The sequence below is a fragment of the Mercenaria mercenaria genome, chromosome 7 (assembly GCF_021730395.1).
Source record: "Mercenaria mercenaria strain notata chromosome 7, MADL_Memer_1, whole genome shotgun sequence".
Taxonomy (NCBI): Eukaryota; Metazoa; Mollusca; class Bivalvia; order Venerida; family Veneridae; genus Mercenaria; species Mercenaria mercenaria.
This window is the reverse complement of record NC_069367.1, coordinates 65,278,753-65,349,538: the sequence shown is the minus strand read 5'-3', so window position 1 is coordinate 65,349,538 and position 70,786 is coordinate 65,278,753. Positions and strand designations below refer to the sequence as shown.

Here is a 70,786-nt window from a genome sequence, read left to right as displayed (position 1 = left end):
AAGAAGCAATCATTCTGCCTAAAAATGAATATAAACATTTATTCAGTCCCTGAAATCAATCTGACTAAAGTACTTGACCTTCTAAACGAAGATCTGAGGATGACCCATTCACATTCATTTTTCTGTTACAGTATATATATTTGGATTTCCGAAATTGCTATTTTTATTTTCGCAAATCTATTTTTATTTGAACCAGTCAGACGACTCGTTTCGACAAGCATTTGGCTGAACCATCAAAATAGCGTCGAATGTCAGGGTGAGAAAAATGTGCCGTCAGTCCGGGGCTCCAACCTGGAACCCCTCGCTTACAGGGCGAGTGCACTGCCGACTGAGATAACCGGCTGTCTGACACCTTACGTGACCAAGTCCATACCGTGACAATATGATTTCTCTCAAAACACGAGGGCGTAGTCGTGATGTGGTCATCATAAGAATTGTAAAATATGAAAAACCCAGGCTAAATATAGATTTTTTAAACTTCTACTTTCACATTCAAAATGTTGTAAGCAAGGATCTGATTGGCTAGCGGAAGGGTAGTTAGAACGAGGCTGTTTGTTGAGGATACCGTTATTTTGTTTGCCATGGATTTCGAACGAATTGCTCATGACAACCGTTTTTACCTGTTACATTTTTTTTGTGATTCAATTGTAAGTTAAAAGGAGCGAAGCCAATTGTACTATTTGATTAGGTGCATTGTTCAACTTTTATTTTGATTTTTACGGACAAATACACATTCAGTGTTACACAAATAATATTTTATGAGTCAATGGAAAATCCTATAGAAAAATAACGAAATAAGTATCAGTAATACGTAGAACATTTAAACAAGTTAATGACAGGTTAATATACATCGTGTGTGATGTCCCTGTCATGCGTACCAGATAATGAAATAGACTATTGTTGTATTGATATAAAGGGTAGCTGAAAGCTGTAATTTTCTTTTTCTTGATTAAAAATTAAGAATATATTTATCGATCAGAATTATCATTCATGGAAGCATCAATACAAAATAAACACGATGTAGTATAGCACGTGCTGGGAAACAAATACTGATATTGAAACGTGCAAGAATAATCAATGTCTGGGTATTTTGCAGAGCATACTTTCCAGGCTCGGATCCATAAATATTTGATTGGAGGCACAAAACAAACGTATGGGAAGTGGTACCTTCCTTAAAAAATAGGTATGAAATGGTGGCTTCCGATGCATTTTTTAAATCTAAAGCGGGGAGGGAAGGCTTGGACCTTCCGGGCCATACCCTGGAACCGGACCTGCTTCCAATAATTGCCTTTATTCATAACATGGGCCCATGACTTTCTTCATAAGCCATTTTCGACATGTCTATAGAATATTATTTGATGGAAGCAACTGACTAACTTGCCGCGCCACATGCATCTGTCACATACCCATAGAAAAGTTCGTTTACTAAATTTTATATCCTTATTTACAACAGTACCAGTCTTGCTATGCATATCATGAACCTGTTCCGGTTCAGTCATTTGTAGGGTAGGTACTTGCTGTATACAATTAGGCTAAATTTCACCAAACCTCACGAGTAATTAGTTTGAAACATAGTTGTGCATATTATCGTCATATTCTGATTAAATGAATTTCAGCGGAGTCATGACGCTTGATTGGCCAAATTCTTAGATCTCTGCTTCTTTTATATCACTAGTTACGGCTGCCAAGCCTAATTGTGTAGATCGTTGGAATGTTTTGGGTAAATGATTTCCCCACACGTTTTGTCCCTTGATTTGTGGGAGCTCGTCTAAAAATCTTCATGATGTGATATTTCTAGAACTAAAGATAGCATGCTACCGACTTCCGTCCGTCGGAAAATCGTGAAAATCGGGTCATAGATATATATAAATGTATTTCCATACAGAAACTTCCGGTACGCTCGCGCAGTCCCGTTATAGAACATTAACGCCCAAGAGTTGTTACAGCGCTTTAGAAAAAAAAGATTTATTTCTGTTTTCAACAGTACTTATTTCAAAATATAACTGCACATTTAAAATTACGCGTGCACGTGTTAAAATATACGCCCACATGTATATTTTATATATGCACACGTAAATATTTACTTTAAAATTTTCATCTAATCCGGCTTGGTGTGTTTCTATGATACGCACATACAGTGTAAAGTCGCCATCCAGGTAAATATGTATTTAAAACTGGGTTTGACCGGGCAGTTCGTTTCCAAATCGTGACAGATTACTAACTGTTTATTCGAACCCATTACAATTTTTTGTTGCCAAAGACTTGATCATTTTTATACGCCCGTTTGAAAAACGGGATGTATTATGGGAACGTTCCTGGCGGGCGGGCGGTTGGGCGGCGTCCACAGACTTTGTCCGGAGCATATCTTCTTCATGCATGGAGGGATTTTGATGAAACTTGGCACAATTATTCACCATCATGAGGCGGAGTGTCATGCGCAAGAACCAGGTCCCTTGGTCTAAGGTCAAGGTCACACAGTGAGTGAGTGAGTGAGTTGGGTTTTACGGCGAATCGACACAAAGGTCAAATTCAAGAATAGCTTTGTCCGGAGCATATCTTCTTCGGGCATAAAGGGATTTTGATGTAACTTTGAACAATTGTTCACCACTATAGGACGGAGTGTCATGCGCATGAACCAGGTCCTTAGGTCTAAGGTCAAGGTCACAATTAGAGGTCAAAGTATACAAGAATGAAATTTTGTCCGGAGCATTTCTTCTTCATGCATGGAGGGATTGTGATATAACTTGGCACAAACGTTCACTACCACGAGGCGGAGTGTTATGCTCAAGAACCAGGTCCATAGGTCTACGGTCAAGGTCACACTTAGAGGCCAAAGGTCAGATACAAGAATGACTTTGTCCGGAGCATTTCTTCTTCATGCATGGAGGGATTTTGATGTAACTTGGCACAATTGTACACCATCATGAGACGGATTGTCGTGTGCAGGTCCCTTCTTTAGAATTACTTCGCTTTGTTGTTACTATATATAGCTTATTTTGATTACTTTTTCATTACTAGTCGTTGGGAAAAACATGCGTGTTACATGTACATCCAATTTTGAGGTGTATTTTGACCTATCTCTACCTGGAAAGGACTTTTGTGTGGTCTTACAATTTTTTTTAAGATTAACTTCCCTTAGTTGTTACTATGAATAACTTACATTGTACCTTTTTTATTATTGACCGTAGGGAAAACCCAAGACAACTTTTCTGTGGTGTTACTTTCAAATGTTAGGTGTATTTTAAGGTATCTCTACCTGGTAAGGAATTTTTGTGGACATAGAAAAACAAAGGAATTACAATAATTACTTAACAACCACAAAATTAAAATTCCATTTGCAAATACAGGTGCTGTTTGCTAATTTGCTGTGACGGGCGTATATTGTGACATTCTGGCACCCTTGTTAAAACACAGCCTCCCCAAAAACAAACGCAGACGTGCACACCACAAACACACACACATATACGTGCACACACACAAAGCCAACACAAGAGGACAAAAACGAACAAACAAAGGAACACAGTGGGGCACCGCCTTGGAACGGTCAGTGGCAAAAACATCACTGGGGAGCTTAAACCGGTTTATGGTGCGCACCCAACCTCACTCTTACCCCCACCATGTTCCAAAGACACGGGACAGTGTAAATAAAAGTAATCCCCTCCACGTGAATCTCTAACACATGTAATAGAAACAAAAAGGCACGGCATGTAAAACACAAAAATGCTCGTGTATAAATATATAAAAAGCAAACCTTTAGAACAAAAAACGTATGTACTCAATGCCTTTTCAAAAGACAGAGCAACAAGAGAAACACCCTTAAGAGCCCGACGAAACAGGCCAGAAGACAGATATCAAAACAGTTCAGTCCTGGTAGGATTTAAAAACTGCTTATAATACAGTCCTCCCCCTCTTCCGTCAGACACAATCAAAGAGGGAAGCGTAGTGTCCAACTGTAAACGGGTTGAACACTAAACATGCGGTGTTTCTCAAAACAGTTGGGTCGTAACCTCTTTTAATAAACGTTTTATAATTTTACCAAATACATTTGGAAAATTACCATGACCCAAGATCTTACGAAGTTTGTAAACCACATCCCCATAAAAAACGGGTTTTGAAATACCTTCTCGCAGAAGTGTCTTTAAATTACTATTGAATTTTAAAACTAAAAAATACCAAAATAGCAAAATATTTACGCAATTTGTAATAACGGTAGCCTTGCTGAAGAAGTTTACTTGTAATATATTGATTACGTTCATTGAAATGCTTGACATGACTACACGCTCTGGCAAACCGAATTAATTGAGAAATATATACCCCATAAAAAACAAAGAAAAATATCAAACAGGGAATGCCACGCACCAAAAACGTAGCCTCCTCAAAACAAAACCACCAGCACGCAGACGCGTGCACCACACACACACAAAGCCAACACATAAGGACAAAACGAACAACACACACGCACACAAAGCCAACACATAAGACGAAACGAACAAACAAAGGAACACAGTGGGGCACCGCCTTGGAACGGTCAGTGGCAAAAACACCGCTCGGGAGCTTAAACCGGTTTATGGTGCACACCCAACCTCACTCTTACCCCCACCATGTTCCAAAGACACGGGACAGTGTAAATAAAAGTAATCCCCTCCAGGTGAATCTCTTACACACGTAATGGAAACAAAAAGGCATGGCATGTAAAACACAAAAATGCTCGTGTATAAATATATAAAAAACAAACCTTAAGAACCAAAAACGTATGTACTCAGTGCCTTTTCAGAAGACAGAGCAACAAGAGAAACACCCTTAAGGGCCCGACGAAACAGGCCAGAAGACAAATATCAAAACAGTTCAGTCCTGGTAGGATTTAAAAACTGCTTATCATAGAGTCCTCCCCCTCTTCCGTCCGACGCAATCAAAGAGGGAAGCGTAGTGTCCAACTGTAAACGGGTTGAACACTAAACATGCGGTATGTCTCAAAACAGTTAGGTCGTAACCTCTTTTAATAAAACGTTTGATAAGCTTTCCAAATACATTTGGAAAATTACCGTGATCCAAGATCTTACGAAGTTTGTAAACCACATCCCCATAAAAAACGGGTTTAGAAATACCTTCTCGCAGAAGTCTCTTTAAATTACTATTGAATTTTAAAACTAAATCAGAATTACGATAATAAAATTTAGCAAAATATTTACGCAATTTGTAATAACGGTAGCCTTGCTGAAGAAGTTTACCTGTAATATATTGATTACGTTCATTGAAATGCTTGACATGACTACACACTGGCAAACCGAATTAATTGAGAAATATATACCCCATAAGATGTAGCCTGAGGTACATCAGATGTAGCCTGAGATACATCCCCATCCAAATGGGGATTTACAATACTAAAATTAAGATCATCCCTCTTGTCATAAATTTTGGTATGTATAATATTGTCATAAATAGAGAGATGTAAGTCTAAAAATGAAGCATCAGTATCCGAACAGTTAGTTTTAATTAACTGAAGCTCCCTAGGATAAATAGTACCCACCAATTGACCAAAAAACGGATTATCCATATTAAGAATATCATCCAGTTAGCGTGATGTGTTATTAAATGAAGTTATAATATCTGCCTGCGTATCTGGAGATAGGCTCAACATAAAATAGAAAAAGTGGAAACTCCAATGGTCGCTCAACACAACAAAAACGAAAATGTTGTAGGCTCGGTTTGATTGAGCCTGTCTCTTTCATAACAATATAAAAACAAATCTGCGACAAGGGGTGCACAATTTGTTCACCCATGTTGTAGCACGGGGGCTCTCACTATTTTTAACCCATATTGCTGCACCGTGGCTCTCAATATTTCTAACCCATTCTGTTGTACAGTGGCTCTCACTGCTCCTAACCCATTTTGTTGCGCAGGGGCTCTCATTTTTCTGCACTTAGGCAGAATCACTGGCACTCTTTGCTGGAAACTTTTGTAACCCATTACAATGTACAGGGGCTCTCACATTTTAACACTATATCCTCAAATGCTCATGTTCCGTCAGATTAGGGTTAGGTTAAGGGTTCGTTTTGAGGAGGCTACGCTTTTGGTGCGTGGCACTCCCTGTTTGATATTTTTCTTTGTTTTTAAACATGATTTCCTGCAAAATAAACACGATTGCAGACAAATGATATTTTTCGAAAAAAATCACTCACCGTATACATCGTCCGATTTCTTCGGTGAAAATACTTTTCCTCTAGAAAAGGGTCATGTAATACACCATTTTTGTCGTCTGTTCGAGCTGATAACAGAAATATATACATATGTATATTTATCAAACCAACAGATGTAATATTTGAACGAAATCCTTTTCTAACCCACTATGTTGTACAGGGGCTTTCGTATTTAACACACTATGTCATAGTTGCTTTAAGATATCTAAGGTTTTTAACTATAATACTAACATGCTTGGCCAACCCATTTTGTAAGACACAGGCTCTATTTAGAGACAAAGGCAGACACACACAAACACCCCCCTTCCCCGTTTCACTGACTTTTCTTACTTTCTAACCCATTTGTTGCACAGGGGCTCTCATTTATTCTAACCCATTTTGTTGTACAGGGGCTCTCACTTGTTTCAATCCCATTTGGAACTGTTCTTACCCATTTTGCTGCACAGGGGCTCTAAATAATTCTAACCCATTTTGTTGCACAGTGGATCTCACTTATTCTAACCCATTTCGTTGCACAGGGGCTCTCATTTTCTTGCACTTGGGTACATAGACTGGCACTTTGCTGGAAAACTTTCCAACCCATTTTGTTTTACAGAGGCTCTCACATTTTAACACTATATCGGATAGTCGCTTTTCAAATACTCAGGTTCCAACACATTCACTGACAGACCGACAGACAGACAGAGTAGTTGAATTGCGATCTTATACGGTTATTCCATTTGTATTGATTAATAAGTACCTGCCTTTAGCACAACCCTCTTCCTTTCTCATCCTGGGCTTGGGACCAGGCAATGGCGGAGTTAAAATCTTTTTGATTTTTATGTGCTTTAACACAACCCCCTCCTCTCTCATCCTGGATATATTTATACACGAGCATTTTTGTGTTTTACATGCCATGCCTTTTTGTTTCCATTACGTGTGTTAGAGATTCACCTGGAGGGGATTACTTTTATTTACACTGTCCCGTGTCTTTGGAACATGGTGGGGGTAAGAGTGAGGTTGGGTGCGCACCATAAACCGGTTTAAGCTCCCCAGTGATGTTTTTGCCACTGACCGTTCCAAGGCGGTGCCCCACTGTGTTCCTTTGTTTGTTCGTTTTGTCCTGATGTGTTGGCTTTGTGTGTGTGTGTGTTCCTTTGTTTGTTCGTTTTGTCCTAATGTGTTGGTTTTGTCCTAATGTGTTGTGTGTGTGTGTGTGTGTGTGTGTGTGGTGCACGCGTCTGCGTGCTGTGGGTTTCATTTTGAGGAGGCTGCGTTTTTGGTGCGTGGCATTCCCTGTTTGATATTTGTCTTTGTTTTTTTTTTGGGACCAGGCAATGATGGAGTTAATATCAATTAAATAAATGCAATTTTTTGTTATTCTAACCAAAGTCTTAGAGGGGCTTTTATATTTTTATACTTTGATTTGTTTCCGAAATTTTAACTTACCTTTAGTACTAACCAAAATGTTGTACAGTGGCTTTCGATATTCTTACCAAAATGTTGTACAGTGGCTTTCATTTCTCTAACCCACTATGTTGTACTGGGGCTTTGTTTACTTGCCCATTTTTGTTGTATTTTTTGTCTGTCGTTGGCCACATAATTATCAATGAAATAAAGTTCAATGACAATTATGTGTTACACCCTCGCGCTAACCATTTCATTGCATATATGTACAGGTGAAAATTTAACAAATATCAATTAAATACAATTTCATTTTTTAAAGACTTTCAGTCAATGAATAAACATATACACCATTGAATCAATTAAATAAATACGTTATCACAGTCATCAATAATAAATAAATAATAAATAAACAATTCCCGTATATATACAAAATTTTAACAAACATTACATAATATTTTTACTATTTTTTGATTATTTTTTTTTCGTTTTTTGCAACACGTATACATAGATTTGTTTTCTTTTTAAATTTCATTTTTCAAGACGTTCATTCTTGCAATGAATATATACATCAATGAATCAATGAATTAAATTAGTTTATATAAACAACAATAATAAATAAATAAATAACTTCGGTATATACAAAAGATTTTAACAAATCAGGTAGATGTGCAACCCTTCCTCATCCTACTTCTGTAGGATGGCCAAGCAACTGGACTGAGAGACGAACATGGACTTCCTGTCATGTCGACATCGCAGCCCAGTTGCTGAGCAATGCTGTCTATGGTGACGGTAATACCGAGAAGTAGGCAAGGTATTACACAACCTGCCACCATAGACAACACTGGGAAGGGTGCACTTACAGTTGAAAATGATTACAATAATAACAATGGTTACAATAATTATTTATTTACTTTTCCTGCTCCCTTCGGGCAAGAAACCATATCTTATCTTTTATGTTATCAGTGGTCAAGGAGCGCCAGCGCTCGGAAATTTCTGAAAAAGAGCTTAACTTGTGCATTATGGCAATTTTTGACGGCTTCTTATTTAGGGAAGCCGCAAGTTCTATTTCAAGTCTGGTTGTCCACGTTCTACGGGTTCTTTCTTTTTTACCGGAGGAATACGATCGCTTCTCCTCCTTGCTAAATAATGAGAGAGAGTCGGCCTCTTCCCAACTGGTATTGAGTCAATTGCTAACTTTGGAATTAGCGTCTTAGGGGCTGAGTAGAGACATCGATCTGGACTCGTTCATCTCATTTGGCGAAATCATTGGTGATAACCCTGGGGTCTGTGGAGTTAGTGTCTGTGGATTTGCTGCACGTCCTGGCAGACTTTTCAATGCCACAGAATTAATCCCCATAGTGATGGATTCACTTCCTGAACGTCCTGGCGGTGAAGGGGAAGATGTTGCGCGTAAGTGGGGGTGGGGTAGAACACTGAATGGCCGACACACTTGCTGCGCGTATGTGACGGGGTGTGCTAGATCTTTGCGTGTTACTAATACTTGCCGCACGTCCTGGTGGCAAGTGGGGGGCTGGGGAAGATTCTGGTACAGGATCACTACATCTGTATCGGGACCCTTAGCAACGGTTGCAGTGAGTGCCTGTCTAACCCTAGATCTGGGTTCTTTCCGTGGAGAAAAGACAAGACCCTGGCGTGTTTCGTGCATCTGCACGGCAAGCTCTGCTCCTGTTGAGAGATCATACATTGATCTCTAAACAACAGCAGAGTGTTTCATTTGCTTGCTAAAGCTTTCCCTTAGGTGCGGAAATTTCTTAAGAACAAATTTTATATAATGTTTCCGATTATCAGTTGGGCTAAACAGCCCATATTTCTTTTCGAGATCACACTCTCTCCAAACATGCGCCCATTTTTTGACTGTTCGGGATGAATTAAATGCGACTCCGTCCTTCGTGACAAATGGATGGGTTGCATCCGGGCATGCGTTCTCAACGTGATTGCACACATTTAACAAGGAGTTATACTCATCTTCAGTGCATGGCACAGCAACAGGACCTTGATAGCTTGTTTTGTGGTCATTCACACTTATGACGTAGTACATACAGGCGTCGCGGCCAACCACGTGTTCGGCACAGTAGACTTCCTCTATAAGCATACCTGATAACACGCCAGTTCGTGCGCCAGAGTTCATAAGCATTCTTGCTCTTAAGTACCTTTGTAGGTACTTGTTGGACGTGGAAACATGTCTTCTCATAGTATTGTTAGCCTGCAGAAGGCGCGGGTGGCTATTCAATTCATTGAGGTCAACAGTGAGTAGTTTGGCCCTCTTACGGGTCTGAGCCCTTACGCGATGTTTCAGAATTCGGTGACTGAGTGTTTTGGCTGAACCTTTGGTCTGCTCTTTGTATAGGGAGTGAGTCCCTCCACGAATAAAATAAATTTCCGAAAAGTATAACAGTCACGATTTACACCAGTAGGGGCTTTTGTCCTTACCTTCCGTGTTGAAGTAACTAGATAATTCCTCTGGAGCAATACATCTTAACACTCCTTGTACATTATTGAGACACTCAGAGTGTCTGATATATCTCTTTAACAATATTCACCATCTCCTGGATGCGGCTAGGATCCACAGAGCCGCCTAACTCAGTCGTTAAGTGAGTGCCCCAGTGCACCAAGAGAGGCTGGCAGCCAGAAGGTCTCCTGGAATCCTGGGTATCCTGAGTTACTCTCTTCCTAGGAGGGCTATTACTATCAGGAGCAACTCTCCTCCTGGGAGGGCTGCTACTAGGCCTCCTGGTAGGGCTGCTACACTCACTATCCTCTACAGCTGTCCTTGTTGGAGGGCTGGTAGACGGTCTCCTGGGAGACTATATCTCCTCAACTGATTTCAGAGATTCTGAATCAGAATCTCCGGGTACCAAAGAATGGGCTGGAGAAGCTGGGGAGGGATGCTAAAAACTAGGTCCTCCACTTTCCTCGCCTCCCTGGAGAGGCGCAAGGACGCTGCCTGGTGGAAACAATGCCGCTGGCCCCTTAAATGGAGAGGAACGTCAGCAATTATAGAATTGCAACCCTCCACCGGGCACACTTTATAAGCCCGTCCTGTTTTATGCTTTATTTATTCAATGGCAGTTTTTGCTCTGCTGTACATGAATATATCTGACAATCTTCAAAAATCAGTGCAAAAAGACTTGCGGAACAAACGCTTTCACTTTGTTAAAGGATTAAACTACTGGTAAAAAAAACAAAGACAAATATCGAACAGGGAATGCCACGCACCAAAAACGCAGCCTCCTCAAAACGAAACCCACAGCACGCAGACGCGTGCACCACACACACACACACACACACACACGCAAACACACACACACACACACACACAGCCAACACATTAGGACAAAACGAACAAAGGAACACACACACACACAAAGCCAACACATCAGGACAAAACGAACAAAGGAACACAGTGGGGCACCGCCTTGGAACGGTCAGTGGCAAAAACACCACTGGGGAGCTTAAACCGGTTTATGGTGCGCACCCAACCTCACTCTTACCCCCACAGTGTAAATAAAAGTAATCCCCTCCAGGTGAATCCAATAAAATCTGGAAAGTAGATCCCTCGGAAGCACCGAGAACAAGGCAAACATACTAAATGGTACTATTTTTGTTCCTGTTTATAAACGGTGCCTAGTAAGGCGGAAACTAAACACTAAGGACACTTCGCTTTATATATGAATTTGATTTGTACTCTAAATGACACATGAATGACAATGTTTGAGGCAACCTAAGAGGAAATTATTAAAAGTAGTCCCAACAAGATTACAGTGAAGAATAAAAGTAACATTTTTCACTGTGAAATTTTCAAATAAAGTTTTCTGTTATATTTCAGTAATTCATCGAAAAGGATAAATAAATATATATTCTGGAGATAGAATTAACCTTAAGAACAGTGATTTGTACGTCGTTTCGCTTTGGAAGCTTTATTTTAGAACATTATAAAATGATGCATACACTGTTACTTGAATAATATGTTATAAGTTGGGTGTACAAAACAAAATGCAAGTCGGATTTAACATACTTCACGCAAGGTTAAATCTCGCACGTGGTCTGGTAGAAATATTACTGTATGTCAAACTAAATACTCCGACCTGTTCGCCTTTGAATTTCTGTACATTTGAAATATTTATGCTGGCAAAATATCATTGGGCTTTCGTAATAAATTATTTTGCTTTTTACATCAATATAGGTTGATTTTCAGAATTCACAAATATATGATAACTGACGTATAAACATCGACTGGAAACCTGAGATAATTTAAAAAAAGATCAAAAAAATCCATGAAATGTAATTTTCATAGGAGAAATCGAGGCTGGTATCCATAATTTATTTGAATGACAGTAAATTGGTGTCATGTTTAGACGTCTAACTCTACCAAGTAGCTTAATTGCGAACATGTTTAGAAAAACTTTGATTTACTTAATAGCCAGCTAACTAATTTGCCAAATCTTAGTTGGAGATCTGGCAGCAGCAGTTGAACATTACAGAGGTAAAGCCATAATTATTTCCCAAGCTATGTCTAGGACGATTAGTCACGCGTTTACATCAGCTTTGCATGACATAAGCACTTTGTGAGAAGTCTGACTTTATCCATCGATATTTTTCTCTTCTTAAGTGGGATCTTAGACAATTTTCATTTAAATGACTTGCATATTAAATTTATTTTCAAATCACAGCAGTTTTGAAATCTTAACTTCTTTGTCATCAAAACGGCAAATTATGCATGCAATTAAGTTATGTCTAAATCCGCATTGTGCGGAACTGATGCGCTCGCAACGAGCCTGACTTAACTGGGACAAATCGAGAAAACGAAAGAACGAAACTACGTTGTTGAAATAACGTTATTACGATGATGATGGTCGAATCCGCGTTAACGAAAACAAAAAATACAATGCTGAAAAAAAAAATCGGAACTTCAAAATTACGATTGTGAAAAAAGTCAATCTTATTTCGTTACTTATAATTTCATCATCGTGGTTTCGTTGTTTTGACTTTTCAGTATCATGGTTTCGTAATTTTGACTTTCACAAAGCGTACTTCCGACTTTTAACCATCATGATATCGCGTTCCTGTTACACATGTGCAGAGGATTCAAAACAATGGACGAATACATTAGAAGACACTTACATGAATGTTATACGTATAGCGAAATTATGATGTTTCTGTCCGAGAATCATGGGGTTAGACAAAAGATACCTTCTGTTTTGTTTAACTCTTTAAGGGCCTACATTTTTACAATGAAATGAATTCATAGCAAGCTTACTTTCCAATTAAAAAGATAAAAGGTAAGGGTAGATTTCCCGGAAACATAGAGCACCCCAAGCACAGCCATAGAGCTATGCATCGCAAAGTATGACCACAACAAAAAAAATGCTGTAACGGAAAATATTGTAGACTGGTTGCTTCGAAAATCCAACAAGTACATCTAAATTATATGCACAAAAAAAAACCAGAAAAAAGGGGGATAGGTAGGGGTATAAGAGACTTTATGTTGAGCCTTTCTTCAGATACACAAGCAGATATTATAACTGCATTTAATAATACATCACGCTATCTGGATGATATTCTTAATATGAATAATCCGTTTTTTGGTCATTTGAGGGGTACTATTTATCCTAGGGAGCTTCAGTTAATTAAAACTAACAATTCGGATACTGATGCTTCATTTTTAGATTTACATCTCTCTATTTATGACAATATTATACATACCAAAATTTATGACAAGAGGGATGATTTTAATTTTAGTATTGTAAATTTTCCCCATTTGGATGGGGATGTACCTCAGGCTACATCTTATGGGGTATATATTTCTCAATTAATTCGGTTTGCCAGAGCGTGTAGTCATGTCAAGCATTTCAATGAACGTAATCAATATATTTCAAGTAAATTTCTTCAGCACCGCCTCGGTAGCCTAGTGGTAGAGCGCCCGCTTCGAGTGCGGGAGGTCGTGGGTTCGATCCCCGGCCGCGTCATACCAAAGACGTAAAAAATGGTACTAGTAGCTTCCTCGCTTGGCGCTCAGCATTAAGAGGGTAGTGCTAGGACTGGTCAGCCCGATATCAGTATAATGTGACTGGGTGGGGTATCATATAACGTGTCTACGGCGTGATATTCCAGTGAGGCAGCACTATAAAGTTGGGCATTGTGCTCACTGCTACAAGTAGACACCGTCGTTTATATGACTGAAAAACTGTTGAAAAAGACGTTAAACCCGAACACACACACACACACTTCTTCAGTCAGACACCATCATAGATGATAAATGGGATAAACACACAAAAATAAATTTCACATATTTCAGGGATTTATAGGAATACCCACCTGGCTATCTATAAGCCGGCTTTCAACAGACTATGTTTATACATACATACTCTTTAAAATATTTTTATAAATAAAGGCCAGTAGATTTTAACAATTGAATGAATTTAATGAAATGTTAGTAAAGATTAGATTTGCTCACCAACACCATGCTAAGTAAAATGCAACGCTTGTTCCAGTTGTTACTCTGCTGTGATTTCTGTGAAGTAGAGTGGACTGGTCATCTTGGTAGTATGGTTCTCAATTTCAACATATTCAAAAAGGGGTACACAGTGGAATTATATTATAAAAATGTACACAACACAAAAACACAACTGGTAATTGCTGTAAGAAAAACATTTTTAACAATAAAACTGATGAATTCTCAAATCTAGATACTTTTAACAGCTTGAGTCCTAAAATACACTGAAAATAGCTGTCACTTCTGAATTTCCTGTCTATACTGCCTGTCAAATTCTAAATAAAATCTGGAAAGTAGATCCCTCGGAAGCACCGAGAACAAAGCAAACAGCGAAAATTGCAGACTCGGTTTTATTGAGTCTGTTCATGAGCAGTAATGGAATATGGAACACTGCTCACGCCCCCTAGCACCGGCCTAAGCAGTATAAAGTCTATTTTCACTTTTATGACCTCCAATCATGGTCTAAACTCACTTTGATGGTATGTATCCTTATAAAACTGGTTCATGTGGTATATTTGATCCAATTTTTTTTAACTAAATATTACGTTTGTGCACTTAAATTATTAAAATGTTCAGAGCTCTTAGAAAAAAAGTAGGGGAAGCCCATGTTTACAAAATGACGTCACTCTCGGGGAAACTCGGCTGACAACTTTCGCACCCTGAATATTCGACCCATGATGTTCATACGCCTCCTTACCAAAACGGTTCACTGGCCACCAATGTCGTAGTCTGGGTTTTTACGCCCTGGGTTGGATGGGTACTTATGTGGTTCATCTGCCTGTAAAAGCACGCAAAACGGCACTAATAAATTGTCATAAGACAAGAAAAAGAAAAAGAAAATGGCGTGAATCACCATGTATTTCTATTACCTGAAGTGCATAATTCCATATTTCCAAGCGAAAGCAATACATATGACATGAAATGAAAGACAAGTGAGTAATACAATGAATGAAATCAACAATTACCTTGTTAATAACTTGTCGTAATACGGAACAAGAAAAATGGCGTGAACAACCATATATCTCTATTTACTGAAGTGCGCATGCGTGACATTGGAGTGCGGGAAATTCGAATACGTTTGAGGCCCGTCACCATGGTTAATCAATATGAAAAATGAAAATGACAAATGAATGAATGTATTGGAAATGTATAGGGATATCGGAAATATGGGACGAAAGACAATTAACATAGACAACACAGAAGGACAATACATACATTCTACAAAAGACAGATACAAAAATAAAGTGGGTATCTGACCCTGCGACATATAAGTTAAATATAACGATCGTTAATGAATAAACAGTCTGATAAAATATGAACAGTTCTAAGTATTAAAGCAAAGCACACCCTGGTGCAAATTGTTGGCTTGAAAATAACATATTAACTTTATAGGTGTCTAGCAAACAGTGCACGCCACAATACTGTGACAAGGCTTTTTTTTTATAAAATGTATGTGACCTTAAACAGCCTAGACATGAGGACATAGTCATTATAAGCCTTACCTTACTTGACCGTCTCGGTACACCTTAAGTATAAAATTATGTTTAACATATACCCTTTTGATCAAGTTAACTATATCACGCGATGGTGAGTGTATTTCGGAACAAAGATTTCTATCATTAAAATCCTCTAACTTTGAGCAAGCTCTTGCAAAACGAATAAGTTGCGAAATATAGACACCATATGATGTCGCTCGAGGGACATATCATTCAAGGTGGGGGAAAGTTGACAATTTCAAAGTGGAAATCGTCTTTTATCATATATTTTCGTTTCTAGATTACTGTTCACAATTTATAAATTTACGCTTCGAAATCTCTGAGGTATAGGCCTTGTTAAGCTCTTTTAGATATATGTGTTTCACCATTTCTGAAAAATATAGGTTGTCCATATTTAAAATATCATCAAGGTACCTCGATGTTCTATTAAAAGCTTCAATAATTTCAAATTGTGTCTCAATGGATAAAAACTTTAAAAAAATCTTCTTGTCTAAAACCGCAGGGCCTAGGGCTTTGATATCTGGTAAGTAGCATCATCTAGTGGTCCTCTAGCAGGATTGTTCAAATACTCCCCCTAGGATCAAATATGGCCGCGTCCTGGGAGTCATATGGTTTATATAGACTTATACAGAGAAATCTTTGAAAATCTTCTTGTACAAAACCACATGGCCTAGGGCTTTGATATTTGGTATGTAGCATCATCTAGTGGTCTTCTACCAAGATTGTTCAAATTATCCCGCTATCAAATATGGTCCCAAGTTTTACATAGACTTATATAGGAAAAAATAAATAAAAATCTTCTTGTCTGAAACCACAAGACCTAGGCCTTTGATATTTGGTTTGTAGCATTGTCTTTTGGATCAAAATTGTTCAAATTATACCCCTGGGGTGAAAAGAGGCCCCCGCCCTGGGGGTTCCAAGTTTTACATAGACTTATATAGGAAAAAACTTTAAAAATCTTCTCGTCTGAAACAACAAGACCTAGGCCTTTGATATTTGGTATGTAACCTTGTTGTCCTCTACCCATATTGTTCAAATTATTACCCTGGGGTGAAAAGACGCCCCGCCCAGGGGGTCCCAAGTTTTACATAGACTTATATAGGAAAACACCTTACAAATCTTCTTGTCTGAAACTGAAAGGCTTAGGCTTTTGATATTTGGTATGTTGCATTGCCTAGTGCTCTTCTAACAATATTATTCAAATTATTACCCTGAGGTGAAAAGATGCCCCGCCCAGGGGGTTCAAAATTTTAAATAAACTTATATAGGAAAAAAATCTTAAAATTCTCCTTGCCTGAAACTTCAAAGCACAGGCTTACACATTAACTTAATGATTAACGATTATGTTACTGAAGAACTTTTCAAATTAGCAAATACACAATAGGAAAAGCTAATGGCAACCAGAATTCTGCATGGAATTTTGAAAGGGGGGCACCCAAGGATCATTCCTGTAAAGTTTGGTGTAATTATGCCCAGTGGTTTTCAAGAAGAAGATTTTTCTTAGAAATGTTGACGGACGCACGACGCATGACGGACGACGGACATTGAGCGGTCACAAAAGCTCACCATGAGCCTTTGGCTCAGGTAAGCTAAAAATGGTCGTGAAACCTGAAAATGAATCTGAAACTTTACATATTTAAGGATTTTAAGGATGTTTTTACTCACGTCTCATTAGAATATTTCATCATTAGACATTGATTTAAATGTGAAGAAAAACATCATATGTATTTAACTTAAATATATAAACTGATTGTGTGAAGTTTGGTGTCCTCTCTAGTTACTGCCATCCGTTAAGGATTTAGCGTCCTTACATGTTCATAGTATTACTGTATTTACATTATAGGTGAACCGTTGGTGTAGTGGTAACACGCTTGACTGTCAGTCAATGGGCCCTAGGCTCGAATCTTGGTCGAAGCAGTGGAAATTTCTGAGATGCTTTTTAGTTTTGTCAGATCGCTCTGTGTCTGTACTGGTAGAGGATGAATTTTGCGCTTTGAATGGCTGCCTTTGTATATAAAGCGGCTTTGAACGTGTTTATCATGAAAACTATCTCATGTATTAATAGTGTGTAGTATTTTACATATAACAAACATTACTGTTTTAAAATTATGTACACAAAATTGTTTATTTTATGCCTATATAAACTTTTTGCAAGTTGCAGAATGACATAATTTTGACCTTGTAACCATAAACCAAACAAAAAAACGAATAGTAATTATCTAACATGAAATGTGGGCACTGTATATATAACAAATGTTTTAATGAAGGCTTAAATGTTCATACGATTACTGTAGATTGGAAAATAATCGAAATGTTGCTTTTACTTTCACAGATATTTTGCATGAAGAGACGCAAAGACACGAGCTGCAAAATGAGACGAACGAAACCAATCCATTCGTATTCTCCTACGATAGTTATAACAAAAAAACACGAATACATAATAATGCTTCCACCTTGCTCTGTTCCGTATAAAATCAAGAAATAAAAGTGAAATTTCATCTTTCAGCAGATACATGTAAGGTACGACGAAGTCATTATATCTGGGACATGAGTAATTTTGCGTTGATATATCCAAATATGAATTGATAGGAAAAACTTGTATTGATAAGAACACTGAAAACACAAAATGTTATAACTCTGAGTAATACTTACAAGTCGTCTTCTTAAAGAGTTTTCTAAGCAGTAGCTTAATCAAAATAGGCTTAAATACTGAGTATTGAAATTTGCATTTTCATTTTCCTGTGAGGGATGCTATGCTCAGGCAAAGAAATCCCTATGTTGGACTCCACGCTACTCATGCCCAATAGCACAATGAACAATTACTGCACAGCCTGTATCTGTGTTAACGTGATATAAACATATTTACATATTATAACTATAATGTGTGTAAGGTTAAAAATAGTTAACACTTAAATGATACATAAATAGCCGCGGTAGATATCAGAGAGAAAGCAGATACTGTTTTTGTAACAAATGACTTTTGCTACATGACATTTAACTGTAAAAATACTCTATATACATAGTTTTTTTTTATTACATACTCGTTTCTATTTCCCGTTAAGTTACACTGGTACCGAAAACGTCAATATTTTTCCATACCCTGACGCCTGAATTTCATATTGGGTGCGTGACTTAAGTCAGTGTGTGTTGTTGCACTATTTTTTTTAATTAGGTCAGTATTGTCAATCATATTCAGGCTATTGAAAAAATCATGATATTTACATTATATTTATACTTGTAGATGCGTATGTAATAAAAAGGTTATTAGCTTTGCATGGGGAAATATGCACTCGTTCTTCAGCGGAAGAATATTGCGCTCCTAAAGTCGCGCAATATTTCCGCTGAAGAACTCGCGCATATTTCCCGATACAAAGCTAATAACCTATAAATATTGTGCAAAGTTATCTTCATTTAATTACGATTATCTTCATTTTAGAAGTGAAACATAAACAAAACATATTTTAGTGAAAGATGTGCATAGCATATTTGTAACACTTCCCTATGTAAAAACAGATAAGATTAGATACATTTAATGCAATTTATATTAAACCCAACATATATGGTTACTATTGGACTCGAGTAGATTTCTATTCTACCAACAGACATGCGTTCAGTTGTTTCCCTGATGTTGTGGATATATAATTGTAGCTTTATGGCTGGCCAAATACTCCAGTCCTAGTGATTAAATGTGAAAGCTGTGTGACATTTCTATTGTAAGACTACTAAAGTCGATGCACTAAAGGTTATTTACGTTATACGTAATCGTGTTAGAAAGTCCCGAGAGCATTTAGAAGCAAACAATCACAGCCTGGCCTCCAGATCGTACGATATTAAAGAAAAACAATAAGTATCAGGAGGTTAATGCTATTTTTCTTAAGAAAGCTTTGAAGCTTAATTACTGGCAGACTATACGTTATGGAAATATATGAGAATTACTTGTTTTTACTAATTTGTACACTGAAAATCGAAAACCGTTTATAAGTTACTAATTTACTTAATTATAAATATCTATATTTCACGCGCTATACACATATTGGCGTATTTGTAAAGATAGCGGAACAATTCTTTTTGCCGCGGCGGGTTGGGTTTGATTCCCAACAGGGGCGTCTCCTTTTCCTGATTTGAGAAATTCATATTGTAATGTTAATAATATGACCAAACTTTAATTTTAAAAAAAGATCATTTTTAGCAAAAATCTCTAGGTCAGTGCCTTTAAAGTTTCTATTTAAAGTTAACATAGAACAAAAACAATTTGTAGTCAGCTGATTGATATACAATGTATCAAGATAAAGTTTTTAAAAAATGAACACTTCAAGCAGTTATCAAATAACTTTGATGTAATTTATTTGTAAACTTAAATCCGTTCAGTCTTTTTCTTTGTGTATAATCCATTATATATTCTCATGGTTATTTATCAGTGTAAGATATTTTTGATTATTCCGCAGTTTTACAAGACTGAAGGTTAGAATGAAATAGTATCGGTGTTAGACGAAAAGAAATCACGAAATACTGACATGTTTACATAATATATATTGCGTCGTGCTTTGTAAGGCACGCTGCAGAATGGAAACTTCAATGACAAGATGTAAGCAATAATGGTCACGCAAACCTCAGTTTTTCAGTAGATTAATTAGCGTTCCTGGAACGTGGCTGTACGGTTTTTTTTTATCTTTGTCCTAATATAAGTTTTCTTTTGTACTTATTGAACTTGCTTGCAGTCAATGGAACACTTCTGTTTGATTATTTCTTCTTTTACATTGATTGTGTGAACATATTCTTCGTTTTACAAGAAACAGATGTGATATCCAAACCTGAATAAGGATTGTTCTTCACAATGTAATAAGTATTTGAAGTTAGCATAGAATTATTGGCATTATGATGATACATTGAATGCACTGGTGCACTGTAGTAACAACCGTGTATTTTGCTATGTATGCTAGAGCCTAACACATGGTGAAATTAGTTTATTTACACGAATTCATTTAACAAGCTGAATTTTTTATAACTCGTAGTTCCATTTATGAAAGTAACTGTCGTTTCAAGGTGGTGTTTTTGTAGTTTTACATACGCCCATGTAATATTGATTAAATTAAAGAAAATATATATTTGTGATGAGTAGAATATATTAACGACAGTAGCCGTTGCTCTCTTATGAGACTGTTGTGAACATATATTTGGTGTTTTGTCAAATATGTAGATATTGAAATGTGCGACAGAAGCAACATCATGAATATATAGTGCACTTACCAAGCACTGCACCAGTACAATTTGCTTCTCGGAGATACAAGTGAAATATCTTCAGCTGAAAATATAACGCGCCTGTGAAGAGTCTGTCTGTCAAGTGCTGTTTTTTATTATAACATTATGCATGCGAGTCTTTCCTTATTATAGGGTTATTTCTATCTCGCTCTACCGAGCCTGTGACCTTTTCATATTGGTCGTGTTGGGCGACCTGTGGAGTATCCACCTTTTCTATTTTCGTAACATCACTAGGGAATCTGCATCATATTTTATCTGCTGTACGAATGAATAAATATTTTGGTTTTGTAATACATGCCCTTTATGTTTACAAATGAATGAATGAGTTGGATGCTACGGCGAATCGACAAAAAGCCATATATCACCGAAAAGAAGTGAAGTTGAGAATATAGACTGAAAAACATCACATATTTAGTGTTTGAAGTATCAGTTGTAAACAGAAGTTTGCAAAACATATGATTAAAAGTAGGAAACTGAAATAATTTCGGCAGACACTTTTTCAAACAAATCCTTCAAAGACTGAACCTCAAAATATGTAGTGCATTGTGGAGAGAAGTCCCCGCAATCAAAATAGGATTAATAGTTTGTAAGCGGTGAACGACATGGTATACATCAAGATTTATGTTCTGTCTTAAGACGATTAGAAAGAGTCTGTTCGACAGCGTGAAATAAAAACTTCCTCCCTACGACCTTGTGCCATTCACATATAATTTGTTTTAGTTTAATGAAGTTTACTCAAGGACGACTACTGATTCGATGTTTCCATAAAAACAAGTATTTACGAGACCTTGACTCTTTTATCATTGAGATTTTATTAAGATCCGATAAATGGGAGCGACACAAAGCATAAAGTGAAACAATAAAGAATTGGTGATCCGTCCCCAAACTGTAATAACAGCGCTTATTTGTCAAACTCATAATATTATATACGTTAGCGAAACTTAGTCTTAAGTCAGGTTGCTGAAATTCAGGTAACTGACACTAATGAAAATATTGCAAAAGAAAGAAGACATTTATTTGAATGTCAGCTGTAATATTTTAGTAATGTGCATAAGTAAATATAGATAGAAATCAAATTAAATTTCAGAACGAATATTTTAATTAATCTGGGTTAAAAGGGGATGTAAGGGTGTGCTTGCATACGTATTTACATTTTTGCATATAAAAGGTGCATTTATTAGGGTAAAGTTTATCGAAATACACGTAAAGCCTGACAATTTATAACGGGATAAACCGTAGTAATGTATATATTTTTATTTGAACAGAATTATTTTTTGTTTGACAGTTTTGCAAAAAAAAAAAAAAAAAAACAACAAAACACGGATTAGGAAGGCGTTTATACTGTGGATTCTAACACGATCCGTAGCAGTTGCTATATAAACATATAGCGAAATCGCCTATACATGAATCTACGATAAAATGTAGCTGTTCTATTCCACCCTATGATTGTAACAGGACTGTGAGATTCTACTCTGCTTCCGTTGTATGCCGACTAAATACTCGACTTTTTCAGTGTAGTAATAAAAAGTACATCCAATTTTCGGAAACAAACAATTTCTAACTGATGAATTTATTTGACAATGTTTATATTTTCACCGTAAGAAAATGTTTCAGTCAGTCTACGCAGTACCGGTAAGTTTCAACTTCAGCATCAGAGCATCTATGTCTGGTCGTGTACGTAGCTTAAAATTTCTGCGTTGTAGGCACCACAAATGTCAACTAGATTCTACTTTGACAGTAAAAAAATTATGTTTCATGGCGGGCTCAAGTGTTTACGTGTTTATATGCGTGTATGTTGCAGTGTCATCATAGGTGACGTGTACTATTTTTAGAAACTGCATAGATAAACGTAGAATAAAGTATTTATTTCTGATCTTTTCCGACCTAAGAACATTTTCGCAGCAGTAACTACTTAATATTTTAATAAAAAATTACTGAATATCGGAAAGTTCCGTTATGCAACGCTTTCCAATCGTGGGGAGGTTTTTACAATAGCATAGGGTCAGCCGAATGACGTAACGAGGTAAAATTAGTACTGTAAAATGCGAAGATTTTGCGTGGTTAGAATCGAAATAATAAATATGTTCCAATAATTTTATCAGTTAATAAAAAAGGGCAGGAGTTCGGATGCGTAATAATTAAATCACGAGTGCGTAGGGACATATTTATTATTTCTTAAATAGAACAAATACATATCCTAACAATATACACTGCTGTATACGATTATATAGGTATATTAGAAATATAAAATAACAAGAGAAGGGCGTGTTTACACTTTATACTAGGGTATATGGTAGTATGTATATATTCTAATAATATGTGTAAGTTACGTCAGTTCTAATGTCTGGTCCCTTTAAAGCTGAAACAGGAGTTATCTGTTCAATAAGATACAGTGTTTCAAAGAGCTGTATAAAAGTAATATACCTAGCATGATTCACGTATGTACTGACAATATGCCTTTAATAACTTTACAGTGATACCTTACCTAAGTTTGTGCCGGCTATGGCATTCTTCAAAATTTGAATGCCCCATAACTAATCATGCACAGCGGTGTTATACGTCAAGGCTTATAAAATTGCATTGCACAATGTACAGCATTCATATGCGCAAGCTATAGATTACTGTAAGTTTGCGAACTGTAGGACGAACAAAGATTTTGAGGACAGACAGATGCCTCTCGTTCCCGCTCCCCCATCAATTACGTAATTACAAACATATAGAAACAAACTTTACGACAAGTACATGTTTGTACCTTCAAAATGTTTTAACAATAAAAGTCCACCGAAATTATAACAACCACTGATCGTGTCAGTTTATTTTTTATGATATGACAGAAAGTTCCTTTAAAATGAAGAAACTTAAACCTCAGTCTGAATTTGATATAAATTAAATTCAATTTCAGATTTGAAAACTACCTTTAAAAAGTCTGAAAATAAACCTGAAATATTCAAATCCTAATATAATAAAATGAAGTCAACTTACAAGGATTATTCCCCAATTTATACAGATGGTTCGAAAGATTATTTAGATGTTGGCTGTGCTGTCAGCCATCTACATCGATCAAAATTACGTTTGCCAAATAATGCAACAATATTTTCAGCCAAGGCAAAAGCTATCAATTTAGCCCTAAATTTTGTATCAAAATATAGTGAAGAAAAGTGTATTATCTTTTCCGACTCACTTTCTGTTTTACAGTCAATTCGTAACCGAAATATGGAAAATCCTTTAATTCAAAATATTCTTCTGAGAGTTAAGCACTTTGTTTCAAAAAGTATTATATTTTGTTGGATTCAAATTGATATTGGTATTCATGGAAACGAGGATGCTGCAGCAAAGAAATCCCTTACATTATCACAATCTGATTTGAAATTACCATACACTGATTATAACCCAAATATAAATAAATACATTTTATCGTCATGGAACAATGCTTCGTTCAATAAACTGCATGATATAAAACCTGTTTAAGGTAAATGACACGGAGGGAACATATTTGTTCGCAGGGAGGAAGTTGTTCTTTCTCGTTGTCGAATAGGTCCTACTCAGTGTACCATGTCAAACACCGCTAACTATTAAACATATTTTAATCGACTGTGTGGATTTTGCCCCACAACGCAATACGTGCTATGACGTTCAATCTTTGAAAGAGTTATTTGAAAAGGTTTCAGTCGGAAATGTTTAAGCAGATAGGAATTTATCAAAAAATCTGACATTTGATATTTTTGTTCGCATCTTTTGCAATATTATTATGTTTGCAGCTGATATTTTAACACATACGTATATACATTTTTACATAAATGATTTTAGATATGCTTAACATTTTTACATAAATGATTTAAGATATGCTCTACATTTTTACATAGATGCTTTACAACTGGCGTTTTCAATATATCTTCTTCTCGGCGATATATGACCATTTTATGTCGATTCGCCGTAAAACCCAACTCACTCACTCACTCATCTTCAGAACAAAGAAGATCAACATAAATGTTTCCCATGTCAAATACCGCTTACTATTTAACATGTTTTACTTCGCTCAACAGCGCAGTACATACTGTATGACGTTCAATCTTGAAACAGTATCAATCGGCAATATGTTATCCTTCTTAAAGCAGAAAGGCATTTATCACAAATTCATATATTTTTCTTCAAATATTTTGCAATATCATTGTTTGCCACTGATATTCTAACCCTTTATACATTTTTAAATAAGTGTTTTAGAGATACTTTACAATTTACGTTTCCAGTACAACTTCTTTTCTGCGATATATGACCTTTTAGTGTCGATTCGTCGTAAAATCCAACTCACTCACTCAGTCCTTTAAGAATTGTTGATTTCGTAATGAAATAGCTTCATTTCAGTAAAAATCATAATATACTAAAAGTCCAACAAAGACTTGTTTCATTAATCATCATTTTTATAGACGCCATTATTTTTCTACGAATGTCGTAATTCGAATAATTCTTTTCATCCCTGAAATTGCCATTTTAAACATTTGTACACTAGTTTCTTTCTGCTGTTGTAACACTATTGACAATGATGAAAATTAAAAAATAATCTTACCTAAAAAGAGCACAATGCCCTATTCATGTAAAACCTAACACATGATTGTTATATGATTATCACAAAAATAGCCCGTTCTTTCGCGTAATTATTACCTGATAATTAGGTGTAGTTTTCATAAAATATTGTTATACGTGAGAATGACGTACGGTACCTATAGGTTTCATATGATAATTACATGAGGAACATTTTAATAATGATAATACTCCATGTAATCATACTTACTTAAACCTAGAGTTCAGTGCAGAGAATCTGAATTTCATTAAAAAGAGCAGAAATAAAACCTATTTATCAATTTTAAAACGTAAATATGATATATAAACTTAAGTATTATTATAATATTTTTACTTTGATACACGATTTAAGATTATTCTGGATATATGTAAACTTACTGACCAGCCAAAGAAAGAGAAAGATCTAGTTGTTGTTGTTTGCGTATAGTAAATATTGTTAATAGATTAAGTCATCCAAAATTTTTTCTTTTTCAGATCAGCTTGCATGAATCCTTAATACCTTTAGGGCAGGAGACTTGGACTTGGCTTTGCTTTATAATCAACTGTTTTTGTGCAGCCAGTAGTTTGCAATACTGGGGAAACGTGTATACTTCTATTGCGTTGGTATTCTTGCCTTGGTTTTTAGTCATACTAAAAATCATTTTGATAAATGAAACACATTTCTGTTACCTTTTAACATCTGTATTTTGTCTGTTGTTCATACTCAGCTATAAACAAGTCTTTCTTCCCTCTTCCGTTTCTTGTGCCATGTGTAAGATATGTATAAAATTCTACCCAGACAGAACTTGTCCCTGGGGTTTTTAATAGCTCTTTTCTCTCTAACACATAGAAAAGAATTACAACATTAGCACATCGTAATTTTAGTAATAATCTTAACATTGAATTCACAACAAAGCTCACATAATAATGAATTGTAAATGTAGGTACCTGTAAAACAATTCAAACATTGAAATGACAAGGATTCAAATTCTAACAAGTTGTCAAAATATCATTTTTTAGAGTTCTTCAATATACAAAACCAGTAAGTTACATTTGATGAGGTGATCATTAAACGCACTAAACGCGTATACGTAGTGCAATTACTTTTTATGGGACAATACCTAAGTCCAACAAACTCTTAACAATTTATATGTATTTTAGCGATTTTTGGTTGCGGGTTTATCCCGCTACCAAAGTTAAAGTGTATTTCTGACAATCATAGCATCTTTATTTTATTCCGAATCACATCCAAAGTATGTTCATGTGCTCCACAAAATAGTCCCATCCATGAACAATGATGATGAATTATCAATGAACAAGCATTTCTTATTCAGCCTGTATCCACTCACACTGACCATTTAGATTATATAAGATTTATCAGTGATAAGGTATTCCAGCCCATGGTTACATCACAAGCTGGGTCAGGCAGAGGTCATCTTAGATATGAGGCACATTGAATTTGTATTTGTTTCTCATTCATGTACATTCATAGACTGGCATTTAAACAGAAAATAATTCTACCAAAAACCCGCAACCATCAGACATTTCAAGGCTTTGATATCATAAAGGTGTCTGAATAAGAAAAGCTATTGTGTTTCAGTTTGTAAAGGTTTATTTTATCGAATAATAATAATATGTAATAATTTATAGAACCAGAAATCTAGGATATTCTGAAGTATATAATATTGCTATGTAAAGTGGTCTCCTTATAAGCATGATTAATGTAATAAGCGGAATTTTCTGAAGGAACTAGTAGACGGCCATTCAACGAAAACTTCTGTGAAATGATTGTGAAACCAGGCCAGGTGTGTTTGGCAAGAATTGTCTCAGTATCTTTGATACCAAGCGACTGTGTTAAATCAGGTGTCACCCAAGGTTTTTTTGTCATGTTTATGCACGAAGAACTTTTTAAATTGCAAGTGGTTTCTGACAATATGATAATCAAACGTTTCGAAACAAACCAACTTGTCAGTTTCTTTCCTTTCACCGTCTATTAGTCAGGTTAATTTTCACACTTCGTCTGGTTGCATTAACTTTAAAGGAAAAAAACAATAACCTGTGGTTGAAGAAAACTGGTCAAATTGTTCTTATATGTGTATAAAAATGTAAGCGGGTACAAATTAACCAAGGTGAGAAAAAACCGATATGCCAGTTTTTTCTCCCTTGTTTGTGTAAAATAAAAACGGTGGTGGTGATGGAGGGGGTGGCGGGTATTGAGGTTGACAAAAACTAACTATTTTGATTGTTTTTTTTTTCTTTTTGTGACAAAACAAATAGTGAAAAAAAATGTCCAGGGGAAAAACCCGGGTGGTCAGTTTTCCCATTTGTTTATGTACAAAAAAGGGGAGGAAGAAGAAAAGGAAGGGACTTTGTATGTTTTGGATTTCCAATAACCAGTAGGGAGCCTTACCTGATTGTCATGCATTTTGACTTTAAATTGATACATTGTGCTGCATGATATTTCATAATGATAAATGTAAGTCTCATGAATCGCGATAACTGATACATTTACGTATTTTTCAATTTTCCTTTATTCTCTTTTTTATTTATTTATTTTGTTAAGTACAACATTGTCTGATGCTTTATTTGCAGGAGTGCTAAACATCTGAAACATCAAGCGCAAAATCCAGTTTCACACATTTGCCTAGTATGTGAATCATTTCAAAGCATGGCATAACTTCTGCAGTATGCACAACGTTATAAGTATCACACAGTATTTTGACGTTTTTAAAGGTAAACAAACAAAACATAACACATGACCAAGTCCATTTAAAACGTTTCCGATGAGAACAGTAATTCCTTGTTGGCTGAGCGATAACGCACTCCGTTTCGTACTTTTTCTTCTGTTCGATTCCAGGACCCGAATTATTGTTACTTTTTAAAACTATTTAATTTCTTATTTTGAAAAAAGGTTCAACGAAGACAACCCAAGTTAATTATAGTTCCAACTTTTTTACTAACTGAAACACTTAATTATATCTAAATACTCTTCGCCTTAAATATGGTGTAATGTTTTTGATATTATAAGGCACAACGGGTAAGTTCTATAAGTTTTATGACACTGCCGATTCTATAAGAAAATAACAATTAAAGAATGAAATAAAAACCCGAGAGAAACATATTTACACAATGTATGTAAGGCAATGCATACTATAAACTTTAAAAATTTTACTGCCTTTTTTGCCTGTCAAATGTAATATTTTTCAAAGAAATGCTAAAACCCTTTGCAATCTTGAAATCGGTGACATAAATAAAACTTACGCAGTGCAAATGCTTATTTTAAAGCACAACAACTGCGAAGGACTGTTGCTTTGGATGATTTACTTCTCTTGCTTAAAGTGCACTGTATATCAGAAACACGTTGTGGTCAATAAAAGCTAAAAGTAATTGCCGTCAGCTAGCTGTCCACGATAACCTAATATAAGCCGTGGATAAAAGAGCACCAATAACAATACAATATGTTTTGTGATGAAACAATTTAACGGCCACTAGGTGGATGACTCCGGTAAATGTCACAATGTTGTTTTGTTATAATGCCTACGTTAAAGACTATAAACATGAAAAAGTAACCTTCACTTATGTTTGCCCGCAGAGTTGGATCGGCTGTGTTGTTTTAAGATAATGAAAGAAAAACATATTTAATACGTTTGTAAGTGCCATTTTGTATTGGCGCAGACCGAACTGTAAAGAATAGTTCTTAAAATGTCTGCATAGATTGCATAAAAGGTCATACTTTCTTCACTTCTTTTCATTTATCACATTAAGAAAACTCAATTGCAAAAGGACTAATTAATAATAATAATAATAATAATAATAATAATAATAAAAATAAATATATTTAAAGAGGCTAACATATTTGTCTATGGCCAGTCCAACATATGGTCCTCTTACAAAAAATCCATTATTTAAAGAAATAACATGTGTGATAGGCCATTTTTTTTATCAAATGTGCAGTATGATAAAGCATGTCATCAGGGTAAGGTACAAACAGGAGCAATATATCAATGGTTATCGATGAGCAAGAGTGAAAGCTCGTACTCCAGAACAATACTTCTGAAAACCATTAGTGCTTGTTATGTATCACAGTATTCTGCTAATTCGTTACGAGCTATATTGCAATCTCAAGGCTGATAATTGTAAATACTGGCAGAACTGGTTTCATCGTGTCTTAAATACAACAGATGTTTTTGCTTTTCTTCTACAAAATGATTAGTATTTGGTTTGCTAGTTTTGTTTAATGTAATTCTAAATGGATACATCTATGGTAAACATATCTGGCACTTTAATGCCATAATTGGACATCGAATTAGACTGAGGAGTTTGATCCCGTTACCTAAACACAAAATCTCATTTAACCTCGGCATTGCTCTGAAGGTAAATAATTCGTAAAAAAGAAATTATTCCCATCTGGTAAAATCCACATTATCGCATTGATTCGAAAAATATTTGCATGCGCGAAAATATGTGACGAATAAGATAGCATTGTGTTTGTGCTTTTGAGGAGCAATTCACTCTTCAAACAAAAATATAAAAAGGGCGTAAATGACTTTGTGTAGAGCATTTCTTTTCTTTAATTTTAGAAAGGAATATTTATAACTAAACAATGTTAGAGTGCAATAAATATATTATTGATGGAAAAGAAAATGTACCAATATCACCCTACTGCTACGTTTGTTATCCAAAGTCAATATACCGGCATGAATAATAATGTCATCCAGGAGAGAAGGTTATCTCAACGCTTTTTACTGTGATATATTTTGGAATTTACGACAAGATGTACAGTTCTTAAAATAATATTTGATAAAAATATACTATCATTTTACTATAGATAAAATATCTGAAAGCAAAGGTAATCGTCATGCTGCAAAGTGTAACAGATAATATACATACTTGCAGAATGCCCTGTTCCTGTTCAAGAATGAGTCAGAAAGGGTAGACCCGACATGTGCTTTCAAAGTTAGATCAGATAACAAGAGATCACAGAGTGATCTTGGCGCCCGACAATGTGCCATTTTTGAGTGTTCCAAATTTCAAGTCTTACTGACTAGCTCAAGGTCAAATTTCATTTCCGTACACAACACTTTGCATGTGGTCCAAATTCGAAAGCTGTAGCTTGAGAAATGTGAAAGTAGGTCACTAGATCAATTTCAAGGACGAAATGTGAAAGTAGGTCACTAGGTCAAAATCAAGGTCAAATTACACTTCAGAACACAAATTTATGCATGTGGTCCAAATTTAAAGCCTGTACCTTCAAAAATGTGAAAGTAGGTCACTAGGTCAATCTTAAGGTCAAAGTTCATTTCGGTACACAAAACTATGCATGTGGTCCAAATTTGAAGGCTGTAGCTCGAGAAATGTGAAAGTAGGTCACTAGGTCAAAATCAAGGTCAAATTTTATTTCGGAACACAGAACTATGCATGTGGTCCAAATTTGAAGCCTGTACCTTCAAAAATGTGAAAGTAGGTCGCTAGGTCAATGTAAAGGTCAAAGTTTGTTTCGGTACACAAAACTATGCATGTAGTCCAAATTTGAAGGCTGTAGCTTGAGAAATGTGAAAGTAGGTCAGTAGGTCAAAATCAAGGTCAAATTCCAATTCAGAACACAAAACTATGCATGTGGTCCAAATTTGAAGCCTGTACCTTCAAAAATGTGAAAGTAGGTCACTAGGTCAAAGTCAAGGTCAAAGTTTTTTTCAGTGCACAAAACTATGCAAGTGGTCCAAATTTGAAGGCTGTAGCTACAGAAATGTGAAAGTAGGTCACTAGGTCAAAATTAAGGTCAACTCATGTCAAGGTTCATCTTGCCACTCAAAACCATACATGTGGTCCAAATTTGAATGTTGTATGTTATTGACAAGAAGATTTTAAAATCTTTTCCCTATATAAGTCTATATGAACCATGTGACCCCCCAGGGCGGGGCCATATTTGACCCTAGGGGGATAATTTGAACAAACTTGGTAGAGAACCACTAGATGATGCTACATTACAAATGCCAAAGCCCTAGGCTTTGTAGTTTGGACAAGAAGATTTTCAACGTTTTTCCCTATGTAAGTCTATGTAAACCATGTGACCCCCGGGGCGGAGCCATATTTGACCCTAGAGGGATAATTTGAACAATCTTAGTAGAAGACCACTAGATGATGTCATATACAAAATATCAAAGCCCTAGGCCCTGTGGTTTTGAACAAGAGGTTTTTCAAAGTTTTTCCCTATATAAGTCTATATAAACCATGTGACCCCCGGGGCGGGGCCATATTAGACCCCAAGGAAATATTTTGAATCATCTTGGTAGAGGACCACTAGATGATGCTCCATACCAAATATCAAAGCCCTAGGCTCTGTGGTTTTGGACAAGAAGATTTTCAAAGTTTTTCCCTATATAAATCTATGTAAATTATAGAAATAAACAAAGGGCCATAACTTACTAAAAAATTGTTGAACAAGTCTGATTTTCAGGGGGACACAACTAGGGTACCAATACATCATTCTGACAAAGTTTGGTCAAAATCCCCCAGGTAGTTTCTGAGGAGATGCGATAACGAGAAATTGTTAACGGACGGAAGGTCGGACGCACTGACGGACGGACGGAAGGACGACGGACCACGGACGCAGAGTGATTTGAATAGCCCACCATCTGATGAGGGTGGGCTAAAAATTTACATATGTATATTAGCATACAATCTATTAAATTTATGCCGTGAAGGCCATTCAGAATACCATATTTCCTGTTTTTATCACAAGTAGATATTGCTAACATTCTTGATGTTTTTTTGTTTTTCATTCTTCATTAAACAATTATGATCAACGTTTACAAAATAAAATCAACAAAACATAACTGGACCCTTTTGATAAAAGTTCCGATACTGCGGCTACATGACATTTTCAAGAAGCTTTGACAGAAACTATAGTTATTTCCATACCAATCCAAGAAAAACACAAACCCCAGTAATTACAGACCGATTGCTTTTGCTATCGGTTTATGTAAAATATTATAACGTATAATTATTTCTAGATTAGATTAATATTTATGATCTCAAGGCCTCAATACGGATTTTCAAAGCGGTTTTCGCAAACAGGGAAATAGCTGGAATCAAACACACGGAAAGCTAGCACTGCAGCTCAGCTTTCCTACCATCCCGACATTGACTGGTTAACGCTATATGGTAAAAGCATATGCTTTCTCGTTGTTGAGAAAAATAAGAAAGTATAAAGATAAATTCCCCTGAATTAAAAGTACAATTTTAGCTTTGTTTGTTGCAGTTGTTTTCAAGAAACATTAACAGAATATAGATTATTATACACGTCAGTTGTCGGATTCCAGGTTGGAAACATTTGCTTTCTGTTGAATTCCATGAGAAAATATGCAGTAAACATTGTCAAAGCGTACTTTGTTCCTACGAAATGTGTGTTGCTTGATTACCAACCGAAGGTAATTACTTCTGAATTGTAAATTCCGTTAACGTATTCATTAGACATCCTATAAAAGTTAAATGTAGGTTTGTTGAGATAACATCCATCTTCTAATTTAGTAAAAAAAAGACTTAAGTGTTAAGAATACGTGAATTTATACGTTTAGTGATTCCGTACCAATGATGTCTGATAAACTAACAGATTACTTCCCCCTCTCCAATAACGAAGTTCATCAATGGTATTTTCTCCTGTACGAACGAGATAAACATATAAATAACATGCAGTTGCAATGCAATGAAACACTATTGCTGTTCAAAAGAAATCCATACAACCAAGTTACATTTGCCGCTACGTATCAAATTCAGTGCAATGTCTATATAATATTAGAGATGAAACATAAGTTGTTCACTTAAAATCCATCTATGCAAATATCAAACAATTCTTCACGGTTATAACTGCCTTACATTGAGTATATTTGTCATATTGTTGTTTTCAAAATCTATATGAAGTGAACAACAATCTGCAACTCTTGAAAATTAATCTAACAGAATGCCTTTACAGGCCTCTAAAGTTTTGCAAAATCCACTGATTACTGCTTCCCGCTAGAATGACAACCTTCGTGTCAAATCAGTTTAATGATGTAAAATAATTTTTCTACATTCGAGATTTGGAGAAAAACAGTTTTTATACTGTCAAATTAACATTAATTTGAGTTCACAAAAAAAAAACAACATAGTATAAGATTTCGAAAATGTGTTTTAAGTCACGATATATTTGATTTAAAATAATTAGGTTAATAATCCTTCTAAAGATATTAACATTAAAATGATAAAAACACATACAACTAAGTGTGATATTACAATGAATGAAAAACTGATGTATTGTCCGCTAAACAACTGTTGTTTACGAATACTTGTTTTCTAAAACTGTTGTTAGTTGTCTTATTAGGGAAATTCTACGTCTATATCCATAATAGTCTTAGTGATACTTCATATTATGCACCCCTCACTAATGATCATGATAATATCAGTACAAATGTAGACCACTCCTCTTTTCTTCAAGAACTTCCTTCAACCCCAAAAGCAACATCCACCCCCAACCCCAAAAGTAAGTCAAGGCCACCTAAAGTCAAACTCAATAACGCGCCTCACTATTCTCAACATCAATTGTAGGTCCGTAAAGAATAAAATACCTGACTTGCATCTAATGGTAGACCAAGTCAAACCTGATATTATCTGTCTCACTGAAACCTGGTTAAAACCTGACGTCAGTTCTTCTGAAAATTTTCCAGATACCCTAAACTATAGTGTCTGTACGGATGATAGGTGTGGTGGACAGGGCGGGGGAGTGATGATTGCCATCTCTAAAGCGTTACTCAGCCAAGAACAACCTGACCTTAAAACTAACTGTAATATAACATGGTCAAAAATAACTTTAACTGGTATAAAAAACATTTATGTTGGAACATACTATAAACCACATGAACTTGACGAACTATCATTGTCTGAACTGTGGTCATCTTTAAGTAAAATCCCGAAGGATAGCATAATATGGCTCCTCGGAGACTTCAACATGCCTGATATCAACTGGGTCAATGAAACACTCAAACCAAATTGTAAAAATAGAAGTCGCTATGGAGATTTTATGGAAAAACTGTCCCACCTAAATTTGGAGCAGATGGTAAAAGTCCCAACCAGGTTGTCCAATACCCTTGACCTCTTCCTTACCTCCCACCCATCCCATGTCCACCTCGTCGAGACACTTCCCGGCCTTGCAACCTCTGACCATGATATAGTATTTCATGAGGTCAAAATAAACAGAGGGCGACCCATCCAGCCAAAGAGACTAATAAAACAATATCGGAAAACTAACTGGGAGGCGATCAGATCTGACATGCGCTCATTTAGTAGTAGTTTTATTAGTAAGGCCTATACAAACCCTGATGAGGCTTGGAACTCATTTAAGGACAGCTTAAATGAATCTTGTATCAAGCATATCCCTACTAAAATATCCAAATCCCGTGCCGACTTGCCTTGGTTAACTCCCAGAATTATCAGGCTTATCCACAAGCGTGATAAACTCTATCACAAACTCAACAAATCCCCAAATCAAGCTAAGAACCAGAAACTGAAGTCCCTAAAATCCTATATACAAAGGCAAATAAGAGCCTCATACTGGTCATACATGGAAAACGTCATCTTTAGCCATGATTCCCAACCTGGTAGAAATAAGAAATTCTATAGCTACATCAAACATAACAAAAAAGAAAATGTCGGCATAGCCCCACTCAAATCAGATGGTTTCACCCATACTGATCCTGTCACTAAAGCAAACATCCTTAATAAGCAATTTGAATCTGTTTTCTCCCCAACTAAGCCCCTAAGCCTTAAACATTTGTGCTCCAAACTGTTAACATCCCCTTCCTCCCTAATGGACCAAATAAATGTGACTCCAGAGGGTGTTGACAAACTCCTTCTTGGCCTATCCCCACATAAAGCGTCGGGGCCAGACGAATTATCCCCCCGTGTTCTGAAGGAACTTCATCAAGAAATCGCCCCCGTCCTTTGCCACATCTTCAATTTATCCCTTAATACCAGTGTACGAAATTCGGATTTGAATACACTAGCCCATTCGGGCTACCAGATAGAAAATTTTACTAGCCCGAAACCAATTTCACTAGCCCGAACTTTAACACCATAAAATATTTTGTTTTATCAACATCTGTGTATGTTTGAAGGAATAAAAAAGACGTATGTTTGCAAGGTTTTCAAACAATTTTAATTTATTTATTCACGGCTATACAAAGAAAGAAGTCTGTCAATGGCAGACTCAGAATATTCCATGTCATCATCATCATCGGAATCCCCATCATCTGATATGTCACTCAGACTCCACATATCTATGTCTTTGCTAAAGACCGCCATAACCTGCAGAAAGAATTGAATAGTACATGTATGCACACAGACATGTTAATGAGCAGTCAACTTCACAGGCAATTTTATGTTTGACAAAACTGAACAAATCTCAAATTGGCCAGCTGTCTATGAAAATGAGAACTGCTCATTTTATTGCCAAGCATCACAAGGCATTCCTAGATTTGTGAACTGGACAAAATGAAAGGGTTTAGATGTTGGAATGTTTGCCAGAATACTACTTCTGCTAATTTTTTCTCTTTCGCCTGCCATGGTTCCAGTGACTTCAGAGGGGATGACTGCGAGTCTATTTACACTCGTATATGTACAAATGTATGGTGCTCAGTTTTAAATATTATTATACTGGCATTTATATTGAAACACACTTATAACAGAAGTTGCTTTAAATGACATTGCGCGCAATGTTTAATTCATGTTACCTTAATGTTTTTAAATTTAAAGGACAGCAGTAAAACAGATACCTCTTCATTGTCAATATATGCCTCATCTGCTTCGGATTCATCGTCTGCTGTGACTTCAGCTGTGGTCTTCTTTCTTTGGTACCCATCCACTCTACGAGGCTTAAGGGAAGAGCTCTGAAATGCAGGTGTGGGAATAAACTTTATAATGTACAAAACTGGTTTTAGCTCAAGTCAATAAAGTAAAAGCATTTGAGTATTAAAACTGAATATAGTTGTATATTTTAAAACTGAAACAATATAGATTTATAACTGAAACAATATAAATCTTAGTAATTATTAATGACAAAAATTCAGGGTAAAAAAGAACAATGAGCATTACCAAAAAATGTTCTATGCTCTTGATTGGATCAAACTGGCTCACAGGAGGGGACACCAAACTGACAGTCAGCAAGTCATTTAATGTGGAAGGTTTCATCCGTGGTCTCCTCTTCCCCTTGGTCAGCTTCATGATAGAAAACGAGCTTTCGTTTTTCACTGATGTGGATGGAAGAGTCCGTAGAAGGTCAATGAGGGTTAGGCAATTTTCCAGGCCTTCATCTCGCATGTTGTGGATGGTTTCCCGAGCAACTTTTGAAGCTTCCCTCCATACCTGATTAAGTAAATCAGCTTCAGCATATAAAGCCAAAAATACATTTGAATATTATTCAATATTATATTAAGCCGGAGTAGACAATAAAATTTATTTTCAATGATATTTTCTATTACATAAAATAATTTGATATTCTGTTCATTAAAGCCATAACCACACTTACTTCTGAAAAACAAGTTGTTTAAGTAGCTGCCATTCACCAAGGATTAGGTCTACCTCAACACCAGCTGCCTCAAGAACTGACTGGAAGTGAGCTGTTGCAGCTTTGACCTCTGTATTGCCATACTCTAAAATGTGATCATTTATAGCTAGTGACATCTTATTGAATAGATTGTTGAACAAGTGTCTACTACAAATAGCTTTACATCAAATACAAAATGTACATGATTATAGAAACAAGGAGATCAGCAAACAATTCCTGTTCATTTATAGGTAATTAAAAATCTTAATTGTACTTTAGTCTTTACATTCACTTAAATGTACAGAAATGGATTATTACATGGATCTATGGTTTACAGAATTAACACCTATTTTAATTTAATAGAAAACATTTTAGAAGTAATGGAGACTATATATAAAACTATCTTATCTGTGAATAAGTTTTATATATAGTCTCCATTACTAGATCCATGGACAAATAAACTGAAACTAAAGATAAAACTGCACAATGCAACATTTAATGAACAAACAACAAGAACATCCAGCTGAACTGAACTATATTGAACAGGAAAGGTTTCATCAAAATGTTTAAAACCTTGAATCGCAGACTTTTCAGTGGGCCAGTTTTTCAAGCTAGTGATAGATGTGGTGCCAGTGATTGTAGATATCGAAACCTACTGGTCATGTGCCCGAGAATAGATTCCACAAGTTGAGCAACATGACCAGAGGATTGGCGTCCTTTATGCTTGACAGTGAAGCCTTGATATACGCCAGTCTCTACTTCCTTGATGCTCTCAAACTCCCTTTCAAATAAATCATTTGAAATCAGAGTGCTAGCTAACAGATTCCATTTTTTAAGTTAAATAGCAAGTTATCTATTAAAACATTTTATATCAGTTTTGTTTGTTTATATTTTAACACAAATATAGGAGTGACAGCTTATTTTTGTAAGCCTCTTTAAACTTTAAAATTGTAAAATTAAACTTACTTCTCTGTTAGATGTGAAAGTACAGCCCGTGTTGCCTCAACATGACAGTGGTCGTCAGCAAGTGTCTGGTCATCCTTCTGTAGGTTAAGGCTAAGTCGCACCAGTGGCTGAATGACTGCCTTTGAATAAAATTACCTTAAAATGGTTTATCTTTTCGCTTTTATTTTAAATATGCCTGCATCCATTTCAAGCAAAGAAGAATTTCTTAATCACTAAACATTTTTTATTTCAAGTTAAATTCAGTATCAGAGTACTCTAAATTTACTTGTTGTTATATTTGGAATGAAAATACCTGCAGAGATAGGACAAAACCCAGCAAATTGGAGTCACCAGCGATTTTAGCCAGTCCTTCAGCTTTTGGGCTTGTGTGTGACGATGACTCCAGGTGACTTCTAACAGCTTTGTAGCCTCGGATGAAGTTCCTGATGGCTAAGTCGAGGTGTGGTAGCCATCTGGTACCACCAACACGTGTTGGCAACAACATTTTGGTCTGATGAGCCTCAAATGATCTCTTTAGACCCATTTTCAACTTTGGACTCTTCCTATACAAGTAGTAGAGCCCAAGGAGAAGAGTCATCATTTTTTCATACAGTGGGACTTTCTTAATAGTGTCCTTAAAGGCAAGTTCAAGCCTATGAGCCAGACAGTGGACAGTCACTATGTGGGGGTGGGTTTTTCGAAGTAGAGCCACTAGACCAGATTTATGACCTGAAAATAAGTAGAATAATATAGATTGAGAAATATCACATTGCATTATTTTGGGTATAATATAAACAAAATCCTGCATCTTATTAATTCAAATTGCTTTTCCTGTGTTCAGGTATGATGACATTAAGTTGATTATCATTAATCTAAAACTGACAAGCAGCTTCAGCTTGAATCTTTCACAATACATTCTTCATTCAGATAAATAATATATTTTGTTTTTGATAAGCTTTTAGTATAAAATGTTTATTTACCCTGCATATTTGACGCTCCATCTGAACAGAATCCGACAAGCTTGGCCTTGAACTCATTTTCTAAGCCAAGCCTTGTATAGTTTTCACAAATGTGGTCATGTATGTCACTAGATGAAGCAAACTTGGCAATCCCAATGGATAAGAACTGGTCCTGAATTATCCCATTTGTACATGTACAAGTGTAAATAGACTCGTAGTCATCCCCTGTAAAGTCACTGGAACCATCGCAGGTGAAAGAGAAGAATTTAGCTGAAGTAATACTCTGGCAAACATATGCCCTGGTGACACTCGAGATAGACTGCAATAATGTTGCACCCCCTTTATCTGTCGTGTAAGATGTTCCAACATCTAACCCTTTCATTTTGTCCAGTTCACAAATGTGTTTATAATCTAAGAATGACTTGTGATGCTTGGCAATAAAATGAGCAGTTCTCATTTTGATAGACAGCTGGCCAATTTGAGATTTATTCAGTTTAGTCAAACATGAAGTTGCCTGTGAAGTTGACTGCTCATTAACATTAACATGTCTATCAACACTGCGTAAGTGTTGTTTACTCTTTTCATGGGTTTTAAGAGAATCAATTCTAATATTTTCACATCCTTTTATAAAGGTTCAATCACTGTCAGGATTCGTATCTTTGCACCATTTACAAAACATTTTACCCTCTTCGTGAATAAGCCATGGCCTAGTTTTCTGCCACGATGACTGAAAATCACGCTCGCGCTTTAATTCATATTGTTTTTTGTTGTTTTCCCTTGACAAATCACTGACTATTTTTCGTTTCATGCCCGGTTTCGCACCGTCAAAGAATTTTAGATTTAAAAAGTTCGCCATATTGTTAGTTTCTAAGGGCATACTTGATTGGGGATTCCTAGAATAAGAACATAAATCAAATGAATTGGACCGTCTTCCGACCGTCTAATTCCAACAGGTAATATGAGCGGCATTGGTTTGCATTTGTGAAAGTTTTTTATAAATGATTTTGTTTTAACTAATCTAAATCACCCGTTTAGTAAGAACTTATGGAACAGTTTGAATTCGGTACCCTCACGATTCTGACCACCCAATCGAGTACGCTCATACAGTTTCAGTTATTCAATAAGCGTTCCTCAATCTGGACGATGCATCATTAATTCAATAAGCGTTTCTTCAACCTGGACAATGCGTGATGAGTAAGCGTTTATTAACGGAGAGTTATGAAATTACGATGCCATACGCGTTTATTTAACATTTTGTTTTTAACACATTAGGAAAAATGCGGTAGCCCGGTCGGGCTTGTATCTGCGGAAAACCGGTAGCCCGAGCTGAAATTCGGTAGCCCCGGGCTGTCGGACTATCGCGAATTTCGAACACTGTTAATACAGGCATTGTCCCTCAAGACTGGAAAAAGGCAACAGTTGCACCAGTCTTTAAAAAAGGTCTCAAATCAAAACCCAGCAACTATCGACCAATCTCTCTGACCTGTATTGCGTCCAAACTCCTTGAGCACATCGTGGTTTCAAAATTCGATTTCAGATCGAAATTGGACATTCGATTTCAGAACGAGATTCGACATTTGATTTCAGAACGACATTGGACATTCGATTTCAGATCGAAATTGGACATTCGATTTCAGAACGACATTCGACATTCGATTTTAGAATGATATTGGGCATTTGATACCAGATCGACATTGGACATTCGATTTCAGAACGACATCCGACATTTGATTTCAGAACGACATTGGACATTCGATTTCAGAACGACATTGGACATTCGATACCAGAACAACATTGGACATTCGATTTCAGAACGACATTCGACATTCGATTTCAGAACGACATTCCACATTCGATTTCAGAACGATATTGGACATTTGATACCAGATCGACATTGGACATTTGATTTCAGAACGACATTCGACATTCGATACCAGAACGACATTGGACATTTGATACCAGATCTACATTGGACATTCGATTTCAGAACGACATTGGACATTCGATTTCAGAACGACATTGGACATTTGATACCAGAACGACATTGGACATTCGATTTCAGAACGACATTCGACATTCGATTTCAGAACGATATTGGACATTTGATACCAGATCGACATTGGACATTCGATTTCAGAACGACATTGGACATTCGATTTCAGAACGACATTAAACATTCGATTTCAGAACGATATAGGACATTTGATACCAGGTTGACATTAGACATTCGATTTCAGAACGACATTCGACATTCGATTTCAGAACGACATTCGACATTTGATACCAGTTCGACATTGGACATTCGATTTCAGGACGACATTCGACATTCGATACCAGAACGACATTGGACATTTGATACCAGATCTACATTCGACATTCGATTTCAGAACGACATTGGACATTCTATACCAGAACGACATTGGACATTCGATTTCAGAACGACATTGGACATTTGATTTCAGATCGACATTCGACATTCGCATCTAGAACGACATTTGATTTCAGAACGACATTGGACATTCGCATCTAGAACGACATTGGACATTCGATTTCAGAAAGACACTGGACATTCTATACCAGAACGACATTGGACATTCGATTTCAGAACGACATTGGACATTTGATTTCAGATCGACATTCGACATTCGCATCTAGAACGACATTTGATTTCAGAACGACATTGGACATTCGCATCTAGAACGACATTGGACATTCGATTTCAGAACAACATTCGACATTCGATACCAGAACGACATTGGACATTTGATTTCAGAACGACATTCGACATTTGATACCAGATTGACATTACACATTCGATTTCAAAACGACATTCGATTTCAGAACGACATTCGACATTTGATACCAGATCGACATTGGACATTCGATTTCAGGACGACATTCGACATTCGATACCAGAATGACATTGGACATTTGTTACCAGATCTACATTCGACATTCGATTTCAGAACGACATTGGACATTCGATTTCAGATCGAAATTGGACATTCGATTTCAGAACGAAATTCGACATTCGATTTTAAAACGACATTGGACATTCCATACCAGAACGACATTCGACATTCGATTTTAGAACGATATTGGACATTTGATAACAGATCGACATTGGACATTCGATTTCAGAACGACATTTCGACATTTGATACCAGTTCGACATTGGACATTCGATTTCATGACGACATTCGACATTCGATACCAGAACGACATTGGACATTTGATACCAGATCTACATTCGACATTCGATTTCAGAACGACATTGAACATTCGATTTCAGAACGACATTGGACATTCGATACCAGAACGACATTGGACATTCGATTTCAGATCGACATTGGACATTCGATTTCAGGACGACATTCGACATTCAATAACAGAATGACATTGGACATTTGTTACCAGATCTACTTTCGACATTTGATTTCAGAACGTCATTGGACATTCGATTTCAGATCGAAATTGGACATTCGATTTCAGAACGACATTCGACATTCGATTTTAGAACGACATTGGACATTCGATACCAGAACGACATTGGACATTCGATTTCAGAACGACATTGGACATTCGATTTCAGAACGACATTCGACATTCGATTTTAGAATGATATTGGACATTTGATAACAGATCGACATTGGACATTCGATTTCAGAACGACATTCGACATTCGATTTCAGAACGACATTGGACATTCGATTTCAGAACGACATGGGACATTCGATTTCAGAACGACATTCGACATTCGATTTCAGAACGACATTCGACATTCGATTTTAGAACGATATTGGACATTTTATAACAGATCGACATTGGACATTCGATTTCAGAACGACATTCGACATTCGATTTCAGAACGACATTCGACATTCGATTTCAGAACGACATTGGACATTCGATACCAGAACGACATTGGACATTCGATTTCAGAACGACATTGGACATTCGATTTCAGAACGACATTCGACATTCGATTTCAGAACGATATTGGACATTTGATACCAGATCGACATTGGACATTCGATTTCAGAACGACATTGGACATTTCAGAACGACATTAGACATTTGATCTCAGAACGATATTGGACATTTGATACCAGATCAACATCGGACATTCGATTTCAGAACGACATTTAACATTCGGTACCAGAACGACATTGGACATTCGAATCAAAAACGACATTAGTAGTATCAGATGGCACCGATTCCTGAAAGTCTGTGAGTGCTCCTGAAATTGTCTCAGACCATTTTAAAAGTTTAAAAAGAAACAGGAACTACTTGGTTAGTGTTATCACTCCTGGTACCAGTTCTTGAAAGTCAGCGAGTTCTCCTAATGTGTCGAAGACCGTTCTGAATGGTTTGAAAGGACACGTGGATTGCTGGGTCGGTGTTTTCTACCTTGGCACCGATTCCTGAAAGTTTGCGAGTGCTCCTGAAAGTGTCGCAGACCATTCTAAATGATTGAAAAAGAAACATGGACTATTGTGACGATTTTTTCTCCCTTGGAACCGTTTCCTGAAAGTCTGCGAGTACTCCTGAAAGTGTCGCAGTCCATTCTAAATGACTTTAAAAGAAACATGGACTATTGTGATGATGTTGCTCCCTTGAAACCGTTTCCTGAAAGTCTGCGAGTGCTCCTGAAAGTGTCGTAGACCATTCTAAATGATTGAAAAAGAAACACGGACTATTGTGACGATATTTTCTACCTTGGCACCGTTTCCTGAAAGTCTGCGAATCCTCCTGAAAGTGTCGCAGACCATTCTAAATGATTGAAAAAGAAACACGGACTATTGTGACGATGTTTTCTCCCTTGGCACCGTTTTCTGAAAGTCTGCGAGTCCTCCTGAAAATGTCACAGACCGTTCTTAATGGGTTGAAATGATAGTTCTTGTGAACTTTTAAAAGGAACAAGAACTATCATTTCAACCCATTAAGAACAGTCTGTGATATTTTCAGGAGGACTCGCAGATTTTCAAGAACCGGTACCAAGAGAGATAACACTAACCTAGTAGTTCTTGTTTCTTTTTTAATCATTAAAAATGGTCTGCGACACTTTCAGGAACACTCGCAGACTTTCAAGAATAGATGCCAAGTGAGAAAACACCGTCCCATTAGCCTCTGTATCAATTCAACCAATTATAAACGGTCTGTGACACTTTCAGGAGGACTCTCAGACTTTCAGGAAACGATGCCAAGGGAGAAAACATCGTCACAATAGTCCGTGTTTCTTTTTCAATCATTTAGAATGGTCTGCGACACTTTCAGGAGGACTCTCAGACTTTCAGGAAACGGTTCCAAGGGAGAAAAAAACGTCACAATAGTCCATGTTTCTTTTTCAATCATTTAGAATGGTCTGCGACACTTTCAGGAGGACTCCCAGACTTTCAGGAAACCGTGCCAAGGGAGAAAATATTGTCACAATAGTCCGTGTTTCTTTTTTAAATCATTTAGAATGGTCTGCGACACTTTCAGGAGGACTCCCAGACTTTCAGGAAACGGTGCCAAGGGAGAAAATATTGTCACAATAGTCCGTGTTTCTTTTTTTAATCATTTAGAATGGTCTACGACAATTTCAGGAGCACTCGCAGACTTTCAGGAAACGGTGCCAAGGTAGAAAACACCGACCCAGCAATCCACGTGTCCAATGTCAAATGTCGTTCTGAAATCGAATGTTCAATGTCGATCTGAAATCGAATGTCGAATGTCGTTCTGGTATCAAATGTCCAATGTCGTTCCGAAATCGAATGTCCAATGTCGTTCTGAAATCGAATGTCCAATGTCGTTCTGAAATCCAATGTCCAATTTCAATCCGGTATCAAATGTCGAATGTCGTTCTGAAATCCAATGTCCAATGTCATTCTGAAATCCAATGTCCAATGTCGTTCTGAAGTCGAATGTCCAATGTCGTTCTGAAATCGAATGTCGAATGTTGTTCTGAAATCCAATGTCCAATGTCAATCTGGTATCAAATGTCGAATGTCGTTCTGAAATCGAATGTCGTTCTGAAATCGAATGTCCAATGTCGTTCTGAAATCGAATGTCGAATGTCGTTCTGAAGTCGAATGTCCAATGTCGTTCTGGTATCGAATGTCGTTCTGAAATCGAATGTCCAATGTCGTTCTGGTATCGAATGTCGTTCTGAAATCGAATGTCCAATGTCGATCTGGTATCAAATGTCGAATGTCGTTCTGAAATCGAATGTCGTTCTGAAATCGAATGTCGAATGTCGTTCTGAAATCCAATGTCCAATGTCAATCCGGTATCAAATGTCGAATGTCGTTCTGAAATCGAATGTCGTTCTGAAATCGAATGTCGAATGTCGTTCTGAAATCCAATGTCCAATGTCGTTCTGAAGTCGAATGTCCAATGTCGTTCTGAAATCGAATGTCGAATGTCGTTCTGAAATCCAATGTCCAATGTCAATCTGGTATCCAATGTCGAATGTCGTTCTGAAATCGAATGTCGAATGTCGTTCTGAAGTCGAATGTCGAATGTCGTTCTGAAGTCGAATGTCCAATGTCGTTCTGAAATCGAATGTCATTCTGAAATCGAATGTCCAATGTTGTTCTGAAATCGAATGTCTAATGTCGATCTGGTATCGAATGTCGAATGTCGTTTTGAAATCGAATGTCCAATGTCGTTCTGGTATCGAATGTTGAATGTTGTTCTGAAATCGAATGTTCAATGTCGTTCTGGTATCGAATGTCCAATGTCGTTCTGGTATCGAATGTCCAATGTCGATCTGGATTCGAATGTCTAATGTCGTTCTAAAATTGAATGTCCAATGTCATTCTGGTATCAAATGTCCAATGTCGTACTGGATTCGAATGTCTAAAATTGAATGTCCAATGTCGTTCTGGATTCGAATGTCCAATGTCGTTCTGGATTCGAATGTCTAATGTCGTTCTAAAATTGAATGTCCAATGTCGTTCTGGATTCGAATGTCTTATGTCGTTCTAAAATTGAATGTCCAATGTCGTACTGGATTCGAATGTCTAATGTCGTTCTAAAATTGAATGTCCAATGTCGTTCTGGTATCGAATATCCAATGTCGTTCTGAGATCGAATGTTCAATGTCGAAAGTTTAACCTTCTGCCAGCTTCACGCTTCAAATGTCGAATGTCGTTCTGAGATCGGATGTTCAATGTCGAATGTCGAATTTCTCGCCAACTTCACACACTTATGCAAAATACGGTATTTGTCAAATCAGCAGCAAGTATCTGGAAAATGAATGGATAGCTGTTAATCCAACTCGAAATGTTATCATCACTTTCATTTCATTTCAGTCTATCCAATTCATCCACGTCTGACATCAGGCGTAATCATTAGTGATTCCCAGACGAACAGAAATTATAAGCTCAAGAATAAAAGAAAAGAATAAAACTGTTTAATTTGCTGTACGTAATATATAGCTCTATATCTTAGTGCTTTTAGCTTATTCCGGTTAAAGATACGGCGCTATATATCTCCGCAGAAATAGTTTTTGTATGCAAATGTCAGTAAATGATTGATAATTCCTTTAAAACACATCAGCAACTGCAATTGCTGATAATTCCTTAAAAACACAATTGCTGATAATTCCTTAAAAACACAACTGCAATTGCGCCGATGCACTTTGCATTTGCCAGACACTGCGATTTCCAATAACTGATATTTGACACCGGTTTGTATATCTGTATGAATAGCGCTCTCAGCAACGTAATAAGGATTTGACTTCATCAATGGCGAAAAAAAATCGAAGATGTAGGTCATTGAGTGACTTTCTCCAGGCACTATGAAATGCTCATAACATGACATATCATGTTACAAAAACATGCACAAGAGACAATTTTCTATTCGGAAATATTTTTCTTTTCGCTATTAAATCATCACTGCATTAACTAGCATGTCTGTAAGACAGAATTACCTAGATTAATTGCCGTTGCTCATGATTGTGGACAGACCGTCAGGGGAGGTACCTAGAGTCACATATTGGGACTAGTAAATTGTCAGCTATCAGCTGTATATAAAATTGGTTCGAATCCCGTCCTGGTGCATCTTATTTAGATTTTCTTTTCCTCTTTAGTGATCTAAATCTGTACAACATGTATTTTGTTTTCAATCTATTAAAATATTTGCGTTTTTACATTATCTTTTTTATCTTCTAAGTAAATATTTAGGACATTTCAATTCCATTCCGTATTACGATCGATAGTTCTAAAAAAAGGGATGAATATCCAACAGGTAAAGTCACGTTCTAAAAAGTGAAGCCTCCTCAAAGCGCAACTCACACCACGCGGACGTGCACAAGACTAGCACACATACATAAACACACACACACTAACTTACAAACACACACACACTAACTTACAAACACATGCAAAGCAAACATACGGGGATAAAGGCATAGAACACAGTGGAACACCACCTTGGAACAGTCAGTAGCAAAATAAACATCATTCGGGAGCTTAAACTAGTGTATAAAGTACCATTTATGTAGCAATGATTCATAAATGATTATTCATGTATATTTCAATTATTCAGCTTAAATTATCTGTATATTATACATAAACACATTAAAAACTATACCGATAGTAGCTTAGATTTTCCCATACGTTAGGCTTAACCCTTTATTTACCATATAGCATTGTTTTACACATGTACCTTCAATTACAACCCGATATTTCCCTGTAGTCCAGTAACTATCCCACTAGCTATGACGTAAGCTTATTTATAGTCGCCGATATGGCCGACTCCTCCAGATGACTGTTATTTATGTTGGTGGGAGGATAGTGCAAGATACAGACGACGCTCCAGTTCAAGAACCTTCCCTGGTTCTTTAGCGTGTCAGATGTAAAGCACCCATACACGTGACTCTTATCCCAATTAGTAACTTTTAGTTGAAGGAGCGGGGGCTCGGACCCACGACCCTTGGTTTCGAAGTCAGACTGTGTTACCATTGAACCACTGCGTCCGCTCTTCTGATCAAATTATGTCGAGTCACAGCATTTACAGCCACTGAACGGATCACTTATGCGTAGCCTAATTTAATTGGCTGATCACTTAACTCTGATCCTCTTGAAAGCTCCATGTCAAACATGTGTGCATGCGCCTAGTGACCAGATATATGCAAAACGTATTTTATAAAAGGAAATATGAATAATAGTCTACCAAGTATTTTCATATATGTGGCTGGATAACACATACGTAGGCATTTCGTGAAGATGCAACTTTTATGTGAAGTATATGATATAAGTAGTTCATTGATGTCGGTAGTCACAATCCTAAGGTCAAATTAAGGTCAAGAAATTAGGTCAAAGGTCATTAAGTGCAGTTTTACAATTTTCACTTATATGGCCTCATATCTTCGCCATTTGATGAAATCAGTGAACAAAAATTGTATTTAATTGAAGCCAATGTATTTAACTATGAATCAGTATTAATGACAGCGGCAAAATCGTACAAAATTACGATTCAAATTGGCATGTATAGTTGTACAATAATTATTGTTTTATATATAATGTTTATGAATTGAAAAACAGAAAGGTAACAAATGATATGTGGGGTACTTTTCTATTGATAAACGCAACTGTCTATATCGCCATCATATGTGTTTTATGTGTAGATACTACTTGAAGAGGGTGGGGTGAGTTGACTTCTGACCAACAGTAATCTTTAGCACAATTGTGTATTTTTTCATAAAAGCAAGGCATTTTGTTTTGTATTAGGTACATATCTGCCGGTTATTTTGCATCTCGCATGTTTTATCATAAAATCAAATTAAAATATACCTTTCAACTTCCTTACTTAACTACAATTATTTCACAATACGCTTTTTTATGAAAGAAAAACTGTTTAAAACTCTATTCTTTGTGTATCATAAAATGTGTTACATATACATAACGTATTTCTGCCATTTGTATTTTTACTAACATTTATACTGTCATGCTGGAGAATTTCAAACTATTATTTCTACACTCCACATTTTTTTAAGAATTTTTAAATACATGTATCTTCTACTTTATTCATAAACTCCTGGTAACATAGATTCTTTCAGCTGGATTTTCATGTTACCAATACTGAAACCTTCCTGCACAACAGATTTTATTAAATAATTGTATTACCGTCATCATTTATTTCCACAGATCTATTTAGTGTATCATGTCTGTCTGAAATTACTTCTTTTCTATATCATCATGACGCGTCTCATCACTTACCTCGTTTTCTTGAAATTTGTCTCATTTTACACTTCATGAAAAGTGCTCCAAGTGCACGAGAACACTTTTGACACAGTTCTAGAACTTTGTCCTTGAAAACTGCAAGAGTTGTTCAGTTGTTCATGGACTGTTCTTTCAAATCTTAGGCCACTAAACAAAAATATTCTAGTAATGTTTGGCAAAAACACTTACACCTGATTTTGAATCTTCTTGCATACAGCAAAACATCACTAACTAAAACTGTTTTGTAAGATAATATAAAGTTAGGAGAAATTAGAAATTTGATAACAATAGCTTAATTATTATTCCAGATTTATATACCGCCCTTTTCATGATATACACGTTCAAAGGCGCTTTACATATAGCAAACGCAGCCACACAGGGCGCGAAATTTATCCTGTACGAGAGCAGACACAGAGCGATCTGACCAGAGGGACAGAGTGAGATAAAGTCCCCAGAACAGAGAGAGAGAATCCTTTTTAGATACAGACTTGTCCGGCTAACTTAGCCTAGCTCATTGCGAATAGACAGTCTGGTTCTTTAACGTGCCCGGTGTATAGCACCGAAACACGCGAAGCCGTCTTTCCTGGGAAGAGCCAGTACAGGCCTCTAAGTTAGGTTGGAGACACTCAAGAGCATCTCAGAAATTTCCATTGCCTAGGCCGGGATTCGAACCCGGGACCTTTGGATTGACAGTCAAGCGTGTTACCACTAGACCACCGGCCCACTTTAAGCTTAAATTGTCTGACAGTTTAATAAGTTAATGAAAACATTTTCTTTTCTCTGATGTCTAATCTGAGAAAAAAAATCTGATGCAAAATGAAATATGAAGCACGGAAATTTGAGTCATAGTAATAAAAATCATTTAATTTTACGAACTTTGCAATTAAAGTGAAAATGTGAAAATGTGAAAATGTAGTTTATTACTACATTTATGTTGCTACATAAAACAGCGACAATTTCCATACCTATGGTATTTTGAAAACAAATAATATAAAAAATACTAGGATGTTCATACATGATGTGACATTTTCTATTCTCCGCAAATTTTCTAGAAATAAGTTTGTTCAAATACAATGATTTCACAGACAATGTTCAAGATATTTGAAGTCAAATTTCCTACTTTCGCACACTGAATAAGACATGCGCTAGCCTATCATGCAGATAAAGCTATTTATGAAAGGTTTAATCATTTTCAGGGACATGTAAACTAAAAATATCTCTGTCGAAGATATCAAAACTCGTGTCATGCGCCTAATTACATAGTATTCGAACAGTATTTATATCTCGATCGTTTCAACAACATCCATTGCAAAGATACAAGCATTCCATTTAAATTAACACATAATGTCTGATGTTTGCGCCTGCATTCTAATTTGCATAAAACAGATGTTTATTTATTCCAATTCACATTTAGGAAAGAAACTTCTCTATAACCAATTCATTGTCTTATGTATTTTCATTCAAGTTGAATATATTTCTCGTCAGTGGCTAATGATGTGCCGTATTATATTTTATACGCTCTAGCAAGAAAACCACTTTCCTTATATCCAGAAAATGGTTTATAAATTGGTTATTTGCATTTACATATTGTGAAAGTATTACCATATCTGTATTTACCCTATGGGGAAAGTAATTATTTTGTTATCATTTTTGTAAAGTACTATTCCGGCTTCTTTTACTGGCATATGCTGTGTGTATATATAATGTACAACTGCAACACTTACAAGCACGTGAAGCATCTGCTCAAGATAAAGTGAGTGTGAGTAAGTGAGTTGGATTTTACGGCAAATCGACACAAAAAGGTCATATACCGCCGAAAAGAAGTTGTATTGAAAACGTAAACTGTAAAGCATCTCTAAAACATTTATGTTTAAAATATCAGTGGCAAACAATAATATTGCAAAATGTGTGAACAAAAATGTATGAGGTTCAGATTTTGTGATAAATGGTTATCTGATTTAAAAAGGATAAAATATTGCCGATTCAAACTTTTCAAACAACTCTTTCAAAGATTGAACGTGATCTTCTTTGTTAAGAAGATAAGAATGAGTCAAACGGGTATGACCTATTCGACAACGAGAAAGAAAAACTTCCTCTCTGCGAACCGATTTGTTCCCTTGGTGCCATTCACCTAAAACATGTTTTATATCATAAGGTATATTGAACGAAGAATTGTTCCATGTAATTTCCATTCAGATAAAATGTATTTGGTTTAATTTCAAATTAGATTGTGATAATGAAAGGGATTTCTTTGCTCCAATATCAGCACCCTCGTTTCAATTAATACCAATATGACTTGTAGTGTGACTGTATAAACGTTGGTGAGTGTTGTTATATCTTCAGGTCCTTTGGGATCATGGAGTCCATTCAACACATGCGTAATAGAGTTCCGCTTAAGTCGGTGCTAGGGGGCGTGAGATGTGTTGCACATTTCATTACCTCTCATGAACAGACTCACTCAAACCGACTCTGCTATAATTATTCTTAGTTGCATTCTATGCTTCCAAAGGATATTTTTGTAGATTTTATTGGAATCTAACAAAATTCAATTCGACAGCTTCAGTCCTATTCTAATTGTGTGCACTTCTCTCAGTTTTCTTGAAATGACCCATATAACGAAGTACATGTAGTACATAATAAAATCAACATAAGAATTTAAAGACATAATGCATTGCGCAAATTTTAATGTCGTTCTGATTTTATGGCAACTCTATGGTGATGTATAACGACTTAGAATTTATAAATTAATAAACTGAATTCATTTAAACGTTCTATCATATTATATGTAGAAAGTGTGTTAAGCTACACATATTTGATCGAGATTTAGGCAAATATAATAAAACTGAAATACGGTTTATCACCAAATAAAGGCACATGCTTAATCCCTTTATCCTATCGTTTTACTGTATTTCACGCAATATTCCCTGCATGAGGAAAATACATCACAGTATTTCGTTATATGCCCTTACATTTGCCAAGACAACGGCTAGAATTTTGTACAAAATGTAAATAAATATAAGACAATTCACAACTCCAGTAGGTTGTTTCTATAATGACATTTTTATTCCCCCCGGCTCCAAACAAAGAAAAAGACAATGTTCTTCACCTTAACGCTGTTATAAACGGTAGATGGGTATTTCTTACCGGAGGGGCAACTATGAAATAACTTGCTATTTCGGTGCTTTATAAGAAATACATATTAAGAACGTGTAGCAAGATAACGACATGAAACAGTGCTAATTGTCATTTAACCGATCCATGAAATGATTTTATTTTAAAGCAACTCAACTAACTTGCATTTTTAAGAGACACGTAAAAGATTTATAAGGACACTAATCGAAAATATAGACTTCTGAAGAAAATAAACAAAAATAACAATCATTATGAATAATTATATATATCGGGAAACTAATTTTTGTCTAACACCAATTAAGTTAAATTGGTATTATCGATGGTAACCCTGCAAATATAAACATTCTGAGTAAAAACAATAAAGTGGATTTTCTGGATTAGATCGGTTTTGAACATTATTTTACCTTGCAAAAACGAAGCAAAGGTATTTCTTTTCATTTGAGACAAAGTAAAAAACACCAAGTAAATAGCATGCTATATCAACATCATTTCATCAAATAGACAGAAATTCCAACATTCAGTGAAGACATGGCATTTAAAAAATATAAAAAACAAGACCTATCTGTTTTCTGCTAGAGGGGTATCGGTTTTCATATGGAGCTAAAACTAATCAACCAAAATCCGGATATTGAAAATTGTATATTTGACATTGTCAGGTAATATGCAATCATGTGTATTATGTAATTGGCACAATGGATTGTTCCAAAGAAACTAGTTTTTAATTGCGGAACTATCTATCAATATATTATAAACTTCACTTTTCAAAGAATTATCATAAATATATTTATTTATTTCATTTCATTTTGATTATGAAGATAGTAGTTTTCCGACGAATACATTTGTGCCTGTACAATCAGGCAAATCAAATTAATAATGGTTTGCAATGTTACTCGAAAATTCACAGTGTTCCATCTCTAGAGAAAGTGTTATTGCTCTGCACACCAACGATATCAACTTTGAGTCAGTCTTCTCTGTTGATGTTATGGGCTGTTAAAGTAATATGAATAGCACTTTTCATGAATGCCTGAAAATAAACAACAACAATATTATGTCATTGACCATTTTCATTCGATATCAACCAACCAAAAGATACCTAACAAAGTGTGTTTCCCAGTCTAGAAATAAATTGTCATTCAAACAACGTTTTTTTCTTGGCTACCGAAAGCTTGTCGACTTAGCTTAATTCGGCTGTGCCTGAGAGTATTTTCTAATAAAGTATGAAAATTAAACTAAAAACAGTAAGGGTCTCTTTATTTTGTTGTGTTCAGTAGCAATACAATATCTGAATACACTTTTATATAAAATACATAATCAAGTAAATACTCCAGTTTAATATGCAAAATTTAAGAAAAACAGATTTGGTAGATAAAGACATATATTTTCCCCTTTTTTGTGTGTAACTAAGTAACTAACTAAAAACCGGATCTGTCAAACGAGCAAAAAAAAAAAAAAAAAAGAAACAAATAAACAAAACAACCACTGCTTACGGGTATAGTTTCTGCAGTATCAGAAATTGTGTCAAAAACCATGTTTGCAAAACAGGCAAAATGGGGGCATTTTTATACCCACTGAATAAGTGTATCATTTAAGAAATATTTTATTTGTAGTTTTGCTTGTAATTTACCACGCGTCTTTTAAAAGAAAGAAGCGAATGGTACCTCAGAGTGATAATTAAACTTTCTTATTCTGGATTTTCCATCAGAAGGTGTTTTTTTTTACCTTAAGCAACCGTTTTTAGCTATTCTGAGTTACTGCTAGCTGTACAACAGGCCCTCTGCAGTTGAAACAGTATTATCGTTATACCAGATTTATAAAGCGCCCTTTTCATGATCAATTTCACGTTCAAAGGCGCTTTACAGCCTCATAGGACGCATAATTCATCCTCTACTAGTACAGACACAGAGCGATCTGACCAGAGGGACAGAGTGAGACAAAGCCCCCACGACAGAGAGATCTGAAATCAGATACAGGCTTGTCCGGCTAACTTAGCCTAGCTCGTTGCGGATAGACAGCCTGGTTCTTTTACGTGCCCAGGGTTCCTGACCAGTACAGCTCTAATACACCTCTAGTTTGATGGGAAACACTGAAAAGCGTTTCTGAAAATTCCCGAGTAGCTGCCGGGGATCGAACCTCCGACCTCATGATTGGACGGCCAGTGTGCAAACCACTGAGCTTTCCGTCCACCTATCGCATATGCCTCAAATTCTGATATAAACGCATAGTTGTTTCTAATATATTCTGTTGTTTTCATTTAACACATTTAGGTGACACGGTAGTCTAGTGGTAACACGCAGAAGTCCGTGCTTTGTATCCCGGCCCAGGTACTGAAATTTCTGAGATACCTTCGAATGTCTCCCACCTAACCTGAAATGCCAGTTGTGGTTCTTTCCGTGAAATAAGGTTCCGTGTGTATGGGCATAGTAACACATTCACAGATAACCAGGCTTAGTTAGAATTCGGCGCCCTGAGTGACTGTCTTTGTATGCAAAGTGCATTTGAACGTGTTTGTCATGAAAATGGCGCTACATAAAGCTGGTTTAATAATGAGAATGTTTTCTTTTTCTGAATAATTGTGTCTTCTTAATGTTTCAACATAGAGTTAGAATATCTTGATGAAGACCCATTTTATATTTTAAAACAATGTTACGACAACAAACAGAATGAAATACCAAAGATAAAAAACAGCATGCAGTTAATGACATTTAATTCATATTGTTTTTTTCACTTAAGCATCAATTAGACTTTTTTAAAAGCAGTAGTTTCCATGGCAATACAGTTGTTAAAACACATGTTAAATGTCCCTTGAGAAGGAAATCATAAATGACATCTAGAAGATCAAATAACCATACAATTAAACTTGTTTTAACACAGGAATAGTTCATAGATAATTGTTCTTATTAAGTTCTGCTGTGCAGAATACCGATTAAACTGGATATCGATTGAAAAAATACATGTATAACAAGACCTGGATGTTAATCTTGATTGCTGTTTAAATTACAATTTTTAATTAAAGGTAGTTCTGCACGTTCAGATCGAGATTTTTTCTACAAATTGAATGTATAATTTAAAAAAAATCCTGATTTTCCAAAACTTCAGAATATACTTCAGCTAATAAAAAAGGGTCGTGTACTTGATTTTTTTGCTAGATTGATCTGAAAAATGTGGACCTCACGCAATTTTTCATAATGGTAAAAAATCACAAATTTTCGCGAGTAGATTTTTTTCTACAATGTAGATTTTAATTCTCACAGTCGTAAATAAACAAATGGTCTATAATGCGGTGAAATAACATTTATAGGTCCGTGTGCTTATTTTGGAGAGATTTGATTATGATTACAGTAAACCGCACATTTCATGCTAATTTTCAGACATTATTTTGAATTCTTTAAAGTATGTGATGCTTTAATATTACTTTTTAACCCTAGAAAGAAAGTCACAATGCCATTGTTACACGAGGGTTGCCATCGATTCATAAAATGATTTTCATTTCCGTACGCCGAATTCAGGCTATATTCTACGTTTTCCGGATAAATGACGTTACGCCATCACTTCCGGTTTATCAAACGTGCAGAGCTACCTTATGCAGATTTCTATGATAACTTAATGCTTTGTTGATGCTATAATAACATATAAAATATGTGCACTTACATGATATAGAATATATTTGTATTTACAACAAACCACCAGTCTATTGCCATTTATAAAAGTAACAGACTCAGTATCATGTAAAATAATGCAACGCAGTTTGAGAACTATAAAATTGACTTAAACAAATTAATTAAGCAAGCTAATAATGTTACAATGGCAGAGCCATCATGTATATATTTACGCAAATAACTTTTGAACCATTATGGAAAATCCATATTTTTCTCCCAAAAAGAAAAAAATAATTCATGTGAAGAAATAACTTTCTTTTTTTAAAAGAAAAACTGGTACATTTGTCTGATCCTACAGTTAAGTTAAGTTATAGCAGTTCATACATGCAGTTTTGAAAAGTTCTGTATTGCTTCAGTAATTAGTCCTTTGTCGAGTAAAACATGTTTAAGGCACCACTACATTTTCACAAGGAATGTATAATGTCATATATTCTTGGGTCTTTTTTTCAGCACAGGCTGAACCGAAAGATAGTGTCTGTAGTGCTTGCTAAGGATGCATGACACCTTATTTTGCTTTATTTTTGTTTCCTATTCAATTAATACTTTAAAAATATATGGAACTCACTGCCTTAGGACTGCTACTTTAAATATTAATTTCAATACTTCAAATATATGCAGATCGCTGTAGGTAAACCCCCACCTTTATAATTTTATAAATTTTGAATATTATATTGAATACTGAATTGATAGAACTGTTAATTCTGAATTAATTACATATTGTAACATTATCGGATTGTGGTGGTATTTGATGCTTTAGAAAGGTTGTGCTAAATTATTGTATTAAACTATTTCAGTATCTAGTCGGAATAAACCAAAATGTTCTTATACAGTTGGACACGGCTAGTTGTGTTTGCATTTTCATGTGGAATATTTGAATGGCACTTTTCTGCGTGCTAGTTCATTCATTTCATTATTAAACCTCGATGATAAAACGGGACCCAGGAGACTATACTTGATAAGCCATCGGTAGAATAATCTCTAAATGAGAATATAATTATCACATTGCAGGAAAACACTTTACAGTATTATAGAGCGAAATGTAATTGTCAATACAAATCAAAAAACAAATAAGATAAGAAAGATAAGAAATTCATTTATTATAGTGACATGTGTAACAACAATGATATGATACATACAAACAAGAAACATGAAATTTACACCCGGCCCAATGGACCTATATGTCACCTTGTTTATAACGTACATGTATTTACAATTTTCAAAATTATTTGCACATGAATATCTAAGAATGGCGATTATAAAATTTGTAACAATCATAGAATAAAACAATGAAATGAAGCTCCCATATGAATGAAGACTTAATTAAATGAATTTTAGTTAACTGTCAGTGATATGGATCAATAAGGCTTAGTATTAGGATAATCAATAGAAAAAAGTAGTGTACTTAATGTAAATGAGAAGTTTTATCTGATGAAGTAATACTACACAGATTATATTTAAAGCATTGTTGTAATACCAACGTTAAATTGCAAAAAGCGACATTCTATATTAAATTATGTCTCTCATCCTTAACTATAGCTATATTACAGTTCATGATTGCAATGATAATCACAAAACGTACTACCATACATACATGTGCGATTAACTATTTCATTATGTTTGTACAATTATCACAAACATCAACCTTATACGAAACGAATAGACATAAGAATGAGATGTGAAATTGAACTGTTAAAATATATTGTAACAGAAGTGTTGGTCTTGAAACGAAACGAAAATTCAAAAAGAACACTACTAGTTTACAATTACAAGAAAAGGTATGGAGTATATCTGGACTATATCTACAGAATTCACGTCCCTTAATTTTACATGATAATCATAAACTAATGGATATGATACAAACATACAGTTTATTTAAAAGTATGCATTTTAACGATATAATAAACTTCTTCGTAATAGGAATGCTTTAACAATATATTTTGCTACTTTTCTAGTAGATGACTGCATTAATAAACTTAATAGATCAGTCTCAGATAAATTGTTATGTGAACTGTTTATATCATTAAATGTATTAGTTCTCAAATTTGTGTATTTATCACAAGATACCAGAAAATGAGTTTCACTTCTGGTTACTGTCACAAAACAGACACAGTCTTTCCTCCAGACGCTCACCAACGAAGCGGCCGGTTTCTATCCTTAACGGGAGGATTCCGAAACGAAATTGGCACAACAACGAACGCTCGTACTTTTTTAAGTTCAGTGTTAAGTACTCCTCTTTTTTAAACGAGGATTTGAACAGGCGATAAGTTCGTAGTTTATTCTCTTTTATGATGTCATTTTGCCATCTTGTGTTGTACTTTGTCTTTAAACAATCATTCACAGTTGTTAAGTTAACAGTTGTTTTTGTCGTAAATTCATGATTTATATTTAAGTAGTTCATAATTGTTTTCACGTCACTGGACCAATTATTCGTACACCGTTCGTAATCGAAGTTAAACACTTTCTTTGTGATTCGGTCGTTGTCCATTTTTTGTAAACGGTTCCAAAAACGTAGGATACATAGCTTCCACTTCTCAACCGTTGGTAGCCACCCTGAGTCGCCGTACATAGCCAGAATTGGAGCGAAGCGGTGGACCCCAAAGAAATACCTTAAAGCACGATGCTGAATATTGTCAATGCTTTGAAACTGCTTGAATCCCATGTTGAAGCCCCATACTCTAGAACTGGCACAACGCAGCTGTTATATAGTTTTTCATATGCATTAAAGCCGACATCTTTCAAGTTGTGTATTTGACTTATCACGGAACCCAGTGCTCGACCTGCTCCTTTTGCCAAGGTTTCACAGTTTACAGAAAATGAGTTTTTCTCATCAAAGATTACGCCTAAATATTTGTAGTGTTCCACCGTTTCCAATATATTATCACCAACCCTGAACACGTAATCAGTTCGACGTGTGCGCCCTTGCCGGAAGTGAACACATTTGGACTTGTTTGTATTGATAAGGACGCGCCATTTCTTGCACCATGAGTGAACCACGTCCAACATTGATTGCAGTTTCTCTTCAGAGTCCGATATGAGAACTATATCATCTGCGTATAGCAGTATCGAAACGTTTACGTTTCCCATATTTACCCCGAGTTCAAGTTCATTGATTTCTTGCACTAAATCGTTGGCGAACACCGCCCAGAGTGTCGGCGATAACGTGCACCCTTGTTTTAGGCCAGAGGCACAATCAAACCAGTCTGTTAACGTGTAACTATTTGGCAGGTCCTTACTAGAAATTTTTACACAGGCTGAAGAACTAGCATATATGCTTTTAATCGATTCATAAATTTTTCCATCTATGTTGTGCAACAGCAATTTATATAACAGTAACTTTCTGTCTACAAAATCGAAGCATTTTTTCAAGTCAATAAATAAAGTATGTACATTTTTATTGTTACGTATTACGTTTTCAAGTGTAAATATATGGTCTTCGCATGAACGCCCTGCTCTGAAGCCGTTTTGTTCGTCTGCCAGAAGATTGCTATGCTCTAGGTGTGACGTCACTCTTTTATTGATAAATGACGTGTATAGTTTGTTCACACATGAAAGAAGACTAATACCTCTATAGTTCAATGGCACTCTTTTGTCAGTTGAAGGGTCTTTCAATATGGGAAAGATAATCGATTTACGCCATATCGAGGGGATAATACTGCAATCAAATATCAACTGAAATAGTCTCTGTAATACAGTAATTACAGTGGGGAACTTCAAAACGTCGTAAGGTATGCGATCAAATCCCTATGCAGAAGCATTCTTTGGTTCATAATTATACCCGTGATCTCCTCTAATGAAATATTTCTATTCATAATCACGTTGGGTGTATATAATGGAATGAATGAATGAATTGGGTTTTACGGCGAATCGACACAAAAAGGTCATATATCGCCGAGAAAAAGTTAAATGGATTACCTTAATTGCAAAGCATGAATAAAACTATTAAAGTAAAAGCGTTATAAATAAAGAGCGTAAAAAATCAAATGCAAACATCAAAAAGTATATAAGTGAATAAAAATCTAATAAGGTTCTAATTTTATGAATATTCCTATTTGTTTTCAAAAATGTAAAATTTGTCGGCTGAAATTTGCTCGAACAGCTCTTTTAACGATTCAACATTATATATGAGTTGCGCTGTGGATCGAAGTTATACAGTTGATTAAAATATGTTTAATAGCAAGGGTGTTTGATTGGTATACATTCAGGTTGATCTTCATTGTTCAGCAGATACGAATGAGTCATCCGAGTAATGACTATTCGACAACGAGAAAGAACAACTTCCTCCTGCGAACAGATCTATTTCCTTGGTGCCATTCACCAAAAGTAGGTTTAATTTCACGAAGTTTATTGAACGAAGCATTGTTCCATGAGGACTGCCATTTAGTTAAAATGATTGTTGATTTTGACCTAAATCAGTATATTGTAATTTCATTTAGGTTGATTAATGAAAGTGATATTCTTGCTGCAGTATCAGCATCTTCATTTCATAAATACCACATGACTAGGAATCCAACAAAATTGGTGGACTTTTAAAAGATAGTTCATGAACTGAGAAGAATGTTTGAATGAGAGGATTTTCTGAAATTACGGTGTGTATTGATTGTAATACAGAAAGTGAGTCGGTAAAGATGATGAACATTTCTTCATTATATTCTGAAATAAAATTAAGGGCAATTCAATTGCTTTTGCTTCTGCTGAAAAAATTGTAGCGTTATTTGGTAAACGTAATTTGATTGATGCAGATGGCTTAACGGCGGCACTCAAGCTTTGAATCATCTTTTGAACCATCTGTATAAATAGTTTAAATGATCTTTGTAACCGACTTTATTTCGTATATTTGACTTGAATATTTAAGGGTTTGTTACAGCCTTTTTTAATGCGGTTTTCATATCAAAAGAACTGTTGGATATTAAGAATCCATGTGTTATTCAAATTAAAATTATCTTTTACATCATCAACTCAAAATCTGTTACCTTCATAGATTATCAATGCGAAATCCAAAAGGTTTAATTTGTTTTGGTTTTCTGTCATCGAAATCGTGGTATTTGGGTTTAAAATATTTTATGAGCAGGGTTGGATTTGTTGGCAGCTACCCCAGAGCATATTGCAATGACAGTTTTTCACGTTCGTGTAAAGGGTGTTCGTTTGCTTCAACATACAAGCTTTCAACAGGCGATGTTCCTAAATGCGCCCAAGAGCAATACGAAGACCTTATATGAATAGTACCCAACATCTGTAAATACGATTTTCTGGCTGAACCATAAACAACACAACGTAATCTAGCTTGGATCTAATCAAAGCTTATTACAGTTTAACAAATCTTGCGATCTGCTCCCAATCAGTATTTGAAATTACTTTAAAAGATCACGATTTCAAACATTTGGCTTTCAGATATTTTATGTGTGGTATAAAGAATGCTTTTATCAAAAATAACACCAAGAAATTTGCTTCTCAACAACGGGTATTTTTGTACCATTTAGAAAAAGCTCAGATCCACAATGTTGTTTCACGTAATTGACAAAAGTGGACGAACTGAGTTTAGATTGGGAAAATTTAAAACCATTTTCCATGGCCCAAGTTTGAACTTTGTTCAACAACTGCTGTTAATTGTGTTCAATCGACGTATTTTTTTGACGATAACATATTAGAAAGTCATCAACATATAATGAAAATCATCCCTGGTGACAAACTTCTTATAAATTATTTAATTTTGATGCTAAAAAGTGTGACAGATAAAATAGAACCTTGTGGAACTCCCTGTTCTTGCTCAAAAGAGTCAGAAAGGGTAGAACAACACTACTTTTAAAATTGCGATCTGATAAAAATTGCGTATTAAATGTTGGAAGACGACCTTTTAAACCTAAGTCGTTAAGATCATTCATAATACCATATTTCCATGTAGTGTCATAGGCTTTTTCTAAATCGAAAAATACAGACACTAAATGCTCTTTTTTAACAAATGCATCACGAATAAAATTTTCCAGTCGAACAAGATGATCAGTTGTGCTGCGCTGCTTGCGAAAACCGCTTTGAAAGTTTGTAATTAGGGCTTGAGATTCAAGATACCAAACTAGTCTAGAATTGATCATACGTTCTAGCGTTTTACATAAACAACTGGTAAGTGCAATCGGTCTATAATTACTGGGGTTAGTGCTATCTTTCCCGGGTTTTGGTATTGGAATAACTATAGCTTCTCTCCAGGAATCTGGAAAAAATGCCAGTTTTCCATGTAATATTATAAATTTCAAGTAGGAGGTCTAATGATTCTTGTGGTAAATGTTTTAAAAGTTGATAATGAATTTGGTCCTGACCAGCTGCGGTATCGTGACATTTGTCTAAAGCGTCAAGCAATTCTGTGAGTGAAAAGGGTTTATTATAATCTTCATCATTATTTGAATCAAAATTTAAAGGTTTACTTTCTTTTGTCTATTTTATGTTTTGAAGCCTTTTATCATAATTGTTTGATGAAGAGTTTTTTGAAAAAGTTTTACCAAGTGTATTGACAATGTCCTCCTTGCTAGATGCAATAGACTGGTCTGACTTTGTAAGATGGGAAACATTTGAAGATTTTCCTTTTCCACTTCTTTTGCGAATCATTTCCCAGACTTTTTTAACCGATGACCTAGAATTACGTTTTGAAACATATGAATGCCATGATTTTTTCTTTGCCTGTTTTATAGTTCTGCGAGCTTTTGCTCTTAGAATCTTAACTGATTGTAGGTTTTCTTTCGTCGGCCGTTTATTGAACTTTTTAATGGCCGCTCTACGTTTTCGAACAGCAGTCTTACAATCATCATTATACCAAGGCTTATTTTTATGTTTACCATTTCTTGAAGTTTTAGGAATGGACTTGTCAGAAGAACTGAAAACCGATCAATAGGATCATAAAAATTAGTAAAATTCTCCAAAGTCAAATCATTTTTACATAGCGTTTCAAATTGCTTCCAGTCAGCTTTAATAAATTTGAAATATGAAGGGTGGTCTGATGGCAGATTAGAAGTATTTGAAATAATAATTGGAAAATGGTCACTACCATGCAAATCATCCAGTACTTTCCATTCAAAATCAAGGAAGATGTTCGGTTGACAAATTGTCAAATCTAGCGAAGAAAAGTTACCTGTTGCAGGATGAAGATAAGTTTTGGATTTATCATTTAAAAAAACAGAGGGCATTTCTTTCAATAAAAGTTTCAATAATTTGACCTCTAGTGTTGCAGTCAGAACAGCCCCAGAATTCATGATGACCATTAAAATCTCCCATAAGCAAAAATGGTTGTGGTAATTGTTTTATAAGATCATCAAGATCTTCAAGATTTAGTTTAAATTTTGGAGGTATGTATTATATATGTATTTATTGCAACTGATTGGATACTTGTATTTAGAACAATTTGTCTGTGCGGACATGCATTATTAATAATAATAGATGTACCACCAGACGCTCTGTCAGTGTTAGTGTTTATGAAGTTATACACTGAATAATTTTTGAAAGCTATTTTGTCCGTTTCCTTTAAAAATGTTTCACTAAGGCACATAAGTGAAGGATTATATTTTGATAAGAGAAGGAGAATTTCATTATAATTTGCTTTAAGTCCACGGCAATTCCACTGGATAATTTTACTTTCCATTTACAATGGCAAACAAAAATTAAACGACTGGAAAATTAAAGCATTAGTGTTGCATTGACTCAGGAGGGAACCTTTTGATTTTCCCCTCCTTTGTGCTAGTTAAACTGGGCGGAGCAGATAATGGCGGATCGTCATCATCCTCCCCTGTTAACCGGTTCATATTACGAGGGAACCGGTTATGGGTTTGTATGGGATCATTTGATCCCTTTCCAAACCCATCAGTTCTCAGGTCAATTTTTTGTTTGGGTGTTTGACTCACCCAACGTTGATTAGTGTTTGATGAAACGTTTTGTCGTGACGACGGCGTACCTGAATACTTAGGAACATTTTGTATAGCTGGTGGCAGTGTTGGTTTAGCAGCTGCCCTTTGAAGTTGAGATGCCTCTGAAGGTTTTGCTGGTGCTTTAGGCTTTTCATTTGGTACAGAAGTTTGAGTTGGATTTTGTTGAGCAGTTACTGAATCTGTTTGAGTACAGGCATCAATGCACTGTGTTGATTTGCTAGAGACAGATTTAGTTACTGATGAATAAGTTTGTGCGAGTGTTGGAGATGTAAATTTGGCATTGGCAATTTGTCTTGCTTCTGGAAATCCAATGCCCTGTGTGAATTTGACATGAAGAACCTCCTTTTCGATTTTCCATGTCTTGCAATCACGAGACTTGGCTGAATGTGGCTCGTTGCAGTTCACACAACGCAATGGACGACTACAAGTGTCGTGGTTATGAGAATGTCCATCCTGTCCGCATTTTGGGCAAGTGTAATCGCCTTTGCAGTTTTTCTCATTGTGCCCAAACTTAAAGCAATATAGCATTGAAGAGGATTAGGAATATATGTTGTAACTTTTGTAATGAGGTATCCAACTTTTACGACTGAAGGAAGAAACGGAGTGCCAAATGTAAGAATAATAGTATTTGTGTGAATTTCTTTTCCTAATCGCTTGATTTTTATACGTCTAGCAGCAGTGACATGTTGATCTGAAAGGCCTTGCACAATCTCCGTCTCCGAAACCCCTGCAAGGTCCGGACAACGAATGACCCCCTTGAGGTGTTCAAAGTACGGTGTGCAATGCACTTACATGGCCGGTTGTAAAATGAAGTTAAGGAAAGTAAATTTCGTGAATGTGAGGCTTTCTCAACTTCAACAAGCAGATCACCAGTTCGCAGTTTTTTGACTGATTTCGGTACACCAGCAATACCTTCGATGTTTTTTTCAATTATAAATGGCGAGAGGCTTGACATTTTGAATGTTTCGTCTGTTGACTGGATTAAAAGAAATCGTGGAAATGCCATGTTTGAAGTGTATGATCGGTGAGGATTCTCACCTTCCGTGCCGTCAGAATCTGTTTCGGTATGCGGTCGTTTTTTATTTTGGTTTTCCATATTAAATGTTTATGATTCGTCACTCGCAGCCCCCACTAATCGTTTATATTTAAATTCGAAAGAAATGTTGACTGATGAAGTTATCATTGTGCAGCCTCATATTTAATTCAGACAGGAATGAAGAAGTATCTAATAGAATGTTATTCATATACTTTAAATATATATATAAGATGGAAATAATTTCCTAGAGCGTGAGTAACGTAGATATATCATCTTTAAGATGAAGGAAAACAGTATAGAATGCACAGGGTATACGGCGTGTGCTAATGTAATGCTCAACTATAGGGAATTAGCCGCTAGAAAATTTAGAGGATTTTGTTTTTGAGTCATAGAGATTTAGAAGCTATTTTGCCTGAAATATTGGGGATGGATGTACAAGAATAATAAATGCGAAGTACTTTAAGTATGTAAGACAATCTTTAAAAGTTCACAAGACCTTATTTCTTTCCGGGAAAAATTAAAAATATTAACTATGCTTAAAAGTTGATTATATGAGCTTAAAATTTCAAGGCAGTGTGTATAAGGAATTTGAATTTAGTTAATTTAAGAAGATAATATTCCGAACACTTATCAGAGGTTTGCAGAGATTCTGAACAGTCCAACCAAATTAAGGGCGTTACAACAATTAACAGCAGATGATGTATTATAGAAGTCAGACAAAATGCTGAAGAAAATTAAGTGAAAGCATAATATGAATACAACACGGATAGATAACATTGTACCAGGGTAAACAATAATAGCAAATCGTCATTCTTATGTATATACGCATGTTTTTATCTTATCGACATGTTACACTTTATAGATGCGTGTTTGAATTTTATAGTTATACAGTTTGTTTGAATTTTATAGTTATACAGTTTTAGGTCTATATTCTCGATTGATTAGGATTGTGATGTAATGTCATTTTTCAGTTTATTAATCATTGTGTTTAATTTGCAAGTTTGATCTTTATCCGACGACAGCCTAATCTAGCTGCTGCGTGTGTCACAGTCATAAATATTAAAAAGGAGTTCATTTAAAATAGTTATGCGCTATTTATTTTACAAACGTATTAAACACGATACAAGCACTACAACAAACGAAGGTATTATAAACCAACGTAATGATTAAACATAAAGCAAAGTAGAATGTTTCGTCTGCTACTGATTAAGTCATACTTAAGCGACTCCGTCATCTGCCGTTGTCTAGGGTGCGTTGCCCTACCCTCCATCGTTCTCATTGTCTATGGTGCGTAGACCTTGACCTGTTCTCATCGAAATATAATCTCCGTGTCGTCTCTTTTTTGTTGTTGTTTAACGTCGCATCGACGCAATTATAGGTCATATGACAACTTTCAAGCTTTAATGGTGGAGGAAGACCCCAGGTGCCCCTTCGTGCATTATCTCATCACGAGCGGGCATCTACCTTCCGTAAACCAGCTGGATGGCTTCCTCACATGAAGAACTCAACGCCCCGAGTGAGGCTCGAACCCATATCGATGAGGGGCAAGTGATTTGAAGTCAGCGACCTTAACCATTCTGCCACGGAGTCCCCCCCCCCCCCACCGCCCCCCTCACGTGTCGCCTCAGTTTTATTCGGGGGGATGTTTTACTAATTTATTACATGTTAAACCTACATGTACACTTTGGTTTTCTGTCTGTTAATGTACTAAATATCAGTTCGGGTAATGAAACAGGTTGAAACTTTTTCAGATCATTTATTCATTAATTGATTTAAAATTAATATGAAGTGTTTAAGAGTTTAAGCAGCCGATACAAGTAGTGTACTGTCATATCAGTAGGTTAACCTTAACTGCGTCTGCAAGCGGGTTTACAATGAATCGTTAAATCCACGCCCGACTGATTTCAAAAATTCACTCCCAATCAAAGATGGCGGCATTATATAGAAAATATAGGATGACCTAGATCTGAAGAGATGTCTCTAACTACTATCCACTTCAGAACACAGGCACGTTGCATCTAATTCCTTCAGCTGTTCATGTGAGGATGTGTATATGATTAATTTATATACAAAAGTAAAAGTATATAAACAATGCAGGATCAAACTAACGTATAAAACACATTTGGATACATCTTTTATCAATCGGTGGAAAAACATATCAAGAATCTTAAACGGGGAACGTTATGCAAACACACTCACTGTTTATCCCAGCCATGTTCCAAAGTAATCAAATTACGCGTCGCCAGATGAATCTCTTAAATATGCAAAAGTAGCAAACGGCGGTATAAAAATGCTCTTGCCAGTTGTTGAAATGAAAACGCGTAACATGTGGTTTGTCTCATATTATTCGTTTTATACCCTCTCATGTACTTCAGCATTTTGCAATAATACGGAAAAACAAAGCTTCCTTGAAACAAAACCACCCAAACATCGTCATTTCAACTTTTAAGCAAAGCCTGAGAATGTAAACTTGAAAAGAAATTAATCAATTCTGTCGGTTGTTTTACTTTCTTCACATACTCGTAGTTCATTTATACATGCATTTTAGTGTTTTTACTTTAGCACACCTATAAAATGTGTGTTATTATGTGATTACACGAAGAATGACATGATCGATTGATGAAGCATTTTTTTCTATCCTAATACTGTCTAATAGAAATTTTATGCATTGCCTTAATTTAATTGTGACACGTGACTAGAAAAACGATTACTTTATCTAAAAATCTTAGATAGGACAAAAGCACGTCGGAAGAATGAGGTTTGTGTCCATTTTGGATAACAAATTGAGCAACATTTAAAATACGAGTACATTGCTTTCGTCAAGCAGGGTAAAAGAGTGAGCTTTACAAAGTAGTCAAATGACTGCAAGGTCCATATACCTGTATTCTTTCGTCAGTGTTTCCGATTGCCAGACGTGTGATCGTTGCATGTATTTGTCACTCGCGGAATTGCTTGGGCGAAAACCGTACTTAGTTGTAATGTGCTTTTCGTCTTGCCTGAATGTAAGTTGGCATTCGTTATTGGCAGAAATAATGGTGTGTGTTAGGTGCAGTACCCATATCAATAAAGTGTCAAGTATACACATCAGAATCAGGACTTGTGCATTATAATATTTGTAATAATGTAGCAAAAATATTCCACTTGATTATGCAAAATATTTCCACCTAATTTCCTTTGGAAATCTTTTAATCAGTGTGGCTAACGAATGAAGTAATTTCTTATTGCATAATTAAAGTCTTAATTTATACCATTTTTATCTAAACTTAATACAGTTATACTTTTTGATTTAATGTTTTTCCCTCACTACCTACTGTATTTCCTTGTATTGTAAGCTGTATTTTAGTAATATCTAGCCGTGTTTCTTTTGTTCATGCTTATATTGAATAGTCGCGTCACAATAGGTCTAATATACCTGCTGTTGTATTTGTGTAGACACTGCTGATTGTAGAGAAGTACTTTCCGAATGGTTTTAAACAAGTTGAACATTTTATTAATGCAACCGTATTTTAGTATTATAGTTCATGGCATTAGAAATATTTGTTTGGTGATTTTTAAGTGTTGGTTTTAGGCAAGTAAACTTGTGTTAAACATATTTGTTTACTTTTTGTCACATCAACATGATTAGTTTAAATTGCGACTTTTCAAGTTTTTTTTATAAAGGAAGACCTCAGATATCTCTCCAGACATGGGCTGGTATATGTGTAGAACAACGACTTTGCGTGCTTCCTCACTAGACGAATTCTGTTTCGAACCAACGTTGAACAGCAACATTTATCATCAGAATTTCTTAATAAAAACATTTATTGTATTTGTGAACATTAAAGCATGAACTGGAAAGTTGTTATCCATCTTACACAATTTATATCATTATAGGAGCACTGATAATTGAGACTAGATATGAGGAATTGTCTTCCTGATTTTAACAGATTTATGTATTGAATAAAACACAATACTTGAGTTAGTTAATGCAAGAAGATGCATTAAATGATCTAACAAAGGCCCACAATAAAATCTTTTGCAGAGTTGTACCTAGCCCCGACCCTCTATTCCAAAAACTCTTAATACAAGTAGCTCATAAATGTAGGTTTATTTAAGCCTCGATGTTAATTCACTTTCACTTCTATTTTTCAGCACATTTCTTTCACTAATAGCTTAAACATTGAGCATCATCTAAGTTTCAAATTAACAGTTTTGCCTCTGATTGATACGTATTTACTATAGAATATGTCTCTGCTTTACATCTATATTTAGGTGGTTATGTGTGTAATTAGGTGTAGTTTGTGTGCACGTGTATAAATATACACGTCAACCTTGATTTCTAGTTTTCATTTGTGTTAGTATACACAACTGTGAAAATCGCCAATATGTTTCTGTAAAAGATATTACTTTATTATTCAGTTCATATCAGTGTTAGTGTAATCGGAATATTTCACCGGTAAGTATATCACAAAGCATTTGTTTGTTTGTTTTGGGTTTATTTTCGTTTTTCAGCAGCATTTCAGTTATGTAACTGAGGGCAGTTAACCTTGCCAGTGTTTCTGGATTATGTTCCAGTATAAACTTGTATTCCGCAAGTAACTGCCAACTTACTTTTCCAAATGAATCAGAGGTGGAGGACGAATGATTTCAGATACAATGTCTTTTATCAAATCGTCACAGAGAATATACACCCCGCAATGACCCCGCGATCGTAGACCTACGTTCTCCCTATTGAGCTAAAGTGGCGAGCTATATCTCAAAGCAAGTACGATAAACGTAAAACATTGCATATGCATTTGCATGTATTTGTGCATCTTAAACTTCTGTATTTCTTCTTACTGTATAACACTTTTACCCTTGTATCTTTAAACAAATTACTACACTCAATAGTAATGTCTTTACTAATGTTTGTATCGAATACCATAAAACCACTTATTCAATTAGGGCTGTTATATTTCGATCTTCTTAGATCGTTCAGCACGACTCGTATGTCGTGTTATTGGTACTGTTTAGTTTCTGAACACGAGCATTTCGGCCTGGGTGGTTCCAATACTCCCGCTTTTATAGCTTTGGGTATTGTACATTCACCCCTTGGATATGGCGCCTGCTCGTTAATTTTGTCTTTTGGCAGTTCCTATGATATGCAGGCTCCATAACCTCAGATCCCCTTTCTAAATTCCAGTTTGTTTAGTTCTGCTCATTGTTTTCTCGTTTAGGGCAAACCCATTATTTTAACGGGACCATACGCCGCTTTTCATGGAATTACAAACTAGTGTAGCATTGAAAGTTCCGTGTGCACCGCCGTATGAACACATCTGCGGATGTCTCTCAATTGTTTTTTGTACTTTTAACATGTGTAAATGTTGAGTTCTGCTCAACCCGGGGCTAGAAGGCGTGGACGGTAGAATGCATTTCCACTACTGTCCATGAACAGGCTCAATCAAACCGAGCCTGCAACATTTTCGTTTTTGTTGTGTTGAGCGACCTGTGGAGTTTTCACTTTTTCTATTTATTATTCTGGCAAATTGAGGAAAGTAGAGACCAACCTCATTCTAATCTGATAGTAGTTCATATAACACCAAGTAGACAAATAATGTGTCGATTGAAGTTGTTGGTAGAAAAAAAATGAAGTTTTAGTTAGGTACTCGAAGAGTTTATCAATTTAATTTCATTTTCTGTTCGATCAAAACACAGCTGCCTGTTAAGGACTATGTTCTGTCAGTTAGAAATACTTATATGCCTGTGTTTGAAATGTCAGCAGAATATAAATCGTTAAGCAGTTCAGAATTATCTAATTCATTTCATTTTGTACACAAAACATTCCCAAAAGGAGTCACAGTCTTTTAATAAAATTTCTTAGGCTTTTGGGTATTAACTTGTTATTCATTTATTTGACTATTATTTATTAAGTCGTTCCTGTATCCAACTACTGAAAATTGCAAATATACTTATTACATACATGTACGTTTGACGCTGGTTA

The 70,786-nt window shown here is 35.8% G+C and overlaps 2 protein-coding genes across 2 annotated transcripts; both read right to left on the bottom strand.

The window, feature by feature from the left end:
- Positions 1–36,099: 36,099 nt before the first annotated feature.
- LOC128558825 (uncharacterized) lies at positions 36,100–36,789 on the bottom strand. The gene is made up of 2 exons (XM_053549039.1): positions 36,534–36,789; positions 36,100–36,328 (listed from the first exon to the last, which is right to left on the bottom strand). Exons 1-2 carry the CDS (start codon positions 36,756–36,758, stop codon positions 36,164–36,166), a joined length of 390 nt encoding a protein of 129 aa, XP_053405014.1. The 5' UTR covers positions 36,759–36,789; the 3' UTR covers positions 36,100–36,163.
- Positions 36,790–36,950: 161 nt separating this feature from the next.
- Positions 36,951–39,514, bottom strand: LOC128558823 (E3 SUMO-protein ligase KIAA1586-like). Its single transcript, XM_053549038.1, has 4 exons — positions 38,910–39,514; positions 38,243–38,658; positions 37,951–38,069; positions 36,951–37,090 (listed from the first exon to the last, which is right to left on the bottom strand). The coding sequence occupies exons 1-4, from the start codon at positions 39,343–39,345 to the stop codon at positions 37,036–37,038; spliced, it is 1,026 nt and encodes a 341-aa protein (XP_053405013.1). The 5' UTR covers positions 39,346–39,514; the 3' UTR covers positions 36,951–37,035.
- Between the last annotated feature and the right edge of the window lie 31,272 nt (positions 39,515–70,786).

What these genes read in the sequence shown, in the direction of transcription:
- LOC128558823 (XM_053549038.1), bottom strand. Translation starts at nt 39,345, where the DNA reads ATGAGAACTGCTCATTTTATTGCCAAGCATCACAAGTCATTCTTAGAT. An exon ending in TGGAGCGTCAAATATGCAGG is followed by an intron (nt 38,659 to 38,909) that starts GTAAATAAACAT and finishes ACTTATTTTCAG; the next exon opens with GTCATAAATCTGGTCTAGTG. An exon ending in CTTTCACATCTAACAGAGAA is followed by an intron (nt 37,091 to 37,950) that starts GTAAGTTTAATT and finishes ATCACATTTTAG; the next exon opens with AGTATGGCAATACAGAGGTC.
- LOC128558825 (XM_053549039.1), bottom strand. Translation starts at nt 36,758, where the DNA reads ATGCGAGATGAAGGCCTGGAAAATTGCCTAACCCTCATTGACCTTCTA. An exon ending in AGAGCATAGAACATTTTTTG is followed by an intron (nt 36,329 to 36,533) that starts GTAATGCTCATT and finishes CCTGCATTTCAG; the next exon opens with AGCTCTTCCCTTAAGCCTCG.